The sequence below is a fragment of the Rhopalosiphum padi genome, chromosome 1 (assembly GCF_020882245.1).
Source record: "Rhopalosiphum padi isolate XX-2018 chromosome 1, ASM2088224v1, whole genome shotgun sequence".
In the NCBI taxonomy this organism is placed as follows: domain Eukaryota; kingdom Metazoa; phylum Arthropoda; class Insecta; order Hemiptera; family Aphididae; genus Rhopalosiphum; species Rhopalosiphum padi.
The window spans coordinates 20,218,081-20,279,233 of NC_083597.1; the positions used below are offsets into that span (position 1 = coordinate 20,218,081).

At 25.2% G+C, this 61,153-nt stretch overlaps 4 protein-coding genes across 7 annotated transcripts; 3 read left to right on the top strand and 1 right to left on the bottom strand.

The window, feature by feature from the left end:
* Window positions 1-762: 762 nt before the first annotated feature.
* Window positions 763-15,123, top strand: LOC132922652 (dnaJ homolog subfamily C member 13). The gene is made up of 32 exons (XM_060986280.1): window positions 763-1,017; window positions 1,992-2,067; window positions 2,129-2,390; window positions 2,464-2,664; window positions 2,725-3,125; window positions 3,187-3,313; window positions 3,379-3,501; window positions 4,069-4,241; window positions 4,554-4,761; window positions 4,835-4,990; window positions 5,373-5,627; window positions 5,694-6,053; window positions 6,382-6,584; window positions 6,642-6,801; window positions 6,971-7,243; window positions 7,301-7,503; window positions 8,398-8,683; window positions 8,742-9,098; window positions 9,176-9,367; window positions 9,926-10,061; window positions 10,133-10,317; window positions 11,129-11,320; window positions 11,508-11,687; window positions 11,769-11,936; window positions 11,995-12,213; window positions 12,318-12,456; window positions 12,533-13,085; window positions 13,147-13,354; window positions 13,476-13,658; window positions 14,067-14,207; window positions 14,284-14,524; window positions 14,629-15,123. The coding sequence occupies exons 1-32, from the start codon at window positions 1,008-1,010 to the stop codon at window positions 14,727-14,729; spliced, it is 6,672 nt and encodes a 2,223-aa protein (XP_060842263.1). The 5' UTR covers window positions 763-1,007; the 3' UTR covers window positions 14,730-15,123.
* A 14,024-nt stretch (window positions 15,124-29,147) lies between these two features.
* On the top strand, window positions 29,148-36,958 carry LOC132932362 (ATP-dependent Clp protease ATP-binding subunit clpX-like, mitochondrial). The gene is made up of 12 exons (XM_060998708.1): window positions 29,148-29,990; window positions 30,122-30,213; window positions 30,284-30,457; window positions 30,527-30,654; window positions 31,142-31,307; window positions 31,759-31,902; window positions 32,036-32,200; window positions 34,716-34,816; window positions 35,353-35,505; window positions 35,577-35,753; window positions 36,162-36,383; window positions 36,662-36,958. The coding sequence occupies exons 2-12, from the start codon at window positions 30,129-30,131 to the stop codon at window positions 36,824-36,826; spliced, it is 1,680 nt and encodes a 559-aa protein (XP_060854691.1). The 5' UTR covers window positions 29,148-29,990; window positions 30,122-30,128; the 3' UTR covers window positions 36,827-36,958.
* Window positions 36,959-40,378: 3,420 nt separating this feature from the next.
* LOC132917698 (protein phosphatase methylesterase 1) lies at window positions 40,379-44,111 on the top strand. The gene is made up of 9 exons (XM_060978562.1): window positions 40,379-40,726; window positions 40,807-40,987; window positions 41,449-41,558; window positions 41,620-41,868; window positions 42,601-42,666; window positions 42,727-42,868; window positions 42,938-43,115; window positions 43,199-43,331; window positions 43,762-44,111. Exons 1-9 carry the CDS (start codon window positions 40,659-40,661, stop codon window positions 43,778-43,780), a joined length of 1,146 nt encoding a protein of 381 aa, XP_060834545.1. The 5' UTR covers window positions 40,379-40,658; the 3' UTR covers window positions 43,781-44,111.
* On the bottom strand, window positions 43,842-59,363 carry LOC132917694 (calcium uptake protein 3, mitochondrial). 4 transcript variants are annotated; one of them, XM_060978553.1, is made up of 11 exons: window positions 59,003-59,363; window positions 52,921-53,065; window positions 51,676-51,834; window positions 51,500-51,582; window positions 50,420-50,485; window positions 46,804-46,893; window positions 46,366-46,565; window positions 45,393-45,521; window positions 45,153-45,322; window positions 44,631-44,788; window positions 43,842-44,356 (listed from the first exon to the last, which is right to left on the bottom strand). In XM_060978553.1, the coding sequence occupies exons 1-11, from the start codon at window positions 59,210-59,212 to the stop codon at window positions 44,285-44,287; spliced, it is 1,482 nt and encodes a 493-aa protein (XP_060834536.1). In that variant the 5' UTR covers window positions 59,213-59,363; the 3' UTR covers window positions 43,842-44,284. The 4 variants fall into 4 exon arrangements, with proteins under 4 accessions (XP_060834536.1, XP_060834537.1, XP_060834538.1 ...); XM_060978554.1 differs by lacking the exon at window positions 50,420-50,485; XM_060978555.1 differs by lacking the exon at window positions 46,804-46,893.
* Window positions 59,364-61,153: the final 1,790 nt, after the last annotated feature.

Sequence of the window (61,153 nt, forward strand, 5' to 3'; positions counted from 1 at the left end):
ATCAAATTATATTTTATCATTATTATTATTAAAGGTCAGTCATTTGCTTAAATAATTATTATTATTTTAGGTATTATCAATTCTCATAAATGGTGACGTGTCATAATGTAGAAAGTGCATAATATAATAGTCGTCTATAATGTAGACTATTTGGTAGAATGATTCGATTTAGTTTGGTACAATCTTTATTCCGCACTAATGTTATTGTGTTAAAACTTCTTCTTCATTTTATAATATTGTATCTGCAGTACTAATATTCATAATTTTTTTAATTTCATTTATTTTTTAATTTCCAAATATTTTTATTGCCCCTCCCAATTTTATTTCATGTATTATGTAAGATACCCAAGTTACTTAATTATTAAACATCTAATGTTAGAAGTAATGTTTTATATTGATTTTTTAATATCATCCATTTGAATAATACTTTTTTGCATAATGTTTTTGTATTGTTGTATAAGTTAACCTGTAGAAAGTAGGGGAATAATGAGCAATTTAATATTTTAAGAAAAAAAAATTAAATTGAAATTAAATTTGGCGGCTAGTGATAACATAATTTGTTGTTTATTCCAAGTCGAACATATATAATATTTTTCCATCATGATAATTATTCTGTGATGATAATCATATATGTATATATCTTGAACCGTGATGATAATATACATAGAGTACTCTATGATAATATACTGATTTATCTGATAAGCGTTTATTTTTTAGTGATATCAAAGATTTGTTTTTACTGTTTGGTAGCATTGAAATATTATTATCAATTTACGATTGTCGTAGACCGTAGTGTCGTACCGTCGACTAAAACTTTATATGTATATCTTGATAAAAATAAATGTTGAAATTAAACTACTTACTACTAAGTGCTAACAACTAGTGTGTGTTATTATTCAACGTTTTTAAGTAATAACCCCAGTAACATTTACTTTAACACATTGCAATTCAGGAGTTTGAATTTTGATCTGCAATGATTTAAGAAGCTGTACCCTCAAAACTTTTCAATGCCAGGAAGTATGAAATTTTAATTCTATGAGTTATTTACTCTTTTATACACTTTTGTATGTGATTGATTAGATTGAAACAATGACATTTTTGATTTGGTTTAAAAAATTGGATGGTTCTTTTTAAAATAAATTTGTATTGGGCTTTTAATTTCTGTCAGATTAAATTTAATTGCCTATATTGATTTAAAAAATAATTCATGATTAATTGTTATATAATTTAAAATTGTTGGAAATTAACATATCTCATTAATTTTTGTATTCTTATAACTTTAATCTTAAACTTTTAAATATTTATTGTATAGAAATAAAAAAGTAAAAAATGTTATTTAACCCAAAATAATAGATTTTTGCTAAAATTAAATTTTAAAAATTACCAAATAAATTATACAAAATTGAAACATTTTATAAACAATATATCATAATTATAACAATCCAAAAGGCAAATTAATTTAAACTTTAAAAGGTATAATTGCTTATAAATATATTTTTATTATTAAATATTATTATTTAATAATAATTTCTACATATTATAATGTACCTTGGTAATTTTATGTTCCAAATAGTTCTCATATTTTGTAATTTTTTTTTTTTATAAATATTCTTTATAAATACTACAGTTACTTATTTTTTTCCTAAATTGATTGATGTATTATATTTGATTATTCATACGTTTTTTTTCATATACCTATCTACTCTTTTATTTGTTCAACATATTGTGTCAATTTTTATTTTATTCACTAATATAAGATTTTTTTAATACAACTAATTAGTAAATATAGGTAGAAAATATTTTTTTTTTATTGAGTTCATAATTTTATAAATATTTTGTGTTATATAATATATTTATAAAAAAATTTTAAATTAACTAAATTATAAATAAATGAATACTCATTGTAAATTTAACACCCTGTATGTGTATTAATAACCTGATAATTATTTTATGACATCTTCTGCTTATTACAATACATTTGTCTGTTTTAGATGATAACATGTTACCCATTCCAAATAACACAGATGTTGTTTGTTACTTTGTAACAAAACACTCTTGGAGGGGCAAGTATGTAAAAATAATACTGTAATATTTATTTATTCCACTTATAATATTCTATCATTTTTAGATATAAAAGAATATTTAGTGTTGGTACTCATGGCATCACAACATACAATCCAAATAGCTTAGAAATAACTAATCGATACTCATATAACCAAATAATATCCATACAAGTAGATCCACAAAATGCAGGTGGTTTTGTGTTATCTGTTCGAGACAAAAACAAACTTGATAAATTTAAATTTTCAACTGATTTTCGTTCAAATTTATTAACTGATGCTCTCAAGTTCAGACATCAATTTTCTGAACGTGGTCAAGAAGAAATTTATGTATGCTACAGAATTATAATCTCTTTCAAATTTATTTTATATAATCTTAGATTTTTTAAATACATTATTTTAGAATTATGAAGCTCTGAAGTACCATTGGTCCGATACTCGACTTCCAGTAACTATAAATGTAACTCCTATTTCTATTGATCAATTAGATACTGCAACTGCTCAAGTTCTTGCTAGTTATCGATACAAGGACATAGAAGCTTTACAGCATGTTGAAGATATCCCTGGTGGTTTTGTTATTATATCACGACCTTATGGGAGAATGGTAAAAATACAAAATATTTTTAGTTAATTATTTATTAATTAATGAGTTATAATTGTTTAGCATTTATTCATCAGCTCTAATAGAGAAGAAATATTTCAAAAAGTTAAAGAAAGAGCTATGATATACTTACAAATACCTATAGAATTTTTCCGACATAGTATAACACATGATGATTTTTTGACCAAAAGATTAGGACGATATAGTTCAGATGAACATGTTACATCTGTCTGCGAGTTTCAAGTAAAAAAAATTGGTGTTCCTAGACACCAAGAATGTCCACAACGGAGATTACTTTGCTTAAGTGAAGTTTGTTTACTGGAGAGAGATCCTCAAACATATACAGTTGTCACATTAAGACCATTGTCTTCTGTGTTTGCTTTAATACGAGATCCAGTTGATGCACAACAGTTTTGTATTGAGTATGCAGATTCATCATGTCGTTCATACACTGCTACCAATAGGTACTTAATAATCTCACCTAATGAATGTCTTACATATTAATAATAATTATTAAATTTATAGAGATTCCCTCCTGGCAACTTTATTAGATAGCGTAAGGTCATCTGGAAATCATCATATACATGTTAAACTTTCTCCTACTCCTCGAGATAAAAGACTTATACCTTTTAATGTATCGCCCGATCAAGAAGTAAGATGGTTTATTAAATTTTTTTAGTAGTTAATTTTATAAATGTATTCTAATTTATTGTTTAGATTGAATCTAATCATTTAAAGTGTATTAAAGAACCTCCTCCTAGAAAATCATTTGCTGAAGTTTTGGACAGATTTAATGCTAATATTGAGTACAGTGGCTTAATACATTCTGTTTCTGAAGATGTAAGTTATACAACTATAAATAAAAATAATAATGCCTTACATTAGGTAAAACTTTTTTTGGTATTATTTCTAAAAATTAATTTTTTTTTTATCATAAAAGAATACAAAATGAATAATGTAAACATTTTTTTTTTTAAGGAAAACATGCATAAAATTATACACTCGGTACTTATGTATTTTATTGATAAGACCTTACATATAGTTACAATCATTTCTGATTATCTATTATCTACATAATAAAATTTCTTTAAAATATGCTTATTCAACAAATAAATTTAATAAAGTAATGTTGGTTTCATTCTGAGACAAAAAAATGATATTTTTTCTTACTTTATTTTTTTATTATATAATTATACGATTAATAGCTTTTTACTTGCTTTTATAGCTTAAGTATTTTGTATTTTATTTAGGCTTTTTATTTATTTAATTAAAGAATTAACTATAAGTTAATAATACCAAATAATCACCATATTTAATTTAACTACAGTTACAAGATTATTAATTAACAAAAATACATAATTCTACAATGTAATATTGAATTTTAATGTGAATTTTCTTAATTCGTAGAAACTATTTACTGAAAATAAAGAAAAATTAATAGTCATGGCTCTTACATCAATAATTGCTCATCAAGGTGATCAGAATGAGATTCCAGTTCATGAACTAGAGGCCCAATTTCATGCTTTAAGAAGATTATTTGCTACTAAAGCTGGCTTTTCTACTTTTATCATGTTACCAGAGTATGTAATATAAAATTATGTTTTTTAAATGCAAGCTATATTTTATATTATTCTAATATTAGGTACTAAAATATTTAATGATACTTTTTATTATCAACAATTATCAATATTGTATAATAAACATTTTTTGCATATGGATCTACTATTAGATAATAATGGACAAAATAATGACTTAGGATGTAATTATAGATGTTTTCGTTTATGCAGCATTTGTTATATATTTAATGATTTATTGTGAATTGGTCAAATGGCAATCAACATATTAATGTCTTTACATATTTATCACACAAATTAAAAAATTATATTTTCTAGGCTTAAAGACAAACTTGGAAGAAAAGTAACTCGAGCATTAAAAAGGGATCATGAAGCTATCACTCATGCTGCTTTAGATATGATATGTACCCTCATGCAACCTATGCACCGTGATAGTGATATAAGGCAAGAGCAACTAAATAAATCCTCCCTCTTATCTACCTCTAGCTTTTTAGAATCATTGCTTGATATGTGGGTGGAACATATAGTAAGTTGTATAACCATACATTCTAAGCAAAAAAAAAACTAAATTTAACAATACTTCCTTTATTTCTTCTAAGAAACGTGGAACTGGAGCGTTAGTAGTATCTGCTATGTTGGATATTCTTACTTTTGCACTTTGTGTTCCCTATAGTGAAACAACCGATGGTACACATTTTGATACATTATTAGCATTGGTGGCAAAACGGGGAAGATATTTATTTCAACTTTTTCAGGTAAATAATTTCATATTTAATAGGCATTAAAAATTAAAATATATACATTGAAATTTTAATATTATTTATTAAATATCATAAATATGTATATATATATTTATTTTAATTTAAAAATTAAACTATATATTTATATACAAGTGATATAATATAAAATAATTTTATAAATAATATATAATTCAAAACGTTAATTACCAATAAATGCTTTATAATTTTTGGTTAATTAATCTTTTGTTTTTAAATATTATATTAATATTTCTATTTTATCACATGATTCACATGACTAGATATTTAATAATATAATATTAATTGAAATAACTATATTACAAATTATCAAATTATTAATTTAAGTAACTGATTTAAATTGTTGAATTTTATTTTGTAGCATCCATCATTAACTGTTGTAAAAGGAGCAGGATTAGTTATGAGAGCAATAATAGAGGAAGGTGATGCTGAAATATCTGGACGAATGCAAGAATTAGCATTGGCTGAAGCAGCATTACCTAGTCATTTACTAACAGCATTATTTACTCATGATGATAATAGACGTATGCTTGTACATAGACAGCTTTCTAGGCATTTAGTTGGATTGTGGGTCACTAATAATACTATTGCTATGGACTTATTAGCTCGATTAATGGTAATTTGATATAATGCTTAAATACTTTTTAGGACAATTGTAATAATATTTTATATTATTATTTAGCCATCGGGTTTAATAAGATTTTTGGAATCAAGTGAAACTGTAGAAATGGATGAAAATGAAGATCATTTAATTACTAGAGATAATTTGAAACTTGCTCAAGATCATGCAGCAAAAAATCAACGAAATCCACACTTGGCAGCGCTAGAAAGAAAATTTCGTACATTAGAGAAAGAAGTTGAAATTGCTTTGGGTCATTGGGGAGCATCATTAGGTTTGGAAAGAAAAGAAGATAAATTACAAGCCCGCCCAATTGTACTAAGAAGACGTAGAGAAAGAATTAAAAGTCAAGCAAATTGGAAATTATTTTATTACAAGTTCAATAAAAACCACACTTCTCCTAGTTTGTTATGGAATCATCAGGTAATTTTTTTAATTACCATTATATATATTACCTATGAATTATATTCTTATTTCAGGTTTAAGAAATAATACAAAGATAAAGTTAAAATAAAAATATAGGATTCATTTTAAATACAATTAAATTAATAATTAAAGTTTACTTTACAAATTTAAAAATTTTCTTTTTCTTTAGTTATTTATTTTATTGAAATATTTTTTAATAAATCACCATTTTCCAAGTCTTATTTCTGTATAATATACTGCAACATATTTAGAATTCAATACCTGTTTAGCCTGAAATAATAACATATTAAAATAATATTTTTATTTTTGATTACCTTTATGATAGACCCGAGAAGAACTCCACGACGCTTTGAAAAAAGAAATTCAAGCTTTTAATTCAGATCGTCAACTTACTACAAATAGTTTAATTGCTTGGAATCATGATGAATTTGAGGTGCTATATCCTAGTTTACAAGATGAAGTTTGTATTGATGGTTACTACTTGAGATTACTTTTGGATGGAAGTATAGATTTTGCAATAAAAAATCCGTAAGAAATAAAAATATATATCTTATCTAATTTGTACTAATGTTTAATTTTTTGCAGATTTCGATTTTTTTATGATTTATACCATCGATTTTTATTAGCTTTAAAAATAGAAATGAAATGCTTGTGCCTTCAAGCAATGACTGTCATTTATGGACAATATTTTGAGGAAATTGGACCATTTACTGATACAAAATATATTCTAGTAAAATTAGAAAAGGTGAGCCAAGTTTTTTTTTGATAAATAATAATTATATTTTTATTATATCCAACAATTTACCTTCTGTTAGCAAGTTGAATACATGATTTTCAGGAGAATACAAAAATATTTTTACTTAATTAAAGAATATTGGAACTATGGAATTAATTGTATTTTATAATTTTTTTAGACTGTTGAAAAACTTGAAAGAGACAGGTTGCTCTTATTCTTAAACAAACTTGTACTAAACAAACAAAATGTTAAAGATATAATTGAATCTAAAGGTGTAACGATTCTTGTTGATTTGCTAACATTAGCACATTTACATACAACAAGAGCTGTTGTTCCTACACAAACAAATGTGATAGAAGCTGGCAATGATATGCTACTCGATAATGAAAAACAGTGGTATTATGGGCTTGGTAATGGTGATAAGTCCAATGGGCCTATTACTTTTCAAGAGGTATATACAATAAAAAATTATATTATACTTTGTATTAAATTATTTTTAATTTATTAGATGAAAGATTTGTACAAAGAAGGTATTTTAAAACCTATGTCAAAATGTTGGACTCCTGGATTAGAAGGATGGAAACCTCTTTTTAAATTAAGTCAGTTCAAATGGACAGTTTTGGCTAAAGATCAAAGTTATATGAATGAAAGTGATCTAGCATCTCTTATACTTTCTATGCTGATAAAAATGTGTCAATATTATCCTAGCAGGTAATCATTTTTAAACATTATATATCTTGTTTAGGTACAACATAATAATTTTAATAATAAATATTTTTGATTCGACTATATTCACATATATCATGTACATTTTATTATGTTAAATTTTAGGCTCTAGTTAATGCTTTATTAGTATTGATTCTAGAAATTTTTAATTGATTATTCTTTAGCTATGATAAAATTTTGGTTGTTTTTTGGTACTTGTTTGTTATCGCCAGTATGCCGCATAAAATTTATCGCCCCGCCATATATTGTGCCTTTATTATACCTACAATTATTGTATTTAGCTCATGATGGATGATCTATTTTGGGAAATGGAAAAACTATTGTACATTTTATATTAAACCATATTAGTACACTGCTGGCTTTCATTATTTTATTAAACTTTGACTTCGTTTGAAACCAATACGAAAAATTAATTTTTAATTTTTTAATTTTATATAATAAAATGAATTTTAATGAATTACTTACAGTTGTTTTTAACAATGATACTGCAATTACATTTTTACAAAAAAATAATATAGTTAAAACTAGAAAACAGAAATTTTTTGGAATCATATTTAGCAGAATTTATGTGGAGAACACTTCTCGGAAAACAAGACGCATTTGAAACCATTTTAAAAGATTTATCCGAGTTCTGGCTTCCAATATAATTATAATTATATTATTTATTTACTAATGCACACATATTTTTTTAAATTTATAAACATATATTTATTCATTTATTTTTAAATTTTTTATTATTAAAAATACATACATATTTTATATTTATTTATTATTTTGTTTATTTTATTTAATTGGCGGGGCAATAACAAACAAGTACCTTTTTTTTTTAAATAAATAAAAAAACTATTGATAATAATTCTATAATTATTTTTATATTAGAGATAATGATGGAGCAATTATTTGGCCAATTGCACGTATCAGGAGAGCTTTAACTGATTCTCTTCATCTTCCTCATGTGGTTCAACTTCTTTTAACATTTGATCCTATTCTTGTTGAAAAAGTAGCACATTTATTGTGTGAAATTGCATCAGATAATCCAAATGCGGCTAAGTTATACATGACTGGAGTATTTTTCTTTTTGCTAATGTACACAGGTTCAAACATCTTGCCAATAGCTAAATTTTTAAGGCTTACTCATACGTGTCAAGCTTTTCGAAATGAAGAAGTAAGGATATTTTCTAATTAAGTTTTTTATATTATAATACAAACTTAAAATTTAATAGGTGCAAAGTGGAGAACTTATGCAAAGAAGTGTACTTGGACCTTTATTGCCAGAAGCAATGGTTTTTTATTTAGAAAACCATGGCCCTGAAAAGTTTGCTCAAATATTTTTAGGAGAATTTGATACTCCAGAAGCTATTTGGAATGCTGAAATGAGACGAATGTTGATTGAAAAAATTGCATGTCATATTGCTGATTTTACACCCAAACTTCGTGGAAATAATAGAGCATACTACCAATACTGTGCTATACCAGTAGTACGTTACCCACAGCTGCAATCAGAATTATTTTGTAATATATTCTATTTAAGGCATTTGTGTGATGTACAAAGGTTTCCAGACTGGCCAATTAATGATCCAGTAGGGTTATATTTTTTGTTAAAAATTATTTAAATAAGCATAATATTATATTATATTTTTATTATTATTGCTTTTAGATAACACTTTTAAAGGATGTACTAGAAGCTTGGAAAAATGAAGTAGAAAAAAAGCCGCCTATAATGTCTATAGATGATGCTTATGTGTCTTTAGGTTTAGAACGAGGACATCATTATGATGAAGCAACTACTAGAAAAGCCTATTATAAACTTGCCCAAGCTAATCACCCTGATAAAAATCCTAAAGGGCGTGTAAGTGATATTGCCATTTTAAATTTAAATTTCTTTGTTGTTCATTTAGTCCAAATTATTATTTATTTAAGATTAATTAGTTTTTAAATTTTTTTAATAAAGGCCAAAGGGAAATTTTCTTCATGTACTACATGTTGAGAAATGCTGAATTAGATAATTTATATTTTAAATTAATATAATTTTTAGTCTTAAAATTGTGATATTTGTTTTTTACTTTATGTTTTATTTAAAATATTTATCTATGAATGAATAATCTTATTATTATAATCCCATTGAGTATAGTGTTTTCTATACTAATAAGCTTTAAGTGATTTATCTAAACTTAACAATTATTAGTTTATTACAGTTACCTATTATTTCTTTAGTAATAAATATAAACATTTTTAATAAAAAATAAATTTTGCATTATAAATAAAAGATTTTGGTATTAAAAAAAAAAAAAAAATAATTCTCAAGTAAAATATTATTAACAATTTTGGCTAGGTTATTTTATAGTTAACAATATTTAAATGTTTTTTCATTAAAATATAATACATAAAATTTATTTATATTTTCTAGGAAATATTTGTTGCTGCAAATAGAGCATATGATTTTCTTTGCAGTAGAAGTCCATGGGTACACGATGGTCCCAATCCTAATAATATTCTATTGATACTTCAAACTCAAAGTATTTTATTCCACCGTTATTCCAAAGGTTTGTTGTATTATTTATATTACATTTAAATATTTAATATATTAATAAGTTATTTTTATATTTATTCACAGATCTTGAACCTTACAAGTATGCTGGATACAAACAATTAGTTCAAACCATAAGGTTAGAAGCAGGTGATGAACAATTGTTTTCTAAAGGTAACATGTTACTTGCAGCTGCTAGTGAGCTTACGTACCATACAGTCAAATGTTCTGCGTTGAATGCAGAAGAGCTCAATCGAGAACATGGATTTATTGTAAGTGAAATATATATTTTATGTATTATAAATACAAATGTGATTAATTTTTTCAGAATGTTTAATTATATATTAATAGTTTAATCCAATCTTGCTGAAGATTTAAATAGTATATTTATTTTGTGTTTATTGTGTTAAATCCATATTTTAACATACGGTAAAATAGAATTCTTATTAACTATCCTTCCATTCATATAGGTGTACGCATAAGTATAAGTAATGTGGTTGTTCCTCTTGCGTCCTAATTTTTTTTCACTAAATGTAATACAGTAAAATCCCGTTACAACGAACTACAGGGGACCGAATTTTTTTTTCGTTATAAGTTATAACGAAAATTTGAAAAAGCTCTTTATAAATCCTGCTTTTCGGCAGGGGACTTCTATGACTTTTGTTATAACGGGATTTTTTGTTATATTGGTATTCATTGTAACGGGAATTTACTGTATATAAATAATTACAAATATTAGGCATTATTGATTTTTATGATTGTCTTTAAAATACAATAATAGTTGACTTGATTATTGTTATTGTTGACCAAAATGTCTGTTTCCTGCTAACAATGTCTGTACATGCCTATGCCACTATTAAATACATGTTTACCACCTAATAAGTTTACATACTGAAAAAATAACGTTTTGATTTCTTATTGATTATTGAATTATCAAGACGATACTAAAGATTTGTCAATTTTAAAACTAAATAATAACATACAAAATAATCAACAATTTTTTTTTAATACTAAATAAAAGTCTAAATTAATAATAATATTTTTGATAAACATTTATCATAATAAAATATTGTTTGGTTTTAGGATTTGCTTAGAGCCTATTCTAGATGTGTTTCTGTACTAAACAAATCATCAGTACAGACAGAAATGTCAGTATCAGTTTGTACATACTGTACTCTTTGTTTTAAAGTTGCATCTCAATTTCCAATGTGCCGAGATACTTTTTCCCAAATGCCTCAGCTAGTGAATGATATCACTAGAATATTATATTTTAAGGTATATGTATAAATGTATATTTTTTTTTATTATAAGATCAGTACATACAATTTATGTTAACTCTTGAGTTATTATAATATATAGTGAAGTGACTTAATTTAGGTAATCCTATTTTGAAAATACATAATAGGTATTCATAATTTCTTATGTTTCAATTTCATATAATTTAACTATATTAAATTTCTAGAACTTACCAAAATTACATTGTGAAGCAGTGGACTGTATTTCTGCAATGGCGTCTGATTCAAATCTACAATTTAGTTTTCTACAAAAAGGTGCCATTTGGCATTTATTAACTTACATGTTCTTATATGATTATACATTAGAAGAATGTGGAGTTGAAAGGTCAGAAGAAGCTAACAATCAAGTAAGATTAAAAACATACATTTTAATAATTTTATTCTTATAATTATCTATGACTAAAATATAAATGTTATTTAATTTTTAGGAAGTGCTTAATAGATTATCTAAGTTATCAGTTAAAGCATGTGCTAGATTAGGTGGTTATTATAGTGGAGATTTATCCACTCCTGAAAACCTAGTAGCCAAATCTCTGTTTGAAAAATTATTAACACCTTATGTAGCAGAACAGCTGTCTGAAGAGAATCCGCATCAAGTAATTATATTCTTTATTATTGAAATTTAATTTAATTATATTTTATATATACTTCTAGTTGCTGAAAATACTTGGCAGTAACTGTGAAACACCTTACATGGTTTGGGATAATAGTACAAGAGCTGAACTAAGTGATTTTCTAGATACTATGTGTAATCAGAAAGAATCTGTTAATTTAGAAACAATTGGATTAACATTTTCTAGTCATAGAAATGAATTAATTGTTGGCAATATATTTATAAGAGTGTTTAATGAACAACCTCAATACACAATCAAAGTAAATACTAAATTTAAATTTATTTAATTTAAAGCATAAACTTATTACCTTTATTGTTTTTAAGACCTATTTATTGATTTATATAAATAATAATATATTTACAGAATCCTAAAGCATTCTTGTTGGATCTCTTAGAATACATAAAAGTCAATAACCCATTGAATAATATTTTAGATGAAAAACGTGTTAACAGTTTTATAATGGTGTTAAACGCACTTAATAATTTAATTTTAAACAATCCTGGTAAGTCTTTTTAAATGGATGTGTATTTACTATTTACTGTTTTATGATATTCTTAAATCAATTTTATATTTTATAGGTCTTGAAGTGAGTTGTATAGGTTACTTTGATTTACTCTTCAGTTTATTACGAGTTGAAACTATTCGAATAGTACAGCATTGTGCTCTGAACATAATTTTAACTGTGACTAAAAATAATGAATGTATCACAGATATTGCTAATTCTGGAGTAGTTATTTATGTTTTACTTTGTTTGTATTCAACTCCATCAGACCAAATGATCATTTTAGACATTCTTATCACATTATCAACATCCTCAACAATTGTAAAAGATATACTTAATAAAGGAGGACATTTGTTTGCTGTTGATTTATTATGTAATGGTGATAATGAATCTGGGCTAAGAGATAAAAGTGCAATGTTTTTAAGCCGTTTGATGACTGAAAAATTAAGTGGCCCGAGATTGCGATTAGCGTTGGCACAAATTTTACCATTAGCAATCGTAGATACTATGAGAGATTTACCATCATCTACTGTTAGACTATTAGATAACGATCAGGAAAATCCTGAACTTGTCTGGAATGAAAAATCAAGAATTCATATTTTTGGAAATGTGAACAAAATATCTAGAGAGTAAGAATACATTTATTAACCTCATCTATAATTTAGTATTATATTATTTTATTTTATTTAGGCATTACTTAGCACTTCGTCAAAATCCTAAAGGTGCTGTAAAATTACCAGATACCAGTATAGTTTTATCATCACCTACGAATGAAACTGTTGTTGCTGGGGTCTATTTAAGATTATTTAATAACAACCCTGGTTGGAATGTTAGGAGACCAAAAGAATTTTTATCTGAACTTTTAGACACATGCATTAGTTCCATGACAAAAGAAAAGGTAATTTATTTATATTTATTTAAATGTATGTAATTATTTGATTTGATTTTTGATGTAATCAGAACTAATTTTTTTTCACAAGCTTTAATTATTTATTTTTATTATCATTTCATTATTTCAGAATGATAAATTAGAAATAATAACAACATCAATTGTTAAATTGTTAGAAGCACAACCTCATCTCAGTGACCAAGTTCCAGCATTAGGTCACATTCCTCGTCTTTGTTTTCAATTATCACTGTTGTCTAATCCTGATGTACCAAAATCTGTGCTTATGATATTGCATCAGTTATCACTTAATGAGGTACCATATTATTTAAATACTATTTTCTGTAAATAATAAATAATACATTTTAATATTTCAATGATTTAAAATTTTAATATCGTTCTAATTCTAATACTATTTTTTTATTATTTTATTATTTTATTATTTTCTTTTTTATACTAATTTAATATATTATCTATTATTAAATACATTTTTTTACTTCAAAATCCTACAAATTCTTGGAATCTTCTATTAGAGCATTGCTTAATTGAATAATAAACAAACTCTAAGAGTTTGGCGATGTCGAAATAACACTCAACATTTTATCCTAATGTCCAATAATAATTTTTTTTATATGTATTAATTTTTTATCGTGATATGTATTTATAATTAGCGGCTAACATAATAATTGTACATCTGTTACATATTTATATATATTATAATTAGGTATGTGTTGGATGCATATCTCAAACTGAGTGCATTGGTCCAATGAAAAAAGCAATGCAAGAAAATTCCAGTTTAATTTTTGTTACATCGGAAACACTCAGTCGAATGTTTGCAGCAAAAAAAGATTATCTTGTAAAACAGGTATGAAAGATCAGTTATGATTTATGATAATAATATTAATATTTAATAATTTCTTAAAATTTGACGATATTTTTAGGCATTAGATACAGATTTAATATCGTATTTAGTTGGATTGCTTGATGGTCGATTAGATGGAGTCAATGGAAGTGCCAGAGCTAAAGCACAAATTGTGAAAGCATTAAAAACAATGTCTTTAAGTTTATCATATGGTAGCTTAGTCCAAGCACAATTGGATAAGCTTCCTGCATGGTCTGCTTACAAAGATCAAAATCATGATCTATTCATTTCAAGTGCACCTTCAATGCCTTATTTAATGGGTATGTTTATGGTACCACAGAATATGTATCCTTATTCAAAAATGGCAAGATTCATTTTGAATTTAAAAAAAAACCTATTTACTTTTGTATAATTTTATTTTTAGGTGTTCAAAGTGTTGGTGGCTACTTAACAGAGGGCCGTTCAAACTCTACTACAAGTAATGTACCTCCGCCATTGATTAAAAAAGACTATTCTCCATATTAGCAGATTCAAAACTATAATATTCCCATGTATGGTTTTAGAATGCATAGAGTTAGATTTTATTTAAATTATGAACAACTCAATATATCTAGTATTAATATAATTACTATGAACTTTCATTTATATTATAATATTACTTATACTAATATATTTCACGTTAAGTAACTATACTATTATGAATATATATATTCTAACCTTTTAAATTTACAATGGTTAACATGTTTAATGTTTAGTCAATAACCCAGTACAATAAATGTTTAGAGTTAAATTTAAAAAAAAAACTGTGATAATTTTATTTTTATAATACCACAATAAATTAGTTATATAAGGTTATAAGATATTCCACTGTTTTATTTTGTACTATTTTATTCAATGCAATACCATCTATTACAATTTATATTATTTATACTTAAAATTATTGTGTTATATATATATGTGTGTATGTGTAAGCATAATGTATGTGTTATTATAATAATACCTTTACATTTTATAAATCATAATTCATAATACTGGTAATAATATCTATAAAGCCTATAAATCACAGCCTTAATCTGAATAAATTATTTATTGTTAAAAAATACAAACAGTGTATTTATTTAACATATTTTATAACATAAAACAATTTATGTGATGATATGTATTAAAATATATTGAAATATATTATACTTTCAATTAAAATATTATATACTAAGTTAATTTACTTAAATTTCTTTGATGATGTTCAAGGCCTGATTAAGGAGTTGGTAGCCAGTAGGCTAGGGTTGATTTATATAAATTATAAAAAATTTTTGTGGTGCCCCCAATTTAACATTGGTCGATTGGTGCCCTAGGTTGTAGCCTACTCAGCCTATTGGTTAATCAGGCCCTGATTTGATGTTCTAAACAGGTATCTTCTATTATCGCACATGGGTATGATAAAAAAAAACCAAAAAATGCATAATTAGTAGGTATCACAATTTATTATACAACTTACATTATAGGTATATCTTAAATTGTGGTTGGTATTGAATGTACCGTGTCATTGAGTAGTATACTGGTCACATGGATATGTCTTAATGTTAAATCATTGCATAGTGCGTACAGCAAATGATTCTGATCAGAAACTGTTTGGTAGCCTACGCTACAAAGTATATTATTTTATTACATATTTATATCAATATTTTAATTATTTATTTCACTATTAGTAAAAGGGTAAGTTGAATTATTTTTTGAAAAAAGTATTGTATCTATTATATTACTGGTTATTATAATAGTAAACACTATATATTTATATCATATGTTATTGGTATTAACTTTTAGGTCAATACCAACTTACCATAGAATTATGTGAATAGATTTGAAGTATAAATAAGCAATAGCATAAAGTAATAAAATTAAATGTATAATTTTAATATAAATTTATTTATAAAAGTTTCAATTCCCCATAATGTTATTAAATTAAAAAGTAACTAAAATATTGTTATTCTTTGTATAAATATCCAATTTCATCAAAATTTTAACTTCTAAGCTCTATTGTATACATAAAAATAAATTTTGTACCTGTTGAATTTTCAAGTTTTAGCTATTGATGAATTTTATCAAAATTTGAACTTCAAATGTTTAAAATAAAACTGAACCCACACAATTTTAATATTTTTAAATTACTATAAAAACAACTTATGAGAGATTGTGCATTAAATTTTTAAAAAAATTGAGCAATTCTAAACATTTTTATCAACATTAAACAAGTTCGAAAATCGTTAATGCCTATAAATAGAATAAACTGTAAATATTTTGGAAATTTTATTTAGTATAAAAAATGATAATTTAGATAAAAGTGAAATATTTCAAGTATTTATACTTATAAGTATGATCAATATTTTTTGAAAATTACTAAAAAAACAAGCATCGATTGAAGATAAATTATTATTACAGTGAAATTTCGTTTAACCGTCATACAGAAAAATAAATATTATCAAATAAATGAAAAATATTTACTTATTGCTATAAAATATAAATGATAAATATTTATCGTTGATGAAAATGTCCATAAAGTTAAAAATAGAATTCTGAATTAAATAATTCGGCGCATCATTTGAATATTCGATGTGTGACAAATTCATTTGGTATGTATTAGTATATATTACTTTGATTTTGATTGCCGATTCAAGTAGTTTATATGATATTATTGTTGGAAAAATTTACATCGATTTTTTTAAAATTATACATAATATAATATTTCATAATAAAATATATACATAAACATATACAAGTATACAACAATATTACAAATCAGTTTTTTTGTTTTGTTTCCATAAAAAAAAAAATTACAAAATGTTTCCATACATTTGATTAACCGTCTATTTGTAGATTATTCGTCAGGGTTCTTCGACCAGTACCTGTCCCACTGTTTATTATTTTTTAATATCTAATGTGGTAAAACTTTAAGTGATAAAATTAAAACAATTATGAATTTCATAGTTTTTATTAGAAATTTACAATCTATAATAAAAAAATATAATAGAATTTTATACTACAGAGATTAATTTGTAAATTTTTATTATTTCGATAAATTGTTGTAAACATTTGAAATTTGGATGTTTGAAAAAAATTTTGAGTACCTATATTAATTATAAAATGTTTTATTTTCTGTAAGATTTTAGTCACATTTTACCTATTTCCTTGTATTAGGGTAATAATTCTGACTTTCTGATTAAAACTAGGATGACCAATGGCCATATAAAAAAATGGAATAAACAATTTTAACTTAACACTTATAAAATGACCAGTAACATTATTTATTTTTTTTTAAAACATATTTTGGAGATAATGTTTGATGTTTGACTGTTTGATAAGGTGAGTTATTGGAAAAACAAACTGGACAGTGGACGTGTGACTTTATAATTATTACACTATACAATAAAATTCCAATACGATAGTTATACCTAATACCTATCTCATGCTGATTGATGACAAGTATGGATCGTCATCATCATTCATCAGTACCTACTCGATTAATTTAATATACAACTGTAAAAATACTAAAAATATTGTTTTGTGCTTGTATAATGTATACGTTTTAATCTTTTAAAATTTAATAATGGATAGAAATAACGGGACAAAAAGCGTCCCATTCGAAGTTTGTCGAGACAAAGGATGATGCTTAAAATCGAGAAGTAACTCATAATAAATTCTATGTTTCTAAGTAAATTGAGATTGAAAAAGTTTAAGTTTTAACTGTCACTAGTAGGTAGCTTTTAAATTAACCGTGATTTGTTGAAAAATTTAATTTGATATTAAAACTACAATTATTATTTTACCATAAAAAATAACAATAATTTAATTCTTGATTACCTACTCAAAATTGAATTTTATAGAATATTTCATTATACACAATACATAATGTTTATTTATTTTATTATTTTAATTTAATTTTGCACCTTAAGATTGTATGAACCATTAAACCATGTTTTGAAAACTATAGTAAACGAGTAAACGGAACCATGACAGTGAAGTACCCGAATAGCCTATATAGAACGCCGTGCGATCATAATACATTTTTGTATGGACGTCACACTAGGATGACGGTGTTATCTCCGACGTCGGATGTATACTAGTATACCGTATCAAAATAAACATCCAGCAGTTCCTATTTCGTGTGATAAACTTAAATATTAAAATGAAATAACGTAATATCAAAATTGTATTTTTATTAAAAATTAAAAAAAAAAATTATAATCTATATACTTTACATATTTAAATAAGTAATTGAGTTGATATTTTTAGCTAGGCTGGATAGCGAGAGAGAAGATAACGTCCATTGATACTACTGTATACTTACAGTATGAACTTAGTTTAGTTTGAATTAATGATAAAATCACCTGTCCATTTTCATTCCAGGCGACAGGTAGGGTTGTCACTTGTCAGGTCGTGTAAAGACGCGCTAGGTTGGTGATGAAAGGATTAGAGTGATTTAAGACGTTTTTGTGGAATTTATTATAATTGTAGGAAGCCACTAGCCAGTATCAATATCGTTAGAACATTAAGAGTTTGAGACCACGACACAAGGATTTATTTACTATTACTAATTTTTATACCTATTACCTAGTACAGTACCAACCATGGACCATTAGTAAGAGATCGAAGGCTTATTGATAGGAATGATTGAAAGATTTTTAGGTTAGAGTTTTTCGTAGTACTCCTGAGTTTAATGCCATACATCATTGCAAGGCGTATCAATTGTTTGTAAATTAGCATTTTGTTTTTTAGTGTCATTTTCGATCGAAGTAATCTTATAATATGTGTAATCTAAAGTTTAGTGATTTTGATTTTGTTTTAATATGAGTTGCCCAAGTAAGTCTTTTATATAGATTATTAGATTATTTTGTCATTGACAAAACAGAGGGAAAATTTTTTAATCTGAAGGTAAAGGTAGTATTGTAGTAATACGCATGGATTTACTTTATTTATTTTGATTTTCCATAAGTTAAACCATTTTTGTAATTTAAGTAAGTGGTTTTGGAGATTTTTTATGGCAGAGTTTAAGTTAGGGCTTTATGAGGTTATTGCAATATCGTCAATAAAAGTGGCAAGTTGGTGATATTTGATAGTGATAGGTGTAAATACAATAAATATAATGTCGGTGCACGAATACTGCTTTGTGGAATGCCTGCTTTTATGGGATGAATATTAGAATATTCTTCTTCATATGGTACTACAAAAATTTTTGATAAGAAAGGATATATTTTTGAGATCAATTGCTAATAGATTTGTTTTATCTAAATTCGATGAGGCTAGGAATCTGTCTGGAAAACGCAGAAGGGGTGTTTTGTTTTTTTCCTTAAGAATATTTTGTATTGCTTTCCTAAGTGAATTGTCTGAGTTACCTTTATTAAGCTTAAAGATAAAAAAATTATCTGTGTTCTATATCTAGATTTTTACGGTAATTCAATTTTTAAACGAATTATGAGTATGTAAAATATTAGTGTTTAAAAATGATTATAATATTCACTTAATAATTAAAATATCGTAAAAAATAAATGAAAAATCACAAATAATATTCTTATTCTTAATTTTGAGTAGTATGATATTAGGTCGATTCAAACTAATATTTAAGATAACAACACAAAATTGGAACTACCGAACGTATAATTTTAGTATGTTATAACTACGATAGGGTTCAACAAGCATCTTACTACCTTTTTTGTTCAATTATACTGCAATGTTATTCAAAATACGATTTTTGCAATTTTACAGACCATATTCTGCATTACTAAAAAAGTATCCTGTGGCGAATAAATTTCAGTATACAAATGACTAATGAGAACCTCATTTTTTACAACAAATTAATTAGTGGATAATTTTTTGGAAAATGTTGCTGTTTTCAATTCAAAATTTTAACAAGTAACAAATATTAATATACTCATACTATAGTCCTTCGTTCTTAGAATTATAAAATAATATCAAAAAAGCTTATTTATTATTATTATTTAAAGATAGTTGACGTTTCTATAGCAGTTATTATTATTGGTGGCAACACGTGATTTTTCGGTTACACAACCTTGCACAAGTGCTGTTGAAATAACGACCACACTGCAACAGTCTTAAAATAAAACAACCAAAGAAAGTTGTCCAGATAACATACCAGAATTTACTGAAATTCGCTAATTATTTAGTTTTTTGTACAATTTTTGTTGTTTATAGACAAATAGGTATATGTCACGTAGAGCTATTCAATTTTATTTTATTAACAATTGTTTAAAATAAGATGTTAAAATACCTATAGGTATGGTATTTATTTATTTCAACTTTACTATAACATTATAGGTACATAATAAGTGCACTATACTTTACATTTCCAAGTGTACCTTTTTATCCTACTCCCTTTATATAGGCTGTAAGCAAGCTTATTGTGGGGAATGGGGATAGACCATTTCAGGCGTATATCGATTGCGCCGAAATGAACTTTTTACCTGTAAGAAATCTATCGATTGCGTCGTGTATCAACTTCGCCGAATTTTTTTTTACTTATTATTGTACATCATTTATTTTACGGCTATCGATATCGCTGAACTCGTTTATAAGTTGATTCTGCTGGCTATCATTCTGCTGAATATTAAATTTGTAAATTATTTATTTTAATAATAATAAAATGTAAAATGCTTACATTAATTGCTTAAATTAATTTGCTATTTAAATAAATTGTAAAAATATTTTGTAAAACAGCCAATCACTAGGTATTTGAATTATATTATTTTATTATTTTAACAAATTTTACTTTGTATTTATAATTGTTTTTTTGTCATATATATATATGTATGTGTATGTGTATGTGTGTGTATTTGTGTTATATTTTCCGTTGTGAACGATAACATTTTGAATTGTTTTTTGAAATGTTTTTATTAAATAAAAAAATATTATAGTAAACTGGGTGTACCTTATACCTATACTGTTGATTACCATATAATATGATACATCGGTTATTGTTTTGCAATTAGCAATTCTGCAGTTAGCAGAATCAACATAAACAGATATCTGGCTGTTTTTTGTTTAATTCATTTTCAGTTATCGTTATTTTACCTTTTTTGTTTTATACGTTTAACGGAATTCAAATTTTATTTTAATCATGTAAATTTTAGATTCTGAGCTGAGCGATGAATGTATAGGTTTTCGTTTTACTATGTGATATTGTATTTATTTTTTTATGGCAGTCACCTTTTGAAGCAGTAAAAATGCTTTGATTTTCAACTTTTAGTGGATAGTTCTGGTAGCAAATTGGATTTAATTGGTAAACCTTGGGGAGTCAAAAGTAAACCATTATCAATACTTTTAAAAATTATCGGAAATCAGGTCATGGTTTTTAATATCAATATGTTGATTGTAAATATTAAGTTGTTTTAGTTTATCTTTAAAGTTTAAATAATTACATTTAAATGCATATAAATAATTAACTATTGGTTTATTAAGACGTTATTGAATATATTCAATATTCATGTTGTGATTTCCATTTTATTAATGTATAGAAAAAATTATACATTCAAAATAATAAAAATTATGTTATTTTGAATATTACAGTTATAAAGAATTTAAATTTTTATGCTCATAATTTATTTCAAGGTGAAAATATCGTAAATATCCATAAATGAGGACTCTTAAATTTAAATTTTATAATACCTAAATCTAGATAAATTATCACTTTAATATTAAAAATAACAGAGTAAAAATTGATTTTTCAAAATTTTATATGTTATTCATTTGTATAAGATAGATCATGCTGATAGATTTTTTATTAATGTTTGTAATGGGTGTAAATAATTTTCAGAAAAAACAACTTACTCAATATTTCTTCATTTTTCCATTATTTTTTCTATTTATTGTGCATACCTAGAAGGTCAATTTTACAAAAAAAGTAATAATATGTTTTACCATCATAATCTACACGATAATAATTTAAACATCAAACATTTAAGCAATAAAAAATGATTGCTCATAGTATTGAACGTGTTTTGTTTTTATTTTTAATTTAAAATTAAAAATTACAATAATTTGTTTTGGTTAAAATATTATACTGGCATATTAGTGGCTTAAATTTATTTTACATGTCAATAGTTAGTATTCCAATAGAATTTACATCAAAATCGTAGTGTTGGAATTTCCATAGGTACATGTACATACGAAAAAGGTATTATCCGAAAAATGCGTACAATCACCCGTGAACTATTTGCGTTATCCTATAATAAAGTATTTAAATCACCGTGGTAAATATTTTCAAGCTTTCTTAAAAAGTCATATATCATTATATCTTATATATACCTATTTTATGTCTATATTTTAGTTGTTCACTTGTTTGTTTGTGTCTATCAGTTTTTACAATACAATTTAATTTTTGAGTGAGCTTTGAGCATTTTAAAATTGCAATATTTTATTTATGTGCCTATTAGCTGGAAAAATTAAATATCAAAATAATACATATATATTATGGTAATAATATATCAGAACCATATTGTCTAAACAACATGTGTACAATTAATAAACACCGAATTGTACTTATTCGCCATTTGGTATGCAAATTATGATAACAATTGATATGTAATGTTTATATATTATTGATTTATCCATATAATACTCATAGAAAAATAGGTCCACGAGAAATTTTGTCACACGTTATACATAATAGTATACTAATATTACGTATTATTGAGTCATCTATCATGCCTTGGCCGGTTTACATATTATGCCTGTAAGTACTGCATGGCACCGGGATAGACGCTGCGACTTAGCTGTTTTCAATGCTAACGTGAATGGCGCCGACGACGACAAATTTTACGATGAGCGAGATGAATAAAATAAATACCACAACATGCAGTGGGAAACCAGTGTCCAGCTGGCAGTGTTACTATATGTGTACTGTGTGTCTGCGTAACGAATGCCTGCAGTGACTGGGTGACTTGAGTATATAAAATGTGTACGGCTATAGCGTGTTGTAGTCTGTAGTATAGTGGGTGTTGAGCAATCGTCTCGTATTATTCATTTATACTGCTCCGCTCACCTTGGGGCGAGCCGGTATTGTACACGGCAATATAAAATATGTGTATAGGTACCTTATAACCTGTGTATTATATTTTTGTACAGGCATAATATTGTTCATTAAATATGAAAGCAAAAATCTTTAAATTTTTAATGATAAAAATATATGTTTGGAAATCGGAAAACGATTTTAAGCTCGTGGTTAACTTTATAGTTTATATTAATATTATATAATGTCCCACTATTCGCAGTAAAGCTGTATATTCGCGCGTGAACATTATAATAACTACCTACATGGCCTTATATCACAAATCGTATCATAATTGTTATTTTATAATGGTTGTTATTGAGTTACCCACAATAATCACGCGTGTAACGTTTAATTTTTAATATAAATTATGATCGAACATAAAAAATCATCTAAGCCCCGAATAAAATACGATTACATTTATAAAATAATACATTAGTTCTAAAAGTAAATAATTATTCTTTATCATTATGCATATCTGCAGTTCTCAATAAATTATTATAACAGTTTGGAAACATCTAGATTTTAAAATAATATAATATATTTTTTAAATTCTGAGTAGCGCGATGAATGTGTAGCTTTTGCAATGATGTGTGTTCTTTACTATCTTTCATCACCTTTTGGGATAGGTAGTATCAATGAGTTATGAACATTTTAAAGTTGTTATATTTTACAAAGCTGTAACTCACTTTAAAATAATAATATCATTAATGGTATATGTCATTGTCTAGATAATATTCTTACCTTTAAATTTGATAATAGGTAAATTTACTCTAATATTAAATCTAATGTCATAAAATGTATTCTGCAGAACGAAAATTTGTTATGATGTACGTTAGTAAGACAGAACCAACACATGCGGGTATGGCGTCCTCTTAGGAAAAACGTAGACTTTTACGTTAAGACAGTTATTGACAAAATCGATTTCTTTATACTTATAATTAAAAAAACGAATAACCGTAAAAACTTTTAACTTTTTTAATTTTTACTTAGTATTTATATAATATAATTATTTTTATGTACTTATCGTACATTTTTTTTAAAAAATATTTTGACTTAATAACTTAATAATTAATAACTCTTAAGAGTACGTTATACCCTTATGTGTTGTCTCTGTCTTACTAATGTAGATCATAGCAAATTTGCATTCAACAGAAAACATTTTGTGATGTTAGCTTTAATATTAGAGTAAATTAACTTATTATCAAATTTAAAGGTAAGAATATTATCTAAAAAATGTCATAAACTTTTATTGATATTATCTTTTTAAAGTGAATTATAAATATTTTAAAGATGTAATATTTTACATAGATATAACTCACTTTAAAATGATAATATCAATAAAATCATATGACATTTTCTAGATAATATTCTTACCTTTAAATTTGATACTAGGTTAATTTACTCTAATATTAAAGATAACATCACAAAATGTGTTCTGCTGAACGCAAATTTGCTATGATCTATTGATCTACATTAGTAAGACAGAGACAACACATGCGGGTATGACGTCCTAAATAAAAACATAATATATATTTATAAATTATTTATGTTATATACAATTTATTATTAATTACATTTTAGATTTATAGTGAGCTATTGGAATTTTTGTTTAAAATTTATTATTTTGATTATTAAACTCCATAATGTATTATCTTTAATTTTAGAATGTGTGTTTATGCTGTATGAATCTATCAATAATAAACAATTAAATAGTTTTTTTAGTTTTTTTTTTATAAAAAAATTTATCCAATACCTATAAAATATTTAACATGTGTTGTTCTTATAGTTGTGTAAGATTATTGAAAATACATAGGCTTAATTTTTTTTTTATATATAAATTTTTACAAAATTTTGAAAATAACAAACTATTATAGTATTTTGTAGTAAAAAAATCTTTAATTTTTATAGTTAAGGTTTAAAAATATAGTATAATATTCCTCATAAATATTTGAAATATTTCATACTTGAACTAAAAAATATATACAAATAATAAAACACATTTATTTTTTATAAACTTCTTTTTATAATTAATATATACTAGTAATAAAATAAACGTAACATTTTCGGAAAAAAATTATATAAACTTACCGTCAAACTAAAAGTAAAATAAATGTAGATATAGCTATATTAAAAGAAGATGAAGTATATACTCAGTGATAAAGCTAAGTAAGCTGACAGTCAACAGGCCTTCTCTGCTTAGAATCGTTTTTCATATGCAATAATACATAATTGAATTAAAATTTAACACATCTATAAAAATGATCCACTCGACTCGACTCGAGTACTCGACAGTAACCACTTGCCTACTTTTTTTAATTTGAATATTTTTTTTTTGTTATTATAACATGAATTTACATTTTACCATTAATTTTTACTTCTTAGTTCTAACTTCTTACACTTAACTGACAAATTTTAATATCTTTTTTTCTATTCAGTATTCTTTGATCCGATGATGCCGATGAAATTAGTTTTCTATCGTTTCGTCTTATTCTTCAAATATAGGTATCTATCAACTATGAAACGATTACAACTCATGCATTTATAGACAATAATTATTAAAATTAATATTTATTTTATTTTTACTCGTGTAATAAAAAATAAAATAAAATTCATATCAAATATCCATGTAGGTTCAGACTTGTTAGTTTTTAACAAAACTCACTTTTTCACTAGTTCATATAAAATCATTATAGTAATATAGTAGTATAATCTATAGCAAGTCGAGAATAAGAAACAAGCTCATCTTATAAAAATGTCCATAAAAGAGTCACACGATTAAACAATTGCACTGTGGTCGCATCAGTTTGCTACTTTAAACGTTTACTGTTTAACTGTGTAATATATAATAGTAGTATAATACTATAGTATGGAATCAATCATATTTATTACATGTTTTTTAAAAGAGAACTTTAATACTTTTTAAATAATAACAAGAAATTATCTAGGCTAAGTGCATTTTAAAAAGAAAAAAATATAATTAACTATTAAAGTATGTTTTTAATGGAATCGGAGAATATTCTCTATGAAGATTTTTAATCACAAATAATTAATAACAATTAAATTTAAAAATGAATAACTATACTGATTACTGATATTCTATTAAAAACGTATAACATATAAACTAACAAGTATAATAATATATTTATATATGAAACAAAATGGTGAGAGGAAAAGCAGATAAATGTATTATTTTAAAAAGCTAAAAAAATTAAATATAAATGTATGTAGTGTATGTCGTAATGGAAACGGAGACTGGGGTTTATAATGTTTATATTAAATATATAACATAAGTAAATATAAGTAAATAATACAAATAAATTAAAGAAGTTTTAAACGATATTAAAATAAAAATAAGTGAGAAGGGGTCAAGGGATACCAGCATAGACAACTGAATTTTAAGAAGCAACAAAAATAAATTAACATATCAAATGGCATAAATAATTTATGAATTTTATAACAATATTAAAAAATAAATGAGAATATGGGAAGAAGCCTAGGGATAGCTTCAAAAAGTGCTTTTCAAAAAGTAAAAAGCGTATAATTAATTATAAATGCTTGATGTTGTATTGGAAATTAGAGACTACAGTCTATTTCGAAACATATAAATATTAATCATAAGTAAATTATAGGAATGAAATATATCTATAATTCCATTTTATAATATTTTTTATTTTACATAAGTTGTATTTTTATTGGTAAGTAGGTACCAATTGTTCCCATAAAAAAGGTGTTATCTGTTAAACTTGACAATAATTTAAAAAATAATTAATTCATTATATAATATTAAATGATATAATAATTAACATGTTAATTGAAAGTGTACTTGTAAAATAATGCTGTATTAGTAAAATTAAACACTTAAATCAGTCATTTGAGTGAGTATATGTAAAGATTAACTGTGCAGTGTGTATTTAATTTATGTTTTAATTTTGTATAATATAATAAGTATAATAACAGATGAAAAAAATTAAGGAAAATTAAAATGATATTTAATATGAGTATCGACGGAACTTTTAATCAAAGATATAAATAAGTAATAAATTCAAAATTATAAGTTCATACTTTTTCTATACTTTTGAAATTATGTTTAGTAGTATATATAATACTTTTATCGTAACCTAACTATATGTTTATGTAATAGTAATAATGTAAATGACAATGTCAACAACTTTGCGAGAAGCTTAAAAGTTTAAACTATTGGCGTAACTACGTCTTAAATATTAATGGGAGTATGTTAGACTAAAAATTAATAATAATTAATAAGTATAGCTTGAAAAATTAGTATAATATAAATCGTATATTAATTAATAATTACCATTATAGTATGGATACATACAAATTATATCAAAAATCATACTCTACAGCCTTTTACCATTTAATAAATATAATAATACTTTTAAATAAATTCTAATTTTTAGAATTTTTAATTATTCTTAATTAAGAGCAAAGTATATACTCTTAACAACTTGGGTTTTTTTAAACCATTAAGGACTGAGCATAGGCGTAAATTGGGTGGGACTTGGGGGGGGGCTTAGCTCCCCTACATTTTTTAAAAGTTTTTCAAGAAATTTAAGGTTATTTATTAGAAAAAATTATAAAATGTAAAACATAATTCCTAATCAGCATATCCAATAGATATGTGTTATGTGAACATTTAAGCTTCATGTATGAATTTTGTATTGTAAATTTGTAATAAAATTAAAATGTTTGAGTTATAAGTTAATATTTTATAACAACAACGTTAAAAAGTTATGTATTATACTCCGTTAAATAAATAATTTTGAAGTTTTTATATACATTTTATATAATAAATGTAACAATAAAATTGTAAAATTTATATGTAGGGGGTGTGGGGGGCGAAGCCCTCCTCGTGCCTGTACTATATTTATAATTTTAGCCCCCCTCTTCTAACAATGAAAATTTACACCTATGGGACTGAGATTATAAGGTGTGATTACTGAGATAACTATGATTCATAAGAGGCTTTATTAGTATGATAGTGAATATTGATTTTTTTTCTATTTAACATAGGAACATTTTTTATATTACCTATACCTATAACCTATGGTATAATAATATTTTTATCGATGGATCTGCCAACTAGTTTACTCGTAATAGTAGTACACGTATAATATGCATAGGTTATGCTATAAAATTATATCATACTATAATTAACATTTAAATTTTAAGCCAATAGATACTAATATTAATATATTATACAATACAATAATACCAAAACACCAAGGGGATTGAGCAAATGCTCCTTTCTCTCGACCCCCCCTTGCGGGCGGTACTGTATAATAATCACGATTTAAGATAATAATAATAATAGTTATTGTTATGTTAATATGTTAGTATTACTATTTTAAAAACTATTTCCTACGAGTCTGTACAGTCCAACATCCAACATATTTAGTTAGATTTTAAGAACACATTTTGTGAGGAGGCCTAAGTCAAAGGCCTAATAAGATTAATTTCGTTAATACTTGGGAATGGAAAACTGGCAGTGTTGAGGCCTTTCCACACGAGTTGGGTACCTATTTACTTAGTTTTCCAAAAGTTCTATGAAGACCGATTGGAACGGGACACTGGTTATTCTTAAACCAGTCTTCGCATAATCACATCTTCAACTTTTTTTAAATTAAAATTATATATACACAATACAGAAGTACGACGTAACGGTAAGTGTGTTGAACTTTAAATATTTAAATACACAATATACGGTCGACCGAACGATTGCCCATTAAGTCTTCGCTATTTTTAAATCATAACAACGTTACACAATAATAGATATTACTTGTCAGTGAATAGTGGGGCAATTAATAACAAAGTTGTGGCCTTGGTGGCTTGGCATGTGTAGTACTGTTGTGTTGTATAGTTGTAATGTCGGGGACGTCGAGGCAATACGTAGAAGTCCGATGAATTGAATTTGAAGCAACCAGTTTTTATTTTTTATGTTTTAATACACTCGCTGTAAATATGTAATATTATGCTATTTTTATTTTAAAACTTTTAAAACTTAGTCTTCAGTTAGCAGTAGTGGAGCAGACCCGTGTATGATAAATGTCTAATACTCAAATTTACTTGTACCAACGTCCAATGACATCTATAATATAAGATTTATATTTTAAATATTTTACGAAACGACATTAAATTATACTTAAAATACTACAATTATACTTATAAAACTATTATTATATTATTCTAATCGGCACTATATTATATTTTAAATTATACTTTTTTACTTTAAATTATTTAATCGATCATCAGCTGTTCGGATTTCAGACCGTAGAGGTATAGGATGATAATTATTATTTGATTACTATGCTAATTATATTATTGTCTAGTAATATTTAAAAAAAAAAATAAGCACCGCCTACCATAGACTATCTAAATATAATCTAAATAACTACTTATCTGGTTCTGACAGTCACAACAGCTGATCGATTAATGACCTCGTTATCATTCGATGGATTATCATTTATTAGTAGTATTCACTTGTTAAACAAAATAAACAAAAGTCGGTAACAAATAACAATATTGAATATATTCCACGGACATTGTAGTAATCTGTGATAGTCACCAGTCACTATTCACCATAGTCGCCAGTCGGTTGTTCATCTGATATTATTGTTCAGTTCAGCTTCGAAGGATTTATTGTGTGGTGCGCATACTTTTAACGTTTTCTACTCGGAACGACGACGTGCCTGTCGTGGAAGCTTTTTCAAGTACGTACTCAACTTAAGAACTCGTTTATTTTTTAACGAGCCAAATAATTTTAACTTTAATTTCTAAAAACACTTGTTTTCAAAACAAATTTTATTAAATTAAATTTATATAATTTTTTTAAAACGCGTAGACTTGAAATGGCGACAAGATTAAAATACTTGTGTTCAAAATGTATACAATCCAAATTGTACACTAATTATTTAAATTTATCCAGAAACTTGAGTAAGTAAAGATAATTAATAGAGTCTATAGATGAAAATTTGGCGTATAACCTTGTCCTTGCATTTTGAAGGTGTATTGACCCATGGCCTTCATATAAAAGACTCTGTTCACCAACGTAATTTCCAAACTTCACCTAATTATTGGAATGCAGAAACCTCTGGGACAGGACGCAAGGGTGATAATACAGGCCACACGGGAATACTTTGTCCAAAGTGTCAAACAGCCAATTTAGAGTTTTTTTTAAGTAATATATTGCCAAACTTCTTAAAATTATAGTATACAAAATTTATTTTATTTTTTTGCCCTATTATAGCTTCTAATCGATTTTTGAGATGTCAGCGATGTGATCATATATTCAAAGTGATATCTGCCGAAGAAAATAATTTAAAAGATGTAACAGAAGAGCAAAATAAATTTAAACCACCACCAATTCCAAAAGAAGTAAGTAGTTATTTCAAGAATCATTATTTATTACAACAATATTGAAGCATATTTATTAGTACTGTTTTAGTATTTATTAACATTATATCATAGTGTTTGACACTATTGTAATCATTTAAACTTAAAATTCAAGAAAATTATATTTGGTTGAGGTTGAGTATGAAGTTTTTATTTTATGTATTCAATCATTCCCAAAATAATCTATTTCAAAATATAACTCATAATTTGGCAAATATTTTTATTATGTTAAAATAAAGTTTTCTTAATATTATTTTGATAAAGATAAATATTTGATGAGTTATTTAATTGTACGCAAGTTTCAAAGTTCAGATATATGATAATAATAATTAAAAAAAATAAATAAAGTATTTTGAAACATTGATATTTATAATTAGATAAATGCTGTTGTAATAATAAATTGTGTTTGGTTTATTATTAAATTAATTAATATTTAATACATTTATTTTAAATATTTTGTTTAATGCAGATTTTTGTAAACCTTAATAAGTATGTGATTGGCCAAGAGCTAGCTAAGAAGGTGTTAGCTGTGGCAGTTTACAACCACTGTAAACGTATTATTCATAATATTACAGCACCACAAAAGAATGATTTAATTGATCAACGGTTACTAGATAATTTACAAAATTCAAGAGGTAATTGAATATGAATGATATGTATGAATATATAACTATGTTTTTATAAGTATTAAAATGACTTTACCTATATATATATATGATTATTAGATAAGGTCATTTAAGTTTTATACAGTTAAACCTCTATGTAAGAATTATTCTGAATCAACTAATTTTTCCCTTATAAAGGTTTTGTTATAGAAAGACCTGACTAAAATATTTGGGATATAGGTTATATGGGTATATTGTTATTTTCCATAGCAAGAAAATGTCTGTCTTATAGGTGCCATTATGGAGAAGTTGTGCTGTATTACTAAAATTATTTTTAATCACCTTTTATAATTCTCTCTCTTTTTTTTTAATACACAATTTAATTAATAGTTTATTTTTATAATATACTCATATCATATACTTTATTTTAAAATTGTTTAAATAATATAAAACAAATTGTTGATTAAAAATTTAATTTTAGAGCATTTTCCTAACAATCATATATTTGGAATGCCACAAGTGGATAGTACTAAAAACAGCCAAGAAGAAATTAAAATTACTTCATCATTTGATAATACACTGTTAGAAAAGAGTAACATTATATTGTTGGGGCCTACTGGTTGTGGTTTGTACTTATTTATTTTAATATTATTTTAGAAATATAATGTACCAATTATTTCAAATTTATATTTATTACAGTGTTACAGTATAATTTATGAATATAAATTATATACATTTAAGTTATTTGTTTTTGTTAGGAAAAACGTTACTGGCTCAAACAATAGCTAAACAATTAGATGTACCGTTTGCAATTTGTGATTGTACAAATTTGACACAAGCTGGTTATGTGGGAGAAGATATTGAAAGTGTAATTGGGAAACTTTTACAAGCTGCAAATTATGATGTTGAAAAGGCTCAAACTGGTAATTTATAAATTTAAATTATTTATTTATATAATACTATACAGGGTGATTCTTTTATCATGAAACACTCTTAATTTCAAAAAGTATTCATGTTTTTGAAAACATTTTTTTACATAGTTTCAAGTTGTTAAAAAAACAACGTTTTTATTAAATAATGATAATTTTAAATATTTTTTATCCTTATATATTTTTAAGTTTTTTACATATTTGAACAACATAGTTTTAATTACATATTCCAAAGCAGGATAATTTTCTGAGTATTTTGATACATAAAAATTGAATTTAGGACGATTAGTTTAAGGGTTATACATATTAAAAGTTTAGACAAGTGGTGTAGTGGACAAACATTTTGTGGGGTCACCCCGTACCACTACGCTCCGCGCAACAAAACTTTAAATACTTATTACTCATAAACTACTCACCCTAAATTTGATTTTTATGTATCAAAATACTCAGAAAATTATTCTGCTTGGAATATGAAATTAAAACTATGTTGTCATTCAATAAAGTAAAAAACTTAAAAAGATATTATTTTTTTTAATAAATGGTTGTCTTTTTAACAATTCGAAACTATGTAAAAAAATGTTTTCAAAAATACTAATACTTTTTGAAATAAAGAGTGTTTCATGATAAAAGAATTACCTTGTATTTGTTCAATGTTTTAATAATAATACTATTCTAAGATCTCCAAGAAAAGTATGTGGCTAATGTTTTAGATATAGAAAAAAAATAGTTATATCTTTAATATTGTCAGCACTAATTTAATTGTAAACAATTAATTTTACAATATTTTTTGACTTTTAAAGTATCAATTTTATATCTATCCATAGTCTTTTTATCTTACATCAATAAGAGTTAGTTTTTGAAAATATTAAAGTTAAATCTCAATAACTACATATTATAATAGAGTCAACTAAGTACATTAGTAGCTAGCCAAGTTATTAGTCATCACTCATCATATTTTACCATTCACCTGATTTATTGCTCAAAATTGTGTTTATATAATTTCATGACATAACTAAATATTATGTATTAAGCATGTATGGTTATTTAGAAACAATGCATGCAATAATACTGTGCTAAATCTATGCTGACAATGCATCTTGTATTATACTCCCAACGGATTATTATTATTCTATTGTTTATAAATCTTTAAATTAAAACTGTTGGGTATATACTAGAATAACAATTGAAGCAACATTTTGATGAATGTCGAGTAGACATTTTATAATCTATTATCTATTATCATCTGTACTATAATTCAGGTATCTATATTTTCTAAACATGATTAAAATTAACTATTAGTACCTATATACATTGTTTTATTTCCAGGAAATTATGTAAATATTTTATCACAGTGGTTCTCAATATTTTTTAGTTCATTGCACACTAGGGTATTTTATATAAATATTGGGAGACTATATAATTTATAATATGTATGAACGATTTATATTTCCAATAATTTTGCCGTACATTCAAGGCCAGTTCACAGAATACTAGTGTTCCATAGCACAGCAATTCAGAACCACTGTTTAATCATAAAACGGAATATTTAATTTTAGAAATACTGTATTTTATAATTATTAGTCAAAATGCTATAGAGTTTTTATTATTTATTCACCTTGTGTGTTTGATTAAAATGACTAATGACATGAATACAATTATTGATGTTTAAAAATGTGTCTATGTTACTATGTATAATACAATATTTTTTTCAAATGTATACATCAATGTTTCTCAACGTTTGTATTATGGCGATACACTATTAAAAATGTTCATACTTTGTGACACAATAAAAAAAAAAAAAGAACAATACCTATTCATTTTTGTAAATATATTATCAACAAGGTTCGTGCATTTAATATTAGTACTTCCCGACACATTTGGACTTACCCAGCAAAACACCAGTGTGTCATGACACACTGGTTGAGAAACACTGGTATACATTATGACTGTATATGATTTCTTCTAATTTTTAGATATTTTATATAAGTATAGATTGTCTTTAGCGCCTTTGCTATATTTTTCTAAATGGCTAATAAAACTTTTATTTATTGTCATCAGTTAATTGTTATATCTACAAATATTTTTGTATTTGCTCAAACTAATAGATACAAATTGTAATGGTTTTACAATTATTTGATTTACTTGAATGATGTCAGGTTTATCAATTTAGTTCTAAAATGGTAAAGTAAAATATTTTGCTATCAGGACTTCCAACATAGTCATTCAATATATACCAATGCGGCAATACTAAATAGTTTTATTTATGTCTATTAAAATAAAGAATATGATTTACATTTATTTTTAAATTAACCATTGTGGTCACAATACATCAACAAAATGGTTACTTTGTATTGCAATTTTCTTAGAAATTTAAAATATCTCTATTTTACAATATGTCTAAAGCAGTAAAATTAATAGCTCACTTACTTTGTTTTAAATCCATAAATAACTACAATATTTGTCAGTTTTGCTATTTGAATATACTTAAATATAATAAATAATGTTTTAGGAATTGTTTTCTTGGATGAAATTGATAAAATCGGTGCTGTACCTGGAATTCATCAACTAAGGGATGTTGGAGGTGAAGGAGTCCAACAAGGAATGTTAAAAGTAATTTTGACCATTAAATAAATTTCATAGTGATTTACATAAAGTTTTTTAATGGTGCACATTAGATTGATCTATCTCTTGTGATGTCATAATTTTTTTTTATTATTGTCAGTTATCAGCTTTTTTTTCTAACAAAATTGTTAGATTGAAAATTTAATCTTTTATGCAGTATAGTAGAGAAAAACATTAATATTTTTAAATGCAAATCAGTATAAAAGAATATTGGTGAACAAAATAATTGTTTTTACGAGATAAAATTGATAATAAAAAACTAATAAATATATTTCTCATCTTAATTGGACATTGTACCACAATGTGATTGTACTAGAAAAAGTATATATATATAATAATATAAACTTATAGTCTATTTTATTTTATTTTTTAATAATTAACTATTTTACAACATGTAATATTTTTATTGAAGTTTTTGTCCTTTTTCCCCCGACTTTTACTCAAGACTGTATGATTTGTGGTATATTATTATCTTTATAATAATATTTTTATAATAAATCTTATATTTATTGTTTTTCTTATAGATGTTGGAAGGTACTGTTGTTAATGTACCAGAAAAAAATACAAGAAAGCTTCGAAATGAAACAGTACAAGTTGATACTACTAATATACTGTTTGTTGCTTCTGGCGCATTTACTGGTCTTGATAGACTTATAAGTCGCAGGACAAATCAAAATGTAAAGACTAAATAGTTAATTCATTTACCATCTTAAATTGGATTTAATTCATTAATTGTTCTTATATTCAGAGTCTAGGATTTGGTGCAGAGATTGATAGTGAAATGGGAAGTAGAAGAGCTGCTGCTGAAGCTGATCGTGTTGCTTCAACAGCTTCATATACTGATATTGAAAAAGAAAATGCTGAACGAGATGGGTTGTTAAAAAAAGTCGAACCAAGAGATTTAATTCAATTTGGAATGATACCTGTAATTAATAATTCATTTAATAATAAAATTAATTTAGCATATAAATAGACTTATTGGTATGAGTAAATCATGTAACTTATTTTAAAAATAATTTCAATATAGTTATCATTAAAATACTAATTTTTATAACAATTTTATTTTGATCAGAAATGCATATACTAGAAATAAAAAAAAAAAGATATTGAAAATTACTTGATTACATTTTCAATTAAATTATTTACTAACTTAAAGTTTTAATTTTAAGTAAATTGTTCACGAATTATTTTTCATAGCAAAATATTTCTTATTAACTTAACTTATATTATATAGAAAATAATATAATATTTTTATATTCTAAGTATTTATATTTATTAATTATAACATTACTTAAGATATATTTTTATACATGTTATTTTTTTTTTTTACTAGGAGTTTGTGGGAAGGTTTCCAGTTTTGGTCCCATTCCACTCCTTAAATAGAAACTTGCTAGTACAAATTCTAACTGAGCCGAAAAATAGTACAGTCAAACAGTTCAAGTTACTATTCAGCTTAGATAAAGTTGAATTAACATTCACAGATGAAGCACTAAGAGCGATTGCTTCACAAGCCCTAGAAAAAAAAACAGGTGCTCGAGGGTTGCGAGCAATTGTGGTAATAATATACTCTAAATTCTAACTTTTTATGAAAATGTTGGCACTGAAATAATTAGCCACTCAAATTTTAACATTTACTGACAAAATACAATAAGGAATTTAATTTATTGATTATTTTTATGAAATATAATAGTTTAGTAAAATATTATTGTGCCATCAACTTTAAAAATGTACTTACATAGTTACATACTACAATTTTACTAGACTACTGTACTTAATAAACTGTTTGTAAAATTAATAATAATTTACATAGCATATTACTTAAAATTTCTACAGGAATCAATTTTGTTGGACCCAATGTTTGAAATTCCTGGATCTGATGTCGTAAGCGTACATGTTACTGAAGATGCAGTCAATGGTAAAATGAATCCACATTGTATAAGAGGCCGTCCAATTGACGAAAGAGAAGCCAAAATGGATACAAGAGCTAAAGTGGAATAAATTAATGCGGTTTTAAAAAATATTTAATATTTATACTGTCAAAAATAACTAAAGTTTGTTAAACAATTTATAGAAACCTTTATTCAAGAAATATTTATTTCTTGTTAAATAAATGTTGTTCTTGTCTTTAAATTTTTCTAATATTTAGAATTAAACGTTATGTAAATTTCATTATAAGAGTAAAGGTACATAGTCTATGTATTATTTGTGATACCATATGATATATAAAAATAAGTATTCATAATAAAATCACTTCTTAACAATAATATAAATTATTATTTTACTTTAGAATAGTTATACTATTAAAAAATTGACTTATTTGTGGATATGTCATAAACTCATAACCATCGATGTATATTAGGTATATAAAATTATAATTTATTATTATTATTATGCATTAATAATATTTATTGAAATATAAAAAATAAATATTTTTTTTTTAACATTTTGTTTGATATTTAAATTCTTTAATAATTATCTGAACAAGAAAAACTAAGAGAGAACTGAGGAAAGTAAATAATCACTAAACTGTACTACAGTAGGACAATAACGTGCCAAAATAGGCACTTTTGCGACAATTGCCTCAACAACAAAATGGGCAAGTGGATAGGTGGGTTATTGGGCATTGGATTTAGTGCAATAAAAAGTTTTTAATAGTATTAGGTACTATGGTTAAGTAAGTAAAAAAAAAAAATGTAGATTAAGAGTTGTGGGTGCATGGATGGTAAATTGGTAAATATATATTGGTATACCAAATACTTTTCATTCAAATCTCAAAATAGTTAATGAAATATAATATAATACTCATTTTTATTTTTATTATATAATATGCTAATATGAATTATAAGTTTAAATGTTTACATTACTATGAAATGTAATTAAATATCCAACTGTGTGTTATCATACTACGAGTGCTAGTGGCGGTCAAACGGGTGGGGTATGAGGGAGATAGATCCCCCACCATGACTTTTTTTTCTTTAATATTTATAACAATTAAATTTATGTATATTGTACTATAATGTTAATGTATTATATTTTGTTTTATTTTTTACGCCACATCCCCTCATGACAAAATCATTTGACCGCCACTGAAGAGTACATACAGCACTAAAAGGGTATCAAATTTATGGTTATGCACTTATGCCTAATATCAATTTTTTAAATTAAGGTAAAATAGTACTTTATTTATAACAATTGACGAGTGTGTTGTTAATTGTTATTGAATATTCACGATTATTGAGCGGGGTGGTAATTCCCAAACATTTTATACAAGCAACTAAATATTAATAATAACAGCCTTGTTCCTAGAATGAGTCTAGAATCTAAATAATAATAATATACGCTAATAGGCGTTGTCTTGCGAAAAAAATTTAATACATTAACATTATAGTACAATATACATAAATTGAATTGTTATAAATATTAAAGAAAAAAGTCAAGTCTATTTAAAATAGTAGAAATTCATTCAACTAACTTTTTTATAAATAATTATAATGACTTATGAGTTATAAGGCATTTAGGCATCTTACGTACAATTTTCAAGGTTTTTGATCGAGCAAAATGTTTTTAACAATAACGACTATAACGTCATTTATTTTGTAAAAAAAAATTAATAATGTTGTACATGTCTATATTATAATATGACATCTAGGTCTAGCTCATAATAGTAAAGATACTAAAGAAATATCAGTACCTACCTATAAATTATAAAAATTCAAAAATATTTTGAAAATTATGACGTAATGTAGGTAATATTAATATGCCTAAAAATTTGATGAAAATTGTTTTAAACGTTTTAGGAGTAATAGTTATTTTACGCTTAAATAATAAATTTAAAAATTTAAATATTGGGCGCTCAATATTAAAGTTGATTTATATACATTTTATTTAAAAAATTAAAAAAACAATGACAACTTATAAGTTACCTCTTATTAAATATCTTAGTTTTTTGATAAAGTAACAATTTTTCATTTTTATTTGTATAGAAAAAAACCAAAACAGTAAGTCGTATGTTTTTAACCTTTTCTAAGCCATGGAGCCCTTTAAAGTATAAAATATAATCACAGACCTGCTAAACTCACAACCACGTGGACCCCTGAGTAACCATATACTGATATACTCAGTAAACACTAAACATAGCACGTATAATCTTAGTGTATAATAAGGATAATTTTGAACACTTCGGTTTATGTATATTGTATATACGTAGTTATTATTCGTATACTATTTTATGACATTTTAAATATAGGTTGCTATTAGGAAATCAAAAGTTGATAATGATTTCACTATTTAATATAAGGGTGAAAAAATAAAAATGGTATATATTTATAGAAAAGCATGAAACTAAACATTTTGAAAAATGAAATTGAAAATGTTACACTTATGATAAAAGAATCACTCTGTATATGCAATTGACGTGCAATAGTGATATTTTAAACATTTTAGGCCCCGCAAATCATCGGAACAGCCCTGTACGTGTATAATAAGGATAACTTTGGTGTATGTATATACATATAGTTATTATTCGTATTTCGTACAATAATGGTATAATATACGTTGAAATAGGTTGATTTTATTTTGCCAATAGGTATAAGCTTATTCGTATATTTTTCGTTAAAAAACTACGAATATACTACGTTAGTACGTTGATCGTACGTCGATGATAGGTATAAACTTATTAGTATATTTTTTGTTGAAAAACTACATTTATTCTACGTTGATGATAGGTATAAACTTATTCGTAATATATTTATTATTTAAAAAATGGCCGAAATCACAAAAATTATTCAAACTATAGAAATATGCTATATGTTGTGTTTTATCATAATGCCAATGGGTGACTTCTTCATTCAAAAGAGTCACCTTTGAAAAGACTCACGTATAACTCCTCTCCTCACATTTGCTTATTATTCTACGTAAAAATAGATTGTAAATATTTGATAAAAAAAAAATGTTGTTTTATAAGGCGAATATAATAATATGGTATAAATAAATAATAATAAATATATGTAACCACTAGCCATATATGTATGTAAAATAATAAAATAATAAATGTAATATTTTCAGAAAAAATGATATAAACATCAATATATTGTAATACAATAGGTACTATAAGTGAAATAAATGACTTTAATAGCTATATCAAAAAAATATATAATGAAAATATGAAATAACATTGACTTCAAATTATACTCATTACAGTGACCCACTCGACACCTAATGTACATCAGACTTCCTAAGTACCAACTAGAATTAACTTTCTATCAGAAATCATTTTCAAATGACCAAAGATGAAAATCGACTGCTTCGTAAGATGATGATAGACACAAACATAGGTACAAAAAAACTCATATTGTAAAATCTAATATTTATACATTGCTACGCTAAGAAAAAAATATTTATAATATAGACAACCGGTGAGAACGTGAGGTCCTAAACCGGCACTGTATGGACATAGAAATACAGAACGACGAGTCGACGATCAAAATAGAATTATGATAACGACTAATGACTTATCAGTAGTAACGATTATCATTGTGTATACTTTTTTTATGTAAGCTGATAGTAATAGAGATTGAATGTGAAGTGTTTGTGTTAGACTTAAAAATTGAAATAAGACTCTATAGTCTTTATTGTACAGGAGTTAATTTCGTATTAATACAGAGGTTTTACTATAAAACTTTTAATTGTTGTTACTACTTAAGAGTCTCCGAAGGACCAATAAACTAAACTAAAAAAAAGAAATCACATCAATCTGTTGGTGCTCAAGATATGCAAAAGAAAAAACACTAACATAGTCCATATAGTTATAATAAGGTACTTATAGCTCATAATGTCTCATATTGGTAAATTCGGTTTACTGGGAGGAAACTTTAAAAAACCACCTCAGCGGAAAACTAGGTATGTGTACAAAGTCTGAAACAAATAGTAGCTATATTTTTTATTATTTATTGTATTAACAAGTCATCTTTTCTGTTTAGATTAAACCGTTCATATGAAGAGTTGACTCCCATATCTTGGAGCGAGTATTTTGAACATAAACGCTTTGTTGACATTGATGGTAATAGGTTTGCGACCTACTCACTGGGCAATGTTGAATCCGTACTGATTGTTTTGCTCCACGGTGGTGGGTTTAATGCTCTCACGTGGTCTCTTTTTGCCGTGAGTAACTGTAATTTTTTGATGTAATATCAATTTAGTAGTTTTCAATTGATACTAAATATGTATAATAATGTTTCCATTTTTTTGGTGCACAGAGTTATTATAACTTATAATGTAATATATATAAAATATCAATTTAACTATAATTTGGATACGCTAAACCTAACCTTTGGTGTTTGCTTTGAAAAATTAACCCATATAGGTACATAATTTATTTTCTTTAATTTTTAGTACAATATATAACAGTAATCAAAAATACATGATAAAATTCAATATAATCTTATATACTATCAATTTATCTTCGATATTTTTCAAACATGAAACAATTTTGGTATACGATTCAATCGTATTGTACAGAAATTAACATGTTTTATAATTATTTTATAATTGATTTTAAATTAAATAGTGTTTAAATATTTCAAAAATACTATATTGTTAAATTAAATAATTTTGTTTTTTAGAAACATTTAGTAAAACAATGTGAATGCCAAGTGTTAGCAGTTGATCTTCGAGGACACGGGAATTCATTTACTACAGATGACAATGATTTATCAATGACAACTTTTACTAAGTACACTATTTTTATATGTCTATTATAGACAATATTTTAATTGAATAAAATTATATTACAGCGATGTTATAAGTTTATTACGTAAATCATATCCAGACAAAATGCCATCTATAGTTTTAATGGGCCATAGTCTTGGTGGAGCTATTGCTGTAAATATTGCTTCTACCGCAGAATCCGATTTGCCAATTATTGGTTTGGTTGTCATTGATGTGGTTGAAGGTTCAGCAATGGAATCATTAGCTAGTATGCAAAGTTTTTTGAGAAGTCGTCCAAAATCATTCAAAAGTTTAACAGATGCAATTTCATGGGGGTATGTACATGATATATTATATTTAAGACTTAAATTTAAAATCATAGCATAAGAATTTAAGTCATAAATAATATGAATATATAGATACTTTAAATGTTGTAATTTGACAAAAATAGTTTGGAAATACAGTAGAATCTCGGTAATCCGACAGATATCAGACCACACTACTGCCGGATTAACGAGGGATAAATGAGGGTTCACATAAAAACACATTTTTACTTATTGAAAAATTAAAAAATTATTAGTTATTAAAAAATGAATAACCTTATTGTACTTCAACGGTAACTGAATAAAAATTAAATATCTAATAGGTGTATTCGGATTTAATCTGGTATTACTTAGTTTTATTGTTTACGATAGTAACTTTATATACAAATACATATTGGTACGTATAGGTTAATATAGCCGGATTACTGGACGTATCAGATTATTGAACGGCCGGATTACCGAGATTCTATTTTATATTATAGGTAGTTAAAATAATAATAATATTTAAGTTAGTTAAATGTTTATTTTGATAAAATTAAAAAAATTATAATTGTTAGTTAATTTATAATTGAATAACATGTTCTTAGTGTTTAAAGAAATTATGTAAATAATAATAATAACTTGGAATTTTAAAATCTACTATCTATACCAAATTATCTGTACACATTTTCAAAAGTTATTGATAGAAAGTTTTACTAGTTTTAGTGTTAATTAAATGTGTTCTGTTATTGTTTGCAAATTTAGTATGGGAAATGGTCACATAAAAAACGAAGAATCTGCCAGGGTTTCAATTCCAGGACAAATAAAAAAGTAATAATATAGCTATACATACATTTGTTATTTAAACATAGCTAATTGTTTTGGTTTTAGTGTTGCCACTGGTAAACTTGGTACGGATGAATTTGAAGAACCAACAATTGACACTCCAGAATTAACAGAAGCTATCTCAGAACCTCAATATTCGATAGATTCTATTAGAGAAGATGAAGAGTTTGGAGCACCTTCAATTTCTGTCAGTAAAACTGGTTTAGTAACTAATAATAAAATAGAAGTATGTTAATTCATATTATGTATATTCTAGAATCAAAAATCATTGGGTAATTATACATGGAGAATTGATTTGTGTAAGACAGAAAAGCATTGGCCTGGGTGGTTTCAAGGACTTTCAAAAAAATTTTTATCTATACATGCACAAAAATTATTATTACTGGCTAACATTGATCGTATGGACAAAGATTTGACTGTTGGTCAAATGCAAGGTAACATTATAATATTGCATAAATGAATAATTGAATTTAGTTGAAGAGAGTTTAATTCCAAGATTTAATTATTTGATAATTAGGTAAATTTGAAATGCAAGTATTAACTAGAGTTGGGCATGCTGTACAAGAAGATGATCCAGAAAAAGTTGCTAGTATATTGTCAAATTTTTTGGTACGAAATAAATTTGCAAATCCAACTGGAGATTTTGTTCGGTAAGTAAAAATATTTTTTTAAATTTGAAAAATGGTAATTGCATTTTCTTTAAATATTTAATAAAAAGAAATTTAAAAAAAGAAAAATAGTAAAAATAACAACTACATTTTTGAATGAGTTATAATTATGCAGATGAAAGTTAATGAAAAGGTTCGTATGTCATATATTTGCATAACAAGTCATTAACGCTTTATCTCTATAAATAGGAAGCAATTAATTACAGTTCATAAAATAGACATAAATTACAAATGTCGATGAACTTTAATTTTTTTTTAATTCTTTCTATTTGGACAATATTGTGTTCATAGAAAAAATAGTCTTGGATGTAAACAAAAGTGACAAATTCAATCAAACATACATTTTTTATAATATTAAATGTTGATTTAATACCAATGTTGTATTCAAAATATTTTCAAATTTTTGTTGCAGTATTCTTCCTGGTTGTTAAGTTGTGTTCATCAAGTATTCAGCTGATTAATGGCTTTCTCAAATCAATAAGAGTGTGTCAATTTAAGAGTTAGACATATTTATATATTTTTTTAATACAAATGCTTAAAACTAAAACAAATATATTAAACTATATAAACAATTATGTAAAATGACAAACATATAAGTGGATGTACAAACTGTATCCTATTAATAATTAATATTGTACTTATAAAAAACAAGCATGTGTAATATATATTTCCTATGCAGTTTACAATAATCTGTATTTTTTATACATATAAAATTTGATTTTGTGAAGTATTCTTAATAAAATGTATTTAATATGTTACAAATTTTTTGAAATGTATTTTTTCATTAGTCACATCTACATAAAATAGTAAATTGAATTCAAGTAGCTATTATAATTATGTATTGAAAAAACAAACAAGTTACTCAATTAATAAAAAAAAAAATAACAAAACAATTTAATAAAATTTAATTAATTTAAACAAGAGGTTATTATATATTAATTAGGAGTTTTAATTTCATGTTTTAAACAGATTTTGAATGCATCCCATCCTTCATTTTTTGTGTATGACTATAACAAACAAAGTGCCAACATAAGTTATTAAAATATATTAATATTTTAATATGTTTGCCTAAAAAACATAATATGGTTATAGAATATTCATGAAATAATATTCATCAATTAATGTTCATTAATTCAAATAAAGGTTTTCATAAAAATTGTGTTATTAATTTATCTAATGTGGGTTTTTCATAAGTTATTGAAGAATGATAATAGAATTGATTTTACTGATATTTTAATTCTATAATCAATAGTAGAATAAAATATTATAGGAAATTGGTACCTTGAATCCTCTATTCAGGCGGTCCTTCATAATGGCAATAAACTCTCTATAACTCAACTGACCATCACCATCTTCATCGAATATGGCAAAGACGGTATGCACAAGATGCTTGCTCAAACTGGTCCCAGTACATATCTTGACAGCTCTATGAAATTCATCTGCAAAGTAAAGTACAATATTGTTTCAAGGGCTAACATAAAAATGTATAAATGAAAAATGTCTAAATTTTGATCAGTGTTAACCAATTGGAATTTATCTGAGTTTCTCAAGTAAAAAAAAAAAAAATGATTGATGATATTATTGTTTAAACTAAAATAATTGGAAAATATAATTTGTAGGTACAATAAAAGCAAATTAAAAACAAGTGTCATAACAAATCAAATTACACTAAAAAATTACATTATTTCATAACTTATTAAATGTATATTTTTAATAAATTGAGCAACAGTAGTCCCCAGTGCATTTTTTAATTTTTATTAGTTGTTTGTGCTGGTCGGTTATTAATTCTTCATTAGTTATTACCTTTAGATATCGGGTGATCGGCTAGCGTATACATTCTCATAGCAATAGTAAAGTCCTCCAAATTATTTAAGAATTGACAAAACACTTTAAACTCATCAAACGAAATGCCTGGTGGTATGCCTTTGTCCATTTTGATTCTCTCTAACAATCGGTCCAAGTAGGTATCACACCTGTTTCAAATGTACATTTTCAAATTATAAAAGTTGTTAAAAATGCGTAAATTAAATTTAAAAAACTTACAGATTTGTATCCAAGTGGGTGTATCTCAATAATATTTTGGCAAAATCCATTTCACTTATAGTATCTCCTCCTTTGGCAAATTGTTGGAATTCCATTTCAAGTACTTCAGTTTGTAGATTTTCCATAAAACTAACAAAAAGTTACTACCATTGTATCACTTATAGATGTGTTTGATATTTGTTATTTGAAGAAATTTGATTATTAGGTTATTGGTTGTGGTCAAAGTAGATCAAAATAATTGGAGAGAAGAATAAAATGTCCATTGTATAGGTACTAGTAAAGTATAATAATAATACTATCCAGTTTACCTGTACTTTTCTTTAAAAAATAATATACTTTTCGAGTATATGTTTAATGTTTATATTATTTTTTTTTAGTACAACTGTCAACTGGATATAGATAAAACGTAGTTTTTACATTTTCCAAGTTTTTAACAAATAAATGAATGAATTGGTTTTATAATGATTTTTGATGTTTTTTTTTATTCCTCATGTTTTTAAGCAGAAAAAATGCTTCTATCATTAACTAAGAGGGTAATTTCTGACAGAAAATTAAATATATATTTGTGCTATAACATACATTACTTTCAAAATAGAAACAAAATAAGGAATGAAACATATAAAATAAAAACAGTAATGAAATGACTTCTCTCAACTCTTCCGCCCCCCCACCCCCAAAAAAGACGAAAACGTCCACCAGTGATTTATTAACGCACTTGGTTATTCAAAATATCTTGATAGTGAACTAACTTATTCTTACCAGAATCGTTAAAATAGCGTCCGATTGATATACGAATACTGTGGGAAGATTATATACACATGTGCCTAACACAATCTACGAGGAAAACGAATTTAAACTATTTAAAGCCCTTCATCTCATTTAATAATGTTATTTATTTATATGCACTACAACACCGCAATGATGATTGTGTATACTACAATAAGTCAATAAATAATAATGGAATAACTATTACTTTCTGAAGTCTTCATATAGTAGCACGTTGTCTCCTTTTTTGCCAAAAAAATGAACGATCAATGTAGTGTCAACTAAATGCTTCTTTTGTAGACCCTGAGCGTCATCCACAAAATCGTCGGCGTCTATTTTATTCGTGTCAGACTTGTCGTCTTCCACACCGTGTTTGTCTTTCCAAGACTGGCTGAAGATTTTTTCCATCTAATCAACAAACGTAAAATGTCAATCATACACTCCTTATTGTGTTAGTACGTATTATTAAGTACTAATAGTAGTTGTAGAATCGCAAATGTGTACGTTTATTAAACAAAAAATATTTTGTGGATAAATGAAAAAAAAAGTCGTAAGCGCAACACGCAAACATAAAATGTACACATTATAGACATATGTGTGTGTAAAAGCAAAGCAAATAAATACGTAAACAATAAGATAAACCGACCAAATCATCAGCAGCGCGGTTAATGATGTTTGAATCTTCGTCCGGCACTCGTTGACTGACAGCAACTTGTTTCGTAGATAATTGGGACAACTGTAATATCACATTTATTTAACAAAACGCCCGCTCAGTTTTTTTTTTTTTATTAAGCCACGTAACATTTTGTACCCTTCACCAGCTTTGTCATGATTTTCATTATTATTAACATTTTTTACTTTGCAGGATAATAGGGTAGACAAATACGCCGACGCTGTGTCGGTGTATCATAATTCATAAAAATGTACCTACCTACCTACTATATATTCATGTATACCAACGAAAATATATTGAATGATTTTTTTTATTGAACAACACTAATTATTTCAAAATCTATTAATGTTTTTGAAAATATTTGTTTTGTATAATTTGCAGTCATATTAAAACATTTTTTTTTTTAAATTATATTTTTATTGTAATTTTTTTGAAAGTCAATATACATTTTCAATATTATATTTTAAAGTGGAATATTTTTCGGAGTATTAAATATTGAGCTTTGGTTTTTTCCAAATCTTCTTTATACATAATCCATGAATCCATTTTGTAATTTTTAGCTTGGACAAAAGTAGAACTGGTAGAGCGTAACTATATATAGTATATATTATGCCAACTGCTATCACCGATAGGCTAAAATTATTGAAAGTTGACTGCAGCATATTCAAAGACAGCTATTTTATCAAATACCTACATAAACATAATTTTAATATTTTAACTATTGGGGTACCTACTGAATATTACCGATATAATATTTATGTATCATAAAATACATAGTCATATGTATATGAATTCGTTATGAAAACTCATAAAGCATACACTAGTAAAATAATTAGTTATTAGTTGTTGCTTAATAATATATGTCCTGAACAATAATTAAATAATCCACTTTGCTCGTATTTGATGTAAGTATCTATATGTTATTTTATAATTCAATCGCACATATTTTTAGTTTTGTTACAAAAGCGTACAAATTAAGTCCGACCAACCATGAACAAATAGACAAGTAAGACGAATATTGTTTAGGTATTCGTATAATAGATGAGTAATGTATGATCTTTGTAATTGTAAAGTATGTGAGAATATTTGTTAGGCGATAGATAATAAATAGGATTAATAGGAACGAGAGAATTATAATTAGTACAAGATATTGAAATAAACGATTCAGACATAGACAAAATACAGGCAACAAAGAAAGCATGATATTAATTTACTTTTCATGCGATTTTATTTTACAAATATCGATTATAGAATAATAATATTTTTGTCATTATTGAGGAAGTACAGTACCAAACATATTAATGATGTATTCTAGTAATTATTATTTATTTTTTTAAATTTAAATATTAAATGATTATAAATAAATAAAATATTACTTCAATATTTGATATTTACTTAATTTTTATGAAAAATAATGAATTAAAAAAAAAGGCTATCATTAAGTAAACATTAAAACATCTAAAAAAATTTTTTTAATGTAACTACATGCAACAATGTAAAGAATAAAGATACGCAGTTTCTCTGCAGTGTTAGACAGTAGAATAGCACGGTGTCTAAAGCAGTTTATTAATGTTAACCATGTCCTGGACCTTTGATCAGGCGTTGTAGGAAAACTGTACATTTTATTTATTAAAAAGTTTAAGAAATGTAAAGAAGAAAAATAACTATTATATATAATCACCACTTACGCACTTTATTATGACTTAATTTTGATTGGCGTAGGATGCCACGTATATTATGTTGTATCCGTCTTACAAACGAACAAAATAGAACATTTTTTTACTTAAAAAAAGGATGAATTAATATATTATATAATTTAAAGGTAGGTAAGATTATTATCTAGGGAATCTCTGACTTTTGAGGCTTTTATTAATATTTTTATTTTAAAGCAAGATATGGTCATTTTAAAATATTCATAACTCAATTTGGATGTAAAAAAAAATTAATTCATAATTCCCTGGATAATAATCATACCTTTAAATTATTTAATAGGTCAATTAATTACTTTAATTTAAATATGACAGAATAAAATGGATTATTGTGAACGTACATTTATCTATGTTGTACATTTGGAAACACATTCAAATGCCCAGGTAATCTGCTAAATAATGTTTAAAAACATAATATGTTGAGCGGCGTTATCGTAATTTACTATTATTATTATTATTAGTGATAGATAATTTATATTAAATTAATAAAAGTATTAATGACTAAATAAAATAATATACATGTTAAAGTTATATATTAATAGGCAACCTACAACTAATTTGTTTCATGCGTGTTTGAATATGCCAGTGCACAGGTAATATTATATAATATATTAATATTGAAACATCATACCACACCATGTTCCTGAATTAATACAAAATAATGTAAAAATAAAAATAAATTAGAATCTGTTCGAAATTTAAAGTAGATATATTATAATAGTATACTTTCCCACCAATTTTTACAAAATATGGTTTAAAAATTAAGATAAATAATAATTTTAATTTTAAATATATTTATCTAAATTGCATTTAAATAATTAAAACATAGTACAAAAAAGGTATTTTTTTTATTTTGTTTAGATACCTATAACTATATTTTTATTTATACATTTTTTTATAATTCTTTTATGTTTTGGAAGATTTTTCTGAGTTGGGAAAGTTTAGTTTCTGTTTTATTGGTGTGTGCAAAAAATGTTCTTTTGATATTTTTATGTTTAGGTTTTTATTTTTGTTTTTGTAATTTTTTTTTTGTTTACTTTCGTTATTTACAAAATATAGTTCAACGCTTTAAACGTTTGATTTAATATTTTTATTAAAAATTAATAATAATTGATATCAAAATACAATTACTGTGATAAGAAGTAAAAATGATTCAATGAACAAATTTATGAAATCCTAGAATAATTTTTTTGGATTAAAATAAATCATAATTACTAACTAATTAAATAATCTATTTTTCCGTATTGAAACAATGAAACAATGAAACATATTTATTATTATTTAATTTATTGTTGTAGATAGAAGTAATATAAAATAGAATCATGATTTCATTATTAATATTTGGTAAATGATAATGTTTAGTAAATAATAATTAGGGTCAAAACATTCAAATAGGTACACACGATATATTAGGTATATACTTTGAAATAGTATTAGTTGTTTTGGATTTTACTTAATATTTTCTGAACTTCATTCAAACTTTTTAGTAGAATAAACACCAATTTTAATGATAATAGTATAAGGCTTTGCTGGTATATGTAAAATATCTCGGTATAAATAGGTAGTAATAACTAATAATAATTTATTATAAGTTATAACTATGTGTGCACTATGTGTCATTGTTTGATAATATAAGTGGTATCTTAATTATTTATGCTAAATGCTCAATATCAAGTAGATTAATTTTAAGTTGGTTTTAAACATTTGATTTATTTTAAATTCAGACAAAATATAACAAATCTTTAATTAGGTATTATATAATGTTCCATGATGGTATTCAATCTTAATTATTACAAAGTACTAATACCAAGGGGCCACCCTATTATCCGTATTTAAAAAGTAAAATAAATAAATAACCATATTATAGACAACTCACTCACAATTTCTTTAGCATGTTTATTAAGATCTATTCTGAAGGCTGGTTTTCCAGCTAGGAGCCGTGTTATCTGATAAACATAAAATAAATAATAAAATAAAAGTAATATGAAAAATTACACTGAACAACGACATTAAAAACCCAATATTATTTTAAAATGACAAATATTTAGTGATAATACAATAACACCAAAAACTGAACCTTTATTTATTATACGATCGAATATCACGTTCTAAACAAACACTTAATTTAAATATGGTTGACATGATAAATAAATAAATACATACGAAACACTTAACTTATTTATTGTTGTTTGTAGAGAATTTGTTTAATAAAATCGAACGAACTGAAAGATTTATATTTAAATACAAAATAACTAAAATGAAATAGGTGTACCAAAAATTGAGGTATTGAACTCATTTTAATTAGCTTCTAGGGTGAAACAGTGGCGTCATTTGGATACCGAAAGGTAAATACTTGCGTATTTAAAATCTAATATTATCGTGATTTGGCCCAATTTTTTAATTGTTTGGATTGAAAAATGGATAAATTCCAGGCATGGGTTGCGTGGTGCATACAAATATGTGCATTAAAAATAAAATTTAAATGACGCCACTAGGGTGAAAAAAATATTATTTTAGTTTGAAAATGGTAGGTAATACATACGTAATTTTAATTGTACACTTAGATTCTAAGATAAAATACATACCTACCTATATATCTATACATGCAATATGAACGTTAAACTACAATAAAAGAAGTAGTTTAAACGTCCAGAAATTATAAAAATAAAAATATATAAATGAAAATTCAAAATGGTGAAAACATGCAGGATGGTATAAATGTATACTCAATAATTTAAAAATACAGTAAGACGCCGAACACTGATAATTATTATAACATGATTACGTATTAAATATATTGATAAATTATTTGTAGTAAATTGAAAAATTAAAATCTGAATAAGTTTAATCTTTGTATTACTGTATTATTAAAAATAAAATACTTATAGGAACTATATTACGTACAATAATTAATAAGAGATTGTGATTACGGTAGGTATGTGCAATAATATTATTCTTACCACCAGAAATTCATTTTTGTCTACCCTATGGTTACCATCTGTATCAAACATATTAAATGCTATACGAAATCCACTCTGTGGTTCTGCAAGTAAATGGTTTTAAATTCACAATAATAAGTATAAAATATGATGCCAAATCGGAAATATTTTAAATATAATCATTTTGCTTTACTTACTGGTTAACACGGATAATAAAAACAAATATTCTGTATAAGATATGATTCCTTTATCTCGGAGTGTTCGAAAAAGTTGTGAAGATCCCTTTTTTAGTCCAGGCACTTTATCACGAATTTCCTCCAAATCCTTATCTACCATTAAATGTCTCTGAAGTCGAGCTAGAAAACAAATATTTAAATATAAAGTAAATAATTTATAAAAAATAATGGTTTTCCGCCAACGAATATAGTCTGAATAAAAAATATTAATCATAGAGACTTGAAATTGTTCACCATTGCGTTAATTATTATACATAATGCAATTTTCTAAATATTTAGACAAATTTTAAGTTGTTTAAATTCTACGATTCTATTAACATTTAGCATTGTTTGGTATTTGGTATTGTCTTATGACTTTATAATTTAATAACCACAATATGTGATATAATATTATAATAATTATTAATTAATAACATAAAATATGTCATGTATTTGCCAAAAATGTATTCAATATGCTGTACTTCTAATAAAAGTACTTTTAAATCACGTATAAACGTGATAAACGTGTATACGGCAGTGTAATGACCGATGACAAGGCGCCTATAGTGGGACTGTCTCTGGTCCTTAATCGCGTTGACTGTTTGGAAAACGGTGTACCCAGAATGCGGATGACGTGCAGCCACGGATAAATTTATTTTGTTATTTAGGGTATACGGTGGATAGATTGGATGGCTATGTGCACTAAAAACCACATTAAATCTTATGTGCCACGAATAATTTGGATTACAGGCGACTAAGCGAGTCAATCTGGCAGTAGCATTACGGCGTCAGTTGTTTCACGAAAACACACAATGTTGGAACTTTATCATGGTGATTAGCTACGTTCGATATGTCGTTGCCGTTTCGTTATGTTTTTATTATCATTACCAACACGTATTTTTTCCAGAAATATGCATTGAATAAAACGATGTAAATTTGTATAATTGTTAGAAAAAAGTATTAGAAATCGCCATTTAATAATATAGACTGCATGTCAAGTATAGTTGAAATCGATTAATTTTAATAAACCCACGTGTAAAAGTATGTTGACATACGATCGTTATAACTTGTTAAAAACCCCTAGGTCTCAGTGAATCCAATTCATATAAATTTATTGAAATTGGTTCAGTAGTTTTTCCTTAGCTTTATAATAAATATTAGTACAGATTTTATTTAAAAGTTTGTGAAATAATCTTATAATTTTGTAAGTAGTTGATTTGTTTATACCTCTAGGTTGCTCGTCGACGAATGATTCTAAAAAGTCTTGTGGAGTCATATAAAGTTGTCCATGATATTCAACTGAAGCGAACTTAATGAAACGCTTCTCGCGTGATGTCAAGTGTAGACCACTTAGATATTCGTCATTTTCTCTCTATAATGTAAATACATTTTATAATTTTACTAATTTGATTATCAACAATAATATACATATATTTAATAGGTAATTAAAAAGTAAATATGTATAATATTTGAAATATAAATTATTGAAAATTATAATTATTAATTATTAACAAATATACTTAACTAGAAACATTTCACCATTTACATAATATATTATTATTTATTATATATTATGTATACATTCTAGATTATCCTTTTGTCTAATCTAGAATAATGATTGGAAAAAAATATTTAAGGACGTTATGATTTTAAGATGGAATTTTTCTGACGAAACATTTTTTTAAAAATTGTAATGATACTTAGAAAGTTTTATGTAACCCGTAGTATTTATTAATTATTATTAATCAGCATTATAGTATATAGTAGACTATTTAATTGAACATTTTTATAAATCATAGTAATTGTAACATAAGTATTCCAAAATGCTTAAAATTTCTGGAAAAAACAATATACCATTATACATTATACCAAAGTAAGTAGTAGCTTTTAGAACTTGATGATGATCTATACCAGTGGTTTCCAACCTTTTTAGTTTCGTGGACCACTAATTTTGTAAAAAAATATTTGAGGCTCACCCATAGCATACCTATATACGTTTTCATAAAATTATAATATATAATATATATTATATACATATATATATACATGTATATATAGTTATTAGGAATAAAAAATTAAAAAAAAAACTTAATTCAACTTTATCACAAGATAAACAATTTAATGTGGTTTTTGACATTGCTTGTTCTTCACGAGAAAGTCAATATCTGGATTAAAATTTGTTAGTTTTAGTCTTAAATCACTCTCAACATTCAGTTTATTCCTATATTTATTTTTTAAATAAATTAAAGTAGAAAAAGCACGTTCACATAGATAAGTTGTCGACAAGCCCATCAAGTTTCTCAGTGCAATTTTAGCGATTGCTGGATAGTCTTTCCGAAAATTTAACCAGAATGGCTTATGAAATAAAATATTATTATGATCAGAAATATAACAAAAAATATATACAGTAAATTCCCGTTACAACGAATACCAATACAACGAAAAATCCCGTTATAACGAAAGCCATAGAAGTCCCATGCCGAAAATCAGGGTTTATAAAGAGCTTATTCGAATTTTTGTTACAACAAAATTTCCGTTATAACGAAAAAAAATTGGTCCCCTGGAGTTCGTTGTAACGGGATTTTACTGTAATAATATTATTTTAAATATACATAATATTTAATATTATACCTATGGCTCGCGGTCCATGGGTTGGGAACCGCGGCTAATCTATACTATTTTTTTATTTTATAAAAGATAATTGACATGTAACTCATATATTTCTTACTTTAATACAATTAATTAAAATAATTCATATTTGTAGTTAAAATTTATTTTACTTTTTAATTCGATGACTCTTGCAGAATTAAAATAAAATAAAATAAATTACAATATATGTATGTATACGAGTATTATGTTTATGTATTACTATAGTATTAGTAAAAATATTATTAATAAATAAATCATATTAGTATAGATCAAATCATTTTTAATACTCTATATTATTTATTAATACACCAAGAAGACAATAATGAGATCTACTGAATAGGATCGTGAAGGGGTAAAAGTTAGGTCCGAGTATAGTTTACTCCAAAACTGTAACTGCAGACCCTCGTAGCAGCTGCTAAAATAACAAATTATTATCCCGAAAAAGTATTTTTAAGATTATAGCTGTATATAAACACAAGAACAAAATTGATCGATTTCTTCCTTCTTTTCCATTGGGTTTTATTTCACACACATGGGTCATTCCAGGCATTTGTCATCAAATGCGTTAAACAGATGGACTATCAAACTTCCTCGGAAAAAACACAGCTGTACTCGGACACCTTTCAACACCCTTATATGTAGCCGGAAAAAATACGTGGGCAATAAAGAAGAGTCGACAGTTAAGAACTTCTTGATAAGAACAATAATATTAAGGGTATATAAATTATCAAGGCATAATTTAAATTAAACACTTTAACCTTTTTATACTAAAAAATATAGCTTGACGATTGATTGAACAATCAATCATGATGTCAAAATGTACGTGATGTTTGTTTCACACGACTACGATCTTAGAAACAAATCTAATGGGCTGTTAAAATAAAAGATATCGCAAAGACATCAGACTATTAAGGAGAAAAACAAAGGGTTGTTTTTATTGTTCAAAGACCCAAGCCATATTTAAACATTCAAAACAATGAATATTTACGATCTCACAAATTTTTAGATGGTATCCAACTATTCAAGGAAAATATATGTAGGTATAGGTACGTAAGTATACATTGTACTCCGATTCCAGTTGTATTGTGTAATACTACATACGTATTTGAAAGTACCATATTGTAATATGCAACTACATAGGTATATAATTATAGTTACAGTGAATGAGTGAAATGATATAGGTAATTTACTAATTTGTTATATTGATTATTGATATAACTTTCAGTTTGTAGGATGAGTAATTTTATACTTGTAAAAGTTCATTAGAAAATCATCGAGTATCTATGACCTATATGTCACATATTATTTTACTAATTTTTGGTTTTTATAAATATAACAGTCCATATTTCCAATGAAATGTTTTTTTAATTAAATTTAATTAATTATTAACAGTAAGTTATTGGACTTTGACATAATTAACATGTAAAACCTACAACAATTATCTTAAAGGTAATAAAATATTTAATTTTTAAATAAATGACTATTAATAAATAATAATAACAATAAAGCTAAACCTTTGATCTTAATAAGTTTAAGATGATAGAAAGATTTGTCAATATGTAAAAATAAATTTATAGAAAATATTATATTAGGTAATAAAAAAATCAAACAGATTAATATAATATATAATATTTTACAAAACTACATTTTTACTTGTTTTATATTTGGTCTAATTTCTGATTCATAGACGCCGCCGAGTCGCCGACAGTAATAAAATCAAATACCAAACTATTATTATTGTATAAATTTGAGTTCAATGATACATATAATTGTAAATGAAAAACGGTACTGAAAGGAAACAGTCTGTCAGCCTTTATTATCAATTATATTTCGAGATATGTTTTTTGATACAATTTTTTTCAAAATATTATATTTTATTGTTCTCAAATATCTTATCTTAGTCTTTGTAGCAGACGAAACTATCGTAAGCTAAATTTTTTGACTGGAACGAAACGATAGGTACGATTCTAACACTTATTTAGTAGAACATAGTGAACATACATACTTATACTATTTTTGAGAAATAAAGGCAGTAAATATATTGCCGTAATACTGACGTAAACATATCAAATTTAAAAATAGGTAAGAGTTTTTAGCATACATATTACATATAGGTGGATAATATTTTATTGCTATAGACTGAATTACAAATAGTATCGTACGGTACGATTCGTACCTATTACATTATTAAATTTATAAATCACTATTATAATGATATTATCTATGTTTATTATTTTTAACATTAAATTAATTATTTTTATATTATCTGTATACATTGAAAATAACTTCTATAAGTTAAAATGATTTATCATGCACACATCACACAAATATATCGGTAATTAAATTAATTTTTAAGATAAATTATCAGTTAAATAACTAAATATTTGAAACGAACTAAGTATATCGATAATCATATTTTACTATGTGATTTATAATAAATAAACGAAAGATTGAAAAAACAAACTCTATTAAGTATTTTCTTGTTTTAGCATATTATTAAACATAATAATATGATGGAATTAATTTCATCACGAGACAAAATTAAGATAAACGATCTCAATGTATAATTTGACTTAAAACTTATTTTTTTATTCACGTGCTGGCAGGGCCCAATAATTTTGTGTTTTACTATATTTATGTATGTAGGCCTAAACATTGAACAATAAGGTGACAAGGGGGTAGACTGGACGAGTTTAGATAACATCAGTGTTATAAATGGTTGGTTGGTGAGACACCACAGGGTATTTTTGTCGGCTGTTTCATCATGGTGTTTCATTGGTTAATCAAAAGTTGTTCTTACCCGTGGCATACTGATTTTGTTATATCGTTATCGTCATCTTTAATTATGTGTAAATATTTAATACTTACTGGATGAGTTAAAATCTTGGGAAAAAAATACTTTTAAATATCACAACTATGATTAATATATAGTCGCCATGCTTTGCAGTACTTATATATCTTGTAAATCTTTTAAACAATAAACATAGAATCTACTTACTTATCCACCTATAGTTGTATTAGATAGTTTAAAAATACCTATTAATATAATTATATTATACTGCACTAATATTTATATACATATTACTAATCAATTTTAATCTTATAAGTTATAATTTCATTTTTAATACAGTATTAAAAAATTTAAAATTTAAACAAAAAATAAAATTTGAGTTTGTGATACGTCCCGATTTAACTGAACATTCCCAATTTGAATATACTTATCCCGCTTGAATTCTTAGCGGGACGCATATGTCATGATTTGTATGCGTTTTTCAAATGTTTTTCTTGTTTTTAGATTTTATAACTACTCTTTAAAGAGTATAAATTATAGGAAATACCTACCTATAATTCATTTTTTTTTTTTTAGTGTCCCAAATTCCGCTTCATTATAAAGCGAGACGTTAATATCCCGGTTTTTTTATAATATTACATTTCAAAAAGTTGTGGCTTAGTGACTAGTGAGTGAGTTAAAATAAAACCCAACCCTAATACAATTATAGTTTTAAATATAAATAAATACAACTAACAACATATTAATATGTATTTACATTAAAAAATTTTCTAGTAATTATTTAATAACATAATCAATAACATTATATCTAGTGTAGAATACAATATATTAATAATACTATATTAGTGTTAAAAAAAAAGTTAAATTATGAATGTGTAAAAATAAATAGCTAAAATAATCCTATTCAAATTAAAAAAAAAGTTGACATATATTAGTCATTTTTATTTATTTGTATTTTTTTATATATATATATAAAAACAATATAATAATACATAAGGTAGGTAAGTATGTTTATTTTGATTTTAGTATAAAATGTTGTTTCTTTTTGTTCTTTAAATAATGCATAAGTCATACCATTTTAGTTTCACAATCACATTACACACAAATGGGTTTTTGAGTTAGATGGAAAATACCAAGTGTTTAATAAAGGAAATGTTAAAATAATAGTACAAAAATGAGAATTGAGGAGTAAATGAGAAAATAAGAGGTTGATATTGTAGAAAGTTGGAAGCTAAAATTTTAGATAGAAAAATAGTTCTAATAATGAATTGGTAAGCAGATATAAGTGGTTTAAGAAGGAAGGAAAAGACGGGGACATCAGATTAAAGTAATTTCATAATAATTATTAAAAAATATAATTATATAAAATTATTGACTTCATAGTTTAACACTATTTCCCGGATTTAAATAATAGGCGCAACAATTGCAATTGGTAGTAGAATATTTATTAATTTTTAACAAATGATCACCAATGAAGTTATATATTAGTATTCGACTAATTTAAATTTAAAGAGTGGGCAAATTTTAAGATACATTAAGTATGATGGTTAGTCCTGGTGGCTACCTAAAATTATAGAATTGTAATTTACATTTTAGGTATTTATATATTTTATACATATTTGAGGTGGATAAATGAAAAAATAGTATATCCCATACTGTGTAGATAAATTGTGTATGTGTCAATTAGATTATTATAGATATTTCCCCACAGTAAAAATGTTCTGGTACAATAGCCCTCTTACAGAATATGATAATGTGTATTAAAAGAAAATATTTTATAGATGTACCTGCTTTAAACAAAGGTTTATCATCGGTAAACAAAATGTTTAACTCCGATGAAATACATTAATTATTATTGTTTTTACTTACATTTTTCTTTGAATAGGCATACACTTTGAAGTCAGATGTAAGCCCATATGCTATGATACTTATAATGCCTGCCCCTGCAATCCCAGCAACCTTTGAATATTGCCGTAATAGTTGAGAATTCGTAGAAAATCTACGACCAGCAGGAATACTATTGATTTTATGTAGCTTTGATAACTGGATGCTACACCTCAAGACTTTAGAAGAATTCATCGTTCTAGCAAGTTTATAAACTATAATATACTTAATACAACAATTATAATCGAAAAATTAAGTCATAACTATAAACAAATAAGTTAATTTTTCTTGTTTGCTAAATTTCAAAAAAAGCAAATAAATAATATCTAATAAGTTGAAATAGTTCATATAATAATATTATATCTGTGTTGATATATTGATAAGTTTTCTGATATGATGATGATAAAACATATGGCAGTATTTTGTTACATTCTAATTACTAGATGGCGATAGTGAGATGTTAAATACTTTACAGAATTTACTTTTTACTATAAATTATAATATTATTGTTATAATGGTATTGTTACTGTCCTTATAGGCTATATCCCTACACATTTAGGCACAAGTGATTGAAGTGAGTAGGTACGTGACATGTCAGTCGACAGTTGTTGAGTTACATTTTATTCATGTATAATTTAATATTAGTTACCATACATACAAACATTTTATATTGATAAAATAATGGTAATTAACTAATAAAGGTATATTGGTATATAAAATAATAATACTTACTTATTTAACACCACTAAAGTAATAAGTTAAATTATAGTGAAATTTTTACCAGTTCTTCATACCTAATAACTAATAAGTCTATTCCACTGTAGTATATTGATTGAAAATTTAAAAAAAAAGGACGAATAAAGGAACAGTTTAGAAGGGTTTTTTGCAATAAAAATAAACAATTTTAAGAATTGCTATATTTCAAAACAAGTTTTAAATAATTATTATGGAAGATTAAATTTTTAAACATTTTTTTAAATTAAATTCGTATTTACTCAATGATGGAATGAATAAAAAAATATTAAGTATTTTTTTCTATACAAAGGGTTTTAGTTATTCATTTAATTGTTATTCAAAAATATTAACCATATAAATTTAAACCTTTCCACTATCAGATAATCGACATACGTAGACATTTTCTATACGCAATGTAATTTTAAAAGTATTTAGATTAATTTTAAGCTATTTAAATATCTTTATTTATTTTTTTTTAAAATAGTTTGATGAAAAATTGTTTTTTTTACGTTTTAATTTCCATTTTAATATTTTGAGAACATTTGTACTTTATACATTAAAAAAAAAAATTTTATGAATAACTTACGACTTTAGGAATCTTGTATCAATAATTAATGTTTCAAGCTTTTGATATCAAAATTAAACATTTTAAAAATTTGAAATTACAAAATATAATTTTATAATCTGCATTATTATGCACTTTAAATACTAAAAAAAAATTGTATGATTATTTATTTTTTATATTTTTTAATGGGTATAAGAAAACTTTAAGAGGGATTTAGTAAACATTTTCAAGTTATTTTGCACAAAACATTAATCATATTATATACATATGTAAAGAAAAAACTAAATACTAATAGGTTGAAAAGTTAAAGTTCATAATAATAATATGTAATAACACAATAATAAGAATCAATATATTTAATAAATTATGTTAGGTATGTCCAAGAAATACTAATACATTTTTTTAGTGATAACTTCAACACTACAATTATTGTTTTTTAGAATTTCAATAACATAATATAACAAAGTAGATTTTGTTACAAAACTAGTTTTTAATAACTATAATTTATGTTAGTTACAGTTATAAACAATATAAACTGTAACTACTAACTTGCAAATAGTTTGATGAAGCATCAAAGTTGCATCAGTTTTACCTTATACTTTGAGAAATTATTGAGACCCATTGGAATCATTTAATATAATAGATTTTTTGATACCTATATGATTGTATACGATAGGAAAATAAAATAAAATAAATTATCTTTGTATTAAGACAATACATTTCTCTCGTCCCTGACGTCCGTCAATATTTAAAACTAATTAAAGTAGATGCATATTTATGATTCCCCTATTTCTGTCTAAGATTATTTTCAAGAACACAATCAGTAATTAATATCT

Excerpts from the sequence above, each read along its gene's own strand:
- LOC132917698 (XM_060978562.1), top strand. The coding sequence starts at position 40,659 with ATGTCTCATATTGGTAAATTCGGTTTACTGGGAGGAAACTTTAAAAAA. Across the intron at positions 40,727-40,806 it reads CCACCTCAGCGGAAAACTAG|ATTAAACCGTTCATATGAAG; the intron begins GTATGTGTACAA and ends TTTTCTGTTTAG. Across the intron at positions 43,116-43,198 it reads GACTGTTGGTCAAATGCAAG|GTAAATTTGAAATGCAAGTA; the intron begins GTAACATTATAA and ends TTTGATAATTAG.
- LOC132932362 (XM_060998708.1), top strand. The coding sequence starts at position 30,129 with ATGGCGACAAGATTAAAATACTTGTGTTCAAAATGTATACAATCCAAA. Across the intron at positions 30,655-31,141 it reads CACCACCAATTCCAAAAGAA|ATTTTTGTAAACCTTAATAA; the intron begins GTAAGTAGTTAT and ends TGTTTAATGCAG. Across the intron at positions 32,201-34,715 it reads TGTTGAAAAGGCTCAAACTG|GAATTGTTTTCTTGGATGAA; the intron begins GTAATTTATAAA and ends ATAATGTTTTAG.
- LOC132917694 (XM_060978553.1), bottom strand. The coding sequence starts at position 59,212 with ATGAATTCTTCTAAAGTCTTGAGGTGTAGCATCCAGTTATCAAAGCTA. Across the intron at positions 46,894-50,419 it reads ATAAACATGCTAAAGAAATT|TTGTCCCAATTATCTACGAA; the intron begins GTGAGTGAGTTG and ends GTGATATTACAG. Across the intron at positions 45,522-46,365 it reads CTATATGAAGACTTCAGAAA|TTTTATGGAAAATCTACAAA; the intron begins GTAATAGTTATT and ends ACTTTTTGTTAG.
- LOC132922652 (XM_060986280.1), top strand. Across the intron at positions 2,665-2,724 it reads CACGACCTTATGGGAGAATG|CATTTATTCATCAGCTCTAA; the intron begins GTAAAAATACAA and ends ATAATTGTTTAG. Across the intron at positions 13,659-14,066 it reads ATCAGTTATCACTTAATGAG|GTATGTGTTGGATGCATATC; the intron begins GTACCATATTAT and ends TATTATAATTAG.